General features: G+C 39.7%; 1 long non-coding RNA gene across 2 annotated transcripts; it reads left to right on the top strand.

Moving 5' to 3' along the window:
* The first annotated feature begins 31,116 nt into the window (after positions 1–31,116).
* LOC120402414 lies at positions 31,117–51,770 on the top strand. 2 transcript variants are annotated; one of them, XR_005597228.1, is made up of 3 exons: positions 31,117–31,204; positions 44,316–44,511; positions 51,469–51,770. It is a non-coding gene; the product is annotated as an uncharacterized LOC120402414 (long non-coding RNA). The 2 variants fall into 2 exon arrangements; XR_005597227.1 differs by lacking the exon at positions 51,469–51,770 and adding an exon at positions 45,271–45,392.
* Positions 51,771–72,089: the final 20,319 nt, after the last annotated feature.

Here is a 72,089-nt window from a genome sequence, read left to right as displayed (position 1 = left end):
ATTTGTGGGAGTGGGGGGAATGCCCTGTCCTCCCTCACTCACAAGGTGGATCAATGTTGCACACTGTCTCCTCTGTTGCTAGATCTCATAAAGAAGCTGCCAGATGAAGGACAACAGGGAAAGTGCATCTCCCACAGAAAATATTTGGTGTCAGTTATAAAGTCCCTCTGACAATATTCATAGACGAGGGTCAGGGAATATACTATCATGCTGACCTCAGAATAGAAGGTTTACAATCAAATTTAATTATACATACCAGAATGACCATGAAATTTTATCTTTAGGTAACTAACCTTTTTTAAGTAGGAAAGGTGAATGACAGAGTGACATTGTTTCATGCCTATTATCTCTTTACTGCATCTCTGTGTTTGCCTAAAATGCATCTACTAATCCATTATTTTAACTTAATGTGGGAAAGAAATCAGGCTTGTACAATCCATTTGCAAAATGAGAAGACACCAACTTTACTCTAATATATAGGTATTTATTTTAACAAACATCACAAGAAAGAGAGCACTAGACTTAATCACCTTCAATCAAAGTCAACCACATTACTGGTTAATGGGAGTTTATAGCGCATAATATTATTTCCTTTGTGTGAGCCGTTTTCTGACATGTTACATTTAGTTAAATGACTTATTCTTGTATATTTTACATAAGGACAAAAATGAATAATATAGTCAGTGAATTTGTAAATGCTGGGATGGGGAATCAGTTCTATAACATCATAATGTAGATATAAATTAGTGATGTCTCTACACTTAAAGCTGCTCAAACTATAGATAGTAAACTATATATTCATCATATTTTGCTCCTTTTGTGGTAAGCTGCTCAAACTATAGGAAGTAAACTATATATTCATCATATTTTGCTCCTTTTGTGGTTTGATAAAAATTGTCATTGAATAGATAACAATTTTTATACTTTCAAAATTATTGTTTTTAATAATAAATTATTATTTATTTTCTAAATGTCAAGCACTTTTGCTATATTTTTGGTATAACTTAAATAAGGGATTGGTCGGTGATCTGAGCACCATTCCTTCACACTACATATACATGCACCCAGTTGCATTCTAGTTTCCTGAACCAAATCTTAGGTTTTGCCACTTTGAGGGCTTGATTTTGCATGTTGCTGAGCATCACCTCCCACTGGCTTCAATGGGGGTGCTCAGCACATAGCAGAATTGAGCCTTGAGTGAAGTAAACTCCAGCTGGAATGACTGGGATCTCTGTTACCAAAATGCACCAGGTTTGGATTTGTCAAACTTCCCCACTCATACTGTGGCCTAACATTCTAACTTTCAGGTGAAGAAGAAGAAACATTTCCTTCTTTCCCTGCCCCCCACCCACCAAAAAAATCTGAAGAAGAGGCAGGATCTGCAACTGCACAGGGACAATAGCTCTTCTGAAAAACAGGTCCTTACTCACGTGTGGCTCTCATTGACCTCAGTGAGATCAGAGATTCCTACATTCTACAGTGCTATAGAAAAACACCATAGTGGTCTATTCTTTATGGGAAAATATCCCACGACTGGCACTGTCAGCGCGGGCCTGTAAAGTCAGATGAAACCCTGGCATTAATACGTTTCCCAAAACTCTCCAGAACTTATTTTTATTTTTAACCAAACCTTGATATTTGTAAACCATTGTTTTACCTTCTGTTCTGCTATTTTGCTTGAGGCTTCCACGGTCTTCTTTGTATTTGGGAAGTTCTACGTCTTTGACCTGTTTCTAAAATTATCTTGTTAAACTTATGGGTTACTCCTACCCACCACATCTTAAGAAAAATGAAGGGCAATAGTTAACCTCTATTGTGTTGCAATATTCATCTCACATGCAAAGACAAACTAAAATGGCTTCCCTGCATGTAGCAATTTGCACTTTGAATTATTCAGATGCATTTATTTTTTCTTCTCTTCTCTTAGATGGTGCCTGAATCAACTCAAACAAATCAAAGTAGGGGTAATAAATCGATATAATTTCCCATCAGTCTCTCAGAGAGACTGATTCAAAATAGCTGCAGGTATGCCCGTCCATCACACTGTGAAGGCTCTCAGGAAGGCGTTAGTTGATGCCACTCTGACTTTACCAACCTACTGTATCAATACAACATCAGCCCTAGAACTGCTGCTCTCCCCTGGGAGGTGCACGTATGTAGGTAGGTCATCATTTCAGGTCAGCAAGACATTCTTCTTAAGTGTGGCAACACCAGTTTTCAGAGGTATTTACATCTTTGTGAAGGTGCTGAACACATATCTAATGGGAAGAAACCATCTTTATTACTTTGTGTGTGTCATGCACTGTATTCTCCATGTGTTCCTAATTATCATGGTTTGTGTTTGGTGACAGAAATTTGAGCATTAATGTAAAAATGATACAAACGGATGTCTTATCTGCCACTTGACATGCTTGGGAAGTTCAAGGAGTATTTAAAAAATAAAGGAAGGAAAGATGCAAAAATAAAAGATGCCTGTGCCTGCAAAGTGCTAACTCCCTGCTTTATGGGTCAGAGGCTCTGAGGAAGTACAGATAGCCATATAACCTGCTATGGATGAAACCAGGTATCAGAGAGTTAAAACCTAACTCATTGGTTTTCTCAGCTCCTATTTTAATTTGCTCTTTTTTTTTTTTTTTTGGACAGCTCTGTGAAGGCAGTCTGGTTCGCTGCCTCGCCATACTAATGAGACTCATCCATCTGCCTCTGTCATTGCCAGCCTCTCCTTTCTGCTGGAAGTCAGAGATGAACGCTCAGGACAGGTCCTTTCTAGGCTGCAGTACTTAATCATTTCTAAACACGCTAGATGGCCTCAGGCAGTGAAGGCAACAAGCATTTAACCCAGGCTTGGCAGCTCAGGCTTCCACATACTCTGTAAGCCTTGATAATGAAAAGTAGCTATGCTTTTACTCTCCACTTAACCAGATGCTCTTTGCTTCTTCGGGCAAAAGGTTAAATAGATATAAGAACCCATGCTAGTTTTGAAGCCTTTTATTAGCAGTCCTTATAGTAGCAGAGTAGAGCATACCATTCTTCCTGACTATGACTCTCGGGATCCTCTATTTAGGGTTACGTCCACTAACTAAAGGAATGTAACCTGCTCACCCAAAGCTCTTTGTTGTTAGAGTAACGGTAAATACTCTCCCGTGTCATCTTTGCCACTTACTTATTTAATGTTCTATTTTTATAACAAAAATGGATGAAGGAGACATTATCAGCTTTGTTTAATGGTGGTAATACCTTATATTAACAATGTAGATAAAGCATTTTTTCCAGTGTGGCTGGGGCCTCTGATTTATTTTTCCACTCCATCTACTGCTCCATATGTCTCTGGAATCTGCCTTTTTCCCAGAGCTCATGTTAGTATAAAGCAATTGTCTGGGATGTGTAAGAATTAAGTATCCCATCATTCAGGCTAGACATGCAATTAGAAGAGTTGCACTAATTTCCACTGCTGAGACCCTGTCACTTTAATTTATCCTTACTTTCCTGCGTTTAGGTCTTCTCTGGTTTGAGGCCAAGGATTTTATATAGTTTCAGGCAGTGGTGCTGTAATGCCAGAGCTGGGAGGGGAGGGGGAGTTTATGAAGGGTGGGAGGGGCTGGGATCAGAGGAAAGATTACGGAGATGGAACAAAAGTAGTTGTGGAAAACACACACAACTAATTGAAAGATCTAATGTGTGTGCCAAATAATGATGTGTGCAACCATTCAGAATGAAAGTAGAGCTTTTGGAGAGGAAAGCTTTATCGAATCATAGCACTGGTTTGGGCATATGTCTTGTTCTGTATTGTTTTCTGTCCATTTATACACAGAGATGTTTAGAATCAACTCCTGCTTGCCTTAGTCTTACAAGTGTTTCTATTTACTTTAATAGCAAGGCTCATCTGTAAGCAAGGTGGGATTTGGCTCGAAGGGCTCACCTGAGATATTCCTACAGAATCTGTAGTTGGGCATGGTGCACAGTCACATTACTCCTGTGGGGTTCCTAGTGGAAACATTGTGCTTCCAGAAGTCTCAGGAAGGTGTATCTGCTCTACCATCCTTAAACAGTGCACCCCGGACAATGATGACTCTGCTGGCCTCTTTAGAGGGCCTGTCTTGTACCCCTAGCACTGGCAGCAATGCTAGTTCAGAGCAGTGCTTTTGTTCACAGGCGCCCAAGAACTGCCATTGTTCCATATGCAGATGTAAGGAGAGCTCTCTATGTTGCCCCCTGAATTGCACACCCGTGCCGAGGACAGTGACAATCTCACTGATAGTGAATACAATTATCCATATATTCCATTTGTAAAGTCTTGAAAAAATACATGACAAGCAAACTCTCTTATACAACAAAAGATCTACTGGAAACAAACTTTCCATGATCTTGAGAGACCTCTAATTATAGACTCTTGTGGAAAATCATGAAGCGTCTTCTAATTAGAAAGAGTTCTGTATCTGTTTATTTTTATGGAAATAAATTGCTTGATTTATGTGTGTACTTGATAATTCAGCTTAAAAAACTGTGCAAAGATTACATATAACATTGAGTGATTTAAAGGGATATACCAAGTAGTTGTACTTGCTTCAGTATTTTCCTTAAAAGGGCATGTCAAAAGTAGCAGTATAATATATTATTATTATTACCTCAATAAAATTAAGTAGCATCTCCAAAAGCCTTCAGAATGGTGTATATATATATATAAAAGCCAAACTAATCATCTCTATTTTAGGTTAGTTTGATCTTTCTCTGTGGTAAAGAAAAAACAAGATATAACTTGTTTTAACTTTAAGAACTAACATTTTAATGATATTACCATTATCATTGTTTTTAGTTTTTATTGATTTTAGAGAGAAAAAACATTACATCACATTATGCATAAGCCTTATATTGTATGTTAATAAAATGCCTTTGACTACTAATCAGTACTGATGAACTATTATTCTGTCTTAGTCAAATAAATCAGAGTCACTTACCATAATTTCCTATTAACTTGAATTGTTTTCAACAGGTGAAAGACAGTGTCCCACTAGATAAAAAGGAACGCAGAGATGCCTAGAGTTAATTTTCTACAAAAGTTTTGTTTCCAGCTGCTTATAACTATGTCAATCTTTTTGTTTCTGGACTGATATTTAGCAGGTGTGGTCTTACTGCAGAGGCAAATTTTCTTTGAAAGATTGGGGATAATCAGTTCAGGTATTTGCAGAGAGTAGAAATACACTTTTTCTATAATTAAAAAGGGCCTTTTTTAAAAGCCCTAGCACTTCAATGGGAGATGATAGAGACGTTAAATGTGGCAAAGTGAGTGTCCCTAGCTCACAGATGTGCCTTTTAGTGAGGATAAGTTGTGATGTGTGAAATGTATAGAAGTTTTTAAAATATACACCTCTACCCCAATATAACGCTGTCCTCGGGAGCCAAAAAATCTTACCACATTATAGGTGAAACTTGCTTTGATCGGCTGGAGCACGCAGCCCCCCTCCTCACCACCACCACCCTCCGGAGCGCTGCTTTACCGCGTTATATCAGAATTCGTGTTATAGCGGGTCACATTACATCGGGATAGAGGTGTACTTTGCACAAGCATTTTGTGCATGCTTTCACAGTTTAGGGTTTACAAACTTGCTCAGGATGTTTGGTGCATTTCTCTGTGCTGTGTGAAATAGGGCAAGGCTAGAAAGAACACCTGCTTCTAATGGGGGAAGTTTTCATAGCACAGACTGATACAAGAGCTGATGAAAAAAGTCCTCTTCTAACAGTATAGGAGAAGGGGAATTGGGATCTGAGCCGCAAGACCATGAATTCTAATTCAGCCTTCTGCCACTTAAAAAAACTCTATGCTTCTCACCCATATTTAACAAGGCCTCAGATCCACATCTTAAGAAAGTGTGACTGAGGCAAGCCACATGTTACAAGATGTGCATATGAATATTGACTAATAACTGAAGTATTTTGTTTCTCAGTGACCTCATCTGTAAAATGGAACTCCTCCCTGGCACGTACCTTTATAGATCAGTCCAGTCCTATTTTACATCCCACTCTTTCAGTTCTATAGGTAACATAGAAATTAGAGTTGAAACGCAATACTACAACTATATTAATCATGGTGGGGAGAGAGAGACAGCATCAGGCTACATGTATGTACATAAGGTTGTAGAAAAATTGTGTCCGATATTTATGATTTGAAAAAGAGCACTTGATTATGTCTCCCATGTGCACAGAAGTACATCGCTACAAAATGCCAGTGATATATATAGAAGGTTTAATTTTTATAAACCTTGCATTATTTGACAAAAAGTATGTGTAACAAAACACCATATTATAAGGATGATGCAAGAAAGGATGTAGCTAAAGCTGTGCAATCAACACTGCTTTCCTGATTTCACAGGGCTTTGCTGTGCCACCTTAACTCCCTGTCAATGTAGTTTTTATTTTGTATGAAATATTTCCCCCTTGTGTTTAATTCTCTGTTTTGTTAGGTGCAACATGGGCGCATCCACTCCCTCTGCTGTATAGGGCTTCATCACCAAGGTCTTCTCCTTTGGCCTGCACTGTGGTGATGGACTTTTGTATGGAAATATAAGGATTTGATGTGGTTTATGTTCCAAATCTCTCCTCTGTCATGCTTCTTTGAGTGTGTAATCTTGCTCTGCAATGCTGACCCTTCCATTGTTTCCCCCTTTCCCTGTTGCACCTATTGACTCGTCTTCATGTGGCATAAGTGTCTTCCTCTCTTATATTGAACAATTTGGGCAAAAAATTGTCTATGAATGCAATAGAGTCAGTTCCTCCCTTCTTTTAGGAATTCCCAACATTCATATTTTTTCACTCTCATTTGATTTTTCTAAAATCTCTGTTGTGCAATTTGTGCTCTTCCCAGCTTTAATTACACATGCGTCAAACTCTTAATGATCTAGCTTCAATTCCCCCAAGAGAGAAATAGTGCCATCTCTTCTGTGTATTGGTTCTATTACTGATTGTATTCTGTGATCTAGCCTGCCATGTTTAAATGAGATGTTTTCTACCTTTTTTCCCTCCAGCAATGAAAGGGACATTTACACTTCCCCCATTTTCTGATACAGCAATCCCTGAAAGGCATTGATTTACCTGGTCTATTAGACTGGTTTCTTTCCATTAGGTTTAGGTGAAGTCAAGGCTATCTCATGCTCTGAGGCCTGCCTCACTACAGACAATGTCTGGAGCTTGCCCTGAGAATGTAACTTTTGGGAGGTGTGAAGGGACATGCCTTCACCCTTGTATGAAGGAGGCTAATGAGCTCCTCTGGGCCTGTTCCACACTAATGAGACACACCTGCAAGGCTTGCTCAGCCTGGAGTGGTAGGAGCTTAAAGGGGGGAAACTTACCACAGGTAGTGGTGGTAAACAGGAGGACGGTTGCTCTGACCAGGGACTGCTGGGAAGAGGTAGTCCAGTCAAGGAGGAGACAGCTGTGAGACGCACCTCTTCTAAAGCCACCCTGACTGATGGTAGAGCAATAGCCCCAGGAAGAGGGGTAGAAGGTAAACCCCACGAAGGGGTAATAGACTCGGAGAGACAGAGCCCTGAGAGCTGACTCTCTAGGAGCTGCCTGAGAGGCTTGTCCTTGTGTCAGCCAGACCGTTCCCTCTTGCAAAGGGAAGGAAAGAACAGGAGCCACCCTGTGGGTGGTGGCCTCCAGAGAGATTCCCCAAAGGCTGCCAACTGCGGGGGGAAGGGGTAAACAATGGACAGTGGACCTGATGGGAGAGGGGTCCAAGGAGCCTGTTCCTCCTGCTCCTTCCCCCACAAAATATTCTTGAGCATGAAGTTCACAAAATCCAATAGATTTGATCTATATTGTCTCCTTTCAACCCTTCCAAGGTGGTGGTATTTTGATGGTGTTAAGTTAAGGCCCCACTTATGCAGTTCTATATTTTTATTGTAAAATACACAATTTCTGTATTTCTCTTTTTGTGGTCTGTTATTGAGGTGGTTTGCATGATCTTTTATTATCAAGAGGTATTCTGCTCTTGATGCTCATCCCAGCATTATCAATCCCAAAAATTCTAAAACCATGAATCAGGCTTCAGAAACCAGATTTGGGGTGGGGGGGAGTTGGATTTCTTTTTATTTGCCTTCTTTTTAAAACCATTAAGGTGGATATTTGGGGAGGGGGTATCATAATCACAAAGGCTAGAAACATCCTCTTTTTAAAGTGAAATCTGAGATTCTTTTGTAATCCTACTCTACATAATATAGAAAGTAAAGTTTAAAAACAACCAAGTGTAACAATACTAATCCTCTGGTTTATAGAAAGAAATACTATAGCATGCTATACACATGTCTAAGAGTAGGAAGAAATGTGTTCTGTTGTACGAGTTGAGTAATAGGAAATGCTAGAATGGTCACATACTAACTTTTGTGTGCTTGACTTTGCAAGCTTAACATTAAAACAATGTGTTTTGTTTTTAATGTAGTTTTAAATAGGATGTGCCTAGTCTCTTGAGGCTGTACCGCTCATTATTTATGGCCCCTCTTTTTTCAATGAGAATAAGACTGGTATTTCACTGCCCTCCATCATATATAATGAACTATATACACTAGTAAGTACTGAATTTATATGACTGTATCACATATGTGGTACTTCAGAAAAAGATCTAGTGTAGAAAACATATGCAGTTGAATGATTATATTTTCCAATGTTTTCTATTGCTAATAAAATCAGTCATTATGGTTGTTTTCCATGGGTAGTTTGATGGAGCTGTAATCACAAACTTCGTGCAATAAAGAAACACAATACACAGAACTTAAGTGATTGTACAAACTTTGAACTTCCTAGCCGCAAATGTGGAACAAGAGTTCATATTAACCCTTAATAGTTAAGCATGCAGGGGAACGGATTCTGACCCAAGAGCTGCCAAGAAGTCTGAGTGAGGAAAATATCTTATTTTCTAATGGTTTTTTATGAATGACAGTGCTTGTGAATGCTGGGGATTGGAGAGCAGTAGAATCTGAAGATCTATATTTATCATTTGTCTTTGGTTCTTTACTATCAAGCTACATAGTGTCTTATGTACCTCTGCTAACATAGTCCCATTTGACTGAAAGGGGCCACTTTTTCTGGGATGAGAGAGTGGTTTAAACTTTGTCTCCTTTGTATCTTAATAAGAGATGTTTTTGTGTGTAGTGCAATGGGTTTGCTATGTCATCTTCCACACCTAAAGCTGATACTGTATCCTCTTCAAATCTCCCTTTCTATTTTCAGTCTCCTCCCTGAAGAAAATGTTGTGGCTGCAGCAGGTATACAAGCCCCTTCAGACTTGCGAGGGGAACCCTTCTGTGACAGAACTGCCCCATTCCAGCTTTGCCTATAAGAAATCAAAAGTGAAGAAATTAAAATCCTTTGACTCAGTATGATGGCTAGATAAATAGACTATCACAGAGTCACAGAAGGCAAGCATAGCTCTAAAAATGGAAACAGGAGGCTTGAATGTAAACTGTATCATTAAATGGCAAGGCTCACAAGGTAAAAATAACATATCACCAACAAAGCAATCACTCTTTTTCTGACCTCTCAATCCTCCTCCTCAAAGGAAACCTTCATAACACCTACAAAAGACAAGCCTGGGAGCTTACATTCATAACTTTGCGAGCCACTAAAAGTCATAGAGACTAGAGACACTGGATTTCTGGCTTATTACAACAATCTGTTACCTATTAATCCCCCTTTTCTGTCCTATGATCACAGATGTATTAACTGGACACGTCACCGTGAATGGTCTCTTGCCATATGTGTTAACTATTTATGCTAAACAATCTGTTTCCCATCTATTTAGCTGTGACAATGAGTTCCTTTCCCAGACCTGCAGAAGAGCTCTGTGGAATATTTGGAATATATTTCTTCCAAGATATACTTTCTAATTGTTGGTGGGGATACTGGGTATATTTTAAGGCTAGTCTCACCTTCCTAAAATGGGAATCTAAGATTCAGGCACGGTCCAAATGTGGATCCCAGGGCTTTTGCCCTCCAATTTCACTTTTAGCCGGTATTATTGCTGTTTCTATTCCTTCTCTTTGCCATATTAAATCACAGTTGGAAGCCTTGTGGTCAAGAGAGTTTAGTCACCTTCACTCTAAAAATGCCACTGAGGAGTTCTCATGAGCAGTGGCTCATAGATCATCCTTTTACCAGAGACTGAAAGTTTCACCTTAGTTATACTCTGTCTCTGCCTAGTGTGTGAGTCAGAGTTTAGCCTTGAACCCAGGTCTCCCATCAAGTAGCTCAATGCACCAATCTGTCAAGCTTGGCACATGATCTGTTTTTATTATCTCTGCTGCAGAATGCAGAGTAAAATGGGGACTTTTTTGTATTTACTGATGGCACCATGTCAGTGGCTCAATCAATAGATACGGGCTAGAAAGAATTATGCTGCGATCTTGCCAGTAAGACAAGATTTAGAAAGAAAAGCTTTGTGTCTTAAAAGGAAAATTACTGTGGAGAAGTTGACTTAGTGGCTTAATCATCAGGCTACAAATATTTAGACTCCCTAGAACCACAGTTCTGAATTCCAGCAGGGCTGACTCAGGTACCAGTGGTTGCCATTAAAAATGCTTCCTTTACATAACTTTACTGCAACAGTCACAGCTTTCCTGATAGCTGGTATAGGGGGTATCATGAATACCATGGTGAAGGCTATCAAAACTGAAACTGAAGGATAGGATTCAGTGAGCCTGATCCTCATTTGGTAGAACTACACTGCAATCTATGGAGCTATGCGGATTACTCCAGCTGAGGATAGGGATCATTTTAACTATTCTATGGTAGTATTAAGAACAATATAAAATAATAATAATAATGTGAGGGAAGAAAGGCTGGGAATTTTAGGTGTGTTCCTATGTTCCTTCCATGAAACCCTGCAAACAAATCTATGATATCTAAGGAAGTATCTTACTTCACCTCTGGCCTGATATAGTATGGCAATTCTATGTTTCAACTTGTTCAGAAAAGAGCTCAGCTTTTTATGGAAGTATCTTACACTTGCAGTAATTTTGACCAATGTTGTTTGAATTTGTCCCCATTAATTATAGCTTTCCTATGTTCTGTTTAAAAACATAAAGTAAAAAAACCCTCCAATATTCTTGTGCTGTAAGGATTCCCTTATTGTACAAGGACGTTACAATAAACATGTCACAGACACAAACTTAGCACCTTTCTAAATTAGGTTTTAAGAAGCACACAAGTCCATTGCCCTGATGAAAGTATAACTCTTACAATCAGAGTTTGTGGAAAGCCTTCCTTTCTGTTATTTCAGCATGCCTTCTCTTATTATGAAGGACAATATTTATCATTTTTATTAAGAATGCCATGCAAGCCACGATTTTCAGAGGCATCTGAACATATCTGGTTGGTCTATCACTTTTGCCCTCTTGAAGCCAGATCTGAAACACTAGGATCAAACCTTAATATTTTAGGGTTTATTTTTTATATGCAACATAAATCTTAATTATCCATGCTCAGCACTGAGATCAGATCTTAACTTAATTTCTGGTCAGTTCAGGATTAAAACACGACACATTGCCTCAGTTCCAGTTTGGCTTCTTTCGGTGGCTGTTGCTTATAAAAAGGCATTGTCTGTGCCAGCAAGGTTTGAGGTTTTATAGTTTTTGAAAGCCACATACAGTACAGCGTTGGTGGGCCGTAGGCTTGCACTGAAAGACAAAGGATTTCGTTTTGCTCTTCAGAGCTCTGTACTGCTTAAGTAAAGTTGCTAGTTGCCTAATGAATGTTAGCTGCAATACTCCCTGTGGTCAGTGGGACTGTTGTTTAATGAATTGCTTAATGTGCTTGATTACTGTTACATTGTAGAATGAGGGAAACGGCCAGAGAGATTTGAAAGACTCACTGGAGAATATGATGAAAATGAATTGGATCAATAAAAACTTTTTGCTCATCTCTGAACAACACATTATGGACTGTATTGTTGGAGTTAGGGATAATGTAATTTTGTGGCTTGTTGTTCTTTTTATAATTCACAAATATAAATCTCTTTTGACATTGGGTTTTAGGGCTGGCCTTCCTGGAGTTATAAATGTTCCCCTGACTCCAGTCCTGGTTACTCACATGGACAGATAAATTAATTAGGAAAACTTTTATGCCAATTACTTTATGCCCTTGGCTTTCATATGTTTCTGAAGAGCAGCAGCTAATTAAAGATATGATTCATAATTACTGGTCGATGGAGTAGTTGAGTAATGGAATCAGGAACTGTTCCAAAAAAATTATCCCCCACATCATTACTAATTGTTACATAATACCTAAGGATGTAGCATTCAAATAAAAAATTACTCACATTTGAAAGATTCATTCAGTTAGTGGATTTGGATATTTTTATATTAATTATAAACAAAAAGACAATTCTCACATTTTAAAGATCAAAGGTTTTATAAATATTTATACCTAAGTGAGGGCATAATTTCTAGATAGCAAAAGATCCAAGAGCCTAGCTGGAGTAGTGGGTTAGTAGTTTCATTTATGGAGACTGGAAATCAAATTCTCAGGTCAAATTACGACTTATGTGAAAATGAAGCAATCAAGAGCCTACCAAACAATAGATGATGCTGGTGGAAAGACATTAGAGAAGGACTCCTTAGGTTAAAGGGAGGGGGGAGCGACAGACAATGAGTCAGAAGACAATGTGTTGTTAGATTTTGCTGATTTTATTTAATTTTGTTTCAATTGGTCAGATACCCCACTAATGAGTCCTGTATAAATATCTACACAGGATAAGGTTTGAGGAGCTCCCCCCCGCACTCACCTTTTACCCCAAGATCAGCCACAACCACGACATTAGATTTCACAAAGGGGGTGCGGTGAGTAGGTCCCTCTACCCTGAACTAGTCATCAGTTCTAAGGTAGCACAAAGCAGAAGGGAGGGGAATGTAATATCCACCCTTTCAAACAGCATCAGAGCCCCCCACACCACCCCGTACTCCCCAAACACACCCCCTTAGGAGTTCTGGATGATTTTTTTTCCCATTGGGGTACTTGTACCCCACTCTCCTTCCTTCCCTTTATTTAAGTTGCTCAGAGCTAGAAGTGTAGCCTGTTGACCTACTGGGCAGGCTTTCTGACTCAGGTGGGTTACTGTTGTGATAAGTTAACCTACCACTCGGCACACTTATGGCATATGTTTTGGAGGAGGAGGATTAGTAAATGTTTTGAAGTGTTTGAATGAGAAATCAGAGATGAATAAAATCAAACTTCCACTTTCTACTTGCAGCTTTAAATAAATGTTTACCAAATATCCACAGCAGCACTACAGGTACCACAGGCTGCCCTCCTGAATGTCAGCAGGGAGGGTAGGAGAACACAGTTATACTCATGCTTCCATGCTGATGACACTCGTTTAAAAAAATAATTTAATTACATTTGTGACTGAACTCCTTGGGGGGAATTGTATGTCCCCTGCTTTGTTTTACCCACATTCTGCCATATATTTCATGTTATAGCAGTCTCGGATGATGAGCCAGCACATGTTCATTTTAAGAACACTTTCACAGCAGATTTGACAAAACACAAAGACATACCACACGTCCCCTGGAATGGTGGTTGAAGCATGAAAGGACATATGAACCTTTAGTGTATCTGGCACGTAAATATCTTGTGACGCCAGCTACAATAGAGCCATGAGAATGCCTGTTCTCACTTTCAGGTGACATTGTAAACAAAAAGTGGGCAGCATTATCTCCTGCAAATGTTCACAAACTTGTTTGTCTGAGTGATTGGCTGAACAAGAAGTAGGACTGAGTGGACTTGCGGGCGCTAAAATTTTACATTGTTTTATTTTTGAATGCAGGGTTTTTTGGTATATAATTCTACATTTGTAAGTTCAACTTTCATGATAAAGATATTACACTACAGTACTTGTGTTAGGTGAATTGAAAAATACTATTTCTTTTGTTTTTTTTAAAGTGCAAATACTTGTAATCAAAAATAAATATAAAGTGAGCACTGTATACTTTGTATTCTGTTTTGTAATTGAAATCAATATATTTGACAATGTAGAAAACATGCAAAAATATTTAAATAAATGGTGTTCTATTATTGTTTAACAACGCAATTAATCGCGATTAATTGTTTTAATCTCTTGACAGCGCTAGTACAAATGTGTTTTAAGAAGCACTTTCCTAGATGGTACTAAATATGCTTTACATATCTAAGAGATTGGAACTTTTGTTTCAATTTATGATGAAGTAATCCTATTTTTCCCCCCTAAATAAAGTTAGCTAAGCACACACACACTGGGGAGTGAATTCTGACAAACTGATAAATAGGAGAGAGCTCTGTGGAGGGATAAAAACTCACAGCCATAGAATTAAATGCTTAAAACATCAAAGTTAATATCCTGGGGAGAAATAAAGCACACAACCACATACTATACAATCATGGTATTATATTAGATAGGAAATCAACAGTGTGCCAGGTAGCCATGTTGCAGTATGTTTCTATTGTGACAGTTTCTCAGGAACAGTTTTTTGGAATTAACATTGACAACTTCTAACCAGTCAACATTCTTATCAAGCAATCCACAGCATTTGCCTGAGAAAGCAGTGGAGTACTGCAAAAGCACTACATTTAAATCATGTAAAAGGGTTGACTAAGAGCCAGCAAAGTGGAAATTCAGAGCTAAAGAAAAACATGCAGGCTGATGGTGTGGCCTTAATTCATAGTGTTGTTAAAATCAAAGGGCACTTGGAAATAAATTAAAGCCAGTGTTGCCTTCGAAGTTTCACTCTTAAGCATTAAGTTGTTCTGCTTCTGGTCTATGAAACTTTATACATTTGTCAGCATGAATGCAGGAGAGGGGAGTTTGGGGAGTAAGGAGGGAGGTTAGGGCTGGGTTTCTTTTGGTGTGTGGGCGATTGGTAGTTTAATTTCTTGCAGCTTTGGCATTTGTTAACAGTAGAATTAACCTATTCAGTACTCTTTGGGTGATTGTCTACAAGGGAAAACCTTGTGGACATATGTCAAACCTCTCCCAGCTATGAAGGGGCACAATTGCAGCCCATCCAAAGCTGTGTATATTTTGTGATAAGTTGTCCCCTTTTGCATGTTTATATAGGGGAAAAGATAACATATGGCCCATTGTAAGAGATCTGTAGTGTAGATCTGAGAGAAGCATATAATCCAGAGTACTATGCATGCATCGTACTTTCTGCTTAAATGGAAAATATAAGTTGTTTGTCCTTTATTTTTCAAACAAGCAAAAGTGATTAGTATAAACTGTACACTATTTACTTTAAATATAAAGTTGAAAACAAGCAGTTTTTTATTAGTGGCATATAAAAATTATCTAACATTACTCGTTTTTTAAAGTAATTGTATAATACATGCACAGGGAAATGGAGATTTTCAAATTGTGCAAAAAGGTAATCCTGCCAAGACAGAAGTGCCATATGCTAAATACTATCCTGGAATGAAGCTCCTATAGTCTATTTAATTACAAATAGCTGAAAATACAGGTTTAAGCTAGAAACAGCAAAAGAACTTCAGTCTTCTATATTGCAGTAATGTCTTCATGTTCAGCTCTTGGAAAGTCCGACAATGACGGTATCTGACCTTACCTGAGTCCTCTGTGGCACATCAAATATTCTGGGGTAATCCTTGAACAAAGGATTTACAAACAGGTAGCTCATCCTCTGACTCTCCAACCATGGTGGAATATAAGATTGAGAGATGTGGCAGAGAGCAACAGAGGAAAAAGTAGAAAGGTAGGACCAAGGAAGAAGCAGATTGCTCTGGGATTAGCTAGAAATCCAAGTCTGTCTCCAGTGATATGCCCTATCATAACAAATAGCACTAAATATTTATGAATCTATGAAAACTGTCATTTCTATCTCCCAAATATTTCCATCTCAAAATCTTGTGGAGCAACTTCCAGTCAAACAAAACATTTGCCATTTCTTGAATTTCAGCTAATGATATGCTTTCACTGAGAAGGTGTTATTTATTCTGCCTAGGTGGTCTTCTTCCCTGTGGAATAAGTATCATTTGCACAAATGCAAGATAATATGATGCATGCCACCTACATGTCAAATATAATTGGCAACATTAAACCAGATGTACATCTAGAGCACATTACATCATTAGTCTACCACCTTACTGATGTCAATGGCAATGTCTGATGTCGCAGCAGATTCCCAGTAATATCATAATAGATTTCAAATACCATACAACTTGCATTACCAGCAACAGGAGCTGAGGAGTATAACACTATGCAATGAAATCCCATAAGATTTTATGATGTGCAAACTTGTGCCACAAAGACAAATAAAATCTGAAAAATTGAGTCAGCGGCCATAGTCCCAGAACTGGTTAGTTATCCACCAACTGGTACAAAAGGCAGTAGCATATCTGATAAAAACAGTTTGGCATGACCATATCACCCATATGCTCTACTCTCTGCACTGGCTCCCCATTTAATACCGAGTCCAATAAAGGACTATGTCAAAATATTCAAAGACCTCCATGAGATTGGCCCTACGTACCTGACAATGTCTTTCCTTTCGTGACCATGAACTTCCATAACATCTGGATTCCACTGGAACCATGAAACTGTTGACTGGTAGAGGAGGCTCATGAGCGCAGGAGACAGAACTTCAGAGAAGCTGGATCTACACTGTTGAACTCACCCCTGCAAGAGGTGAGATAAATGACCATAGAAATGAGTACTAAACTCATCTCTTCATCATAACTTTTCCTCAATAACGTTTTCATACCAGATACGCATCAAACCAATTCACAAACACAGGGGAAGAGAGAGAGAATGTTTTGCTACTATATTTTTAACACATATGCTTAGGTACTATCATGATTGAGGGAGCCATAGAGGTCTCCAATCAATAACAAGACAGCTAATTTCCCAAAATGGAGACATGATTACGTGAATTGTGGCAGCACTCATAATGTGCAAGGGGCTTTCCCACCATCTAAGAAGACAGAGTCCTTGGCCCAGAGAATTTAAAAGTAAGAATAGATTACTAGCATTTGAGAATATAATTAACTGCCTTCTGTTGGCCACTGACTTCAACAGCAAATCCTTTCCAGGTACATTCAGAGATCAGCTGTTCTGAACTGAAACTTCATCCCCTTAATCACACAGACATTGATAGAGAAAAGGAAAGCTCTATATTCTAACGGTAAGTCTATTCTTATAGTGGAAAACAAAATTTGAGATTAAAAGCTGCAATCTTGCAGCACTGGCTCTTCTGGAAAAAAATATTAGGGCATCTTGGGGAAGGAAAAATGTTTATTTAAACAAACTTGGAAAAAAATCAAACTCAATATCTAATATTTGTCTTCCTAAAATTCCTTTTATTATTAGATGAAGAAATATGTGGAGTATTGAATCTGAAGTGAAGAGGGTATATGGGCGCCCGAGAGCAGGAGTGTGACTATAACATTAAGATTCCTCAGTACAATCCAATGACTTATTCTGATTTATTCAGTGATGAATTCCAGTGAGATCTGTTCTTAGTACTGTTTACACACACATGTTCCTATGTTAAAAGAACCCTCCTCTCTCACATAAAAGCTGCCACACAGACATGTAGCTTGCACATTGTGCTTTCGGACTTGGCAATTGATTGCATATCTCAGCTCTGCTGAGGAAGAAATCTCCACATATGTATAATTATTTTTAATGAATTAAGCCCTTGAAGTGTGAAGATCCATAAAGATCTTTATAGTCTCCTGACACTTGAGGGTAAACATTTGCATTGTGCATTTCAAATTAGACGCGCAGCTCCTTAAAAATAATGGGAGTTGGAAGTCAAATCTGTCTGATTTCCCCCTTGATCTTTGCAAAAACATTGCAAATGTATAGAGCAAGAGCTTGATTCACTGCCTGTACTCATGAGGACAGGGGGGTTTGCAGGGGGAATTCATCTCTGGGACAAAGGAGGGAGTGGAAGTGCTGAATCAGTGCCTCTCCCACGTGACCTTCCCAGCCAGACCTACTCACTTTGTGACCTTCAACAACCAGGTCCCCCAGCACAGTGGAGATTGTGGGTTGTTTGTGCTGTTGCACCTCAGCTCCAGGCAAGTCTGTCTGCTGCCAGAGCCTTCCAGAATGGTTCCATCAGATCTGATTAGTGAATAGGTCCCCTTAAATTTATATTAAAAGTACCTCATTACTTCAGACAAAATTTCCACCTTGCACACTAAGTAACGTACTGTATGCCTTACAAAAAACCAAATCTTTAAAAAATAATTTGCCCTGAAAATGCATTCTATTTTCTAATATAAATAATTACTATTAAATACAGTCATACTCTTTGTAAGTCTCATCTAAAATTACATGGGAAACAAAGAAGCCAGCTAATGCACTCCGGCAACAATTGGGTGGATCTTAAAGTGTAGGTCTGGTCTGAAAAGCAACTATGTAGAAATGCCATAGAGCTGCTCTTTGGTGAATGGAGCTATCTGTTGACTTACCTTACGAAAGTCACTTCTACTGCCCTTTGCTCTTGGTAGCACTCTTGCGACAACATAGCTAACAGAGAAAGAACTAGAGTCTATTCCTTCTTGTTTGTCAACAGAGACAGATTCTCTCCTGTCCCAAGATCTGTTCAGAGCCGGGGAAGGAGAATGGGGTGTCAGGGACCCAGCTACAACCCCCTGATTCTGAAGCTGCAGCTACTCCAGTGCTAGCTACATGGTTGCTCTAATTTACACCAGCTGGACCTATGCCAGCTGAGATTGTCAGGGGGCAGCTGTGTTTCCCCCATGCTCTCAACAAATTCCCTATTTCAGAGTGTCAGAGTTGGTGTGGAAGCTATCTCTGTTGACAAGAGCTTCCCCAACCTACAGAATCCTCATCTGGGCACAGATTCTAGTCCTTCTGAGCTAATAAGCACTTAACAACTGATTACAAAGAGTCTATCTGTTTGAGTAAGTCCTCATAATACTAGTAAGGGTTGCACAGTTCTGCCCTTAATTTTGTTTTTTTGTTCCTACCTTATGATATTGTATGTCTGTCTGATTTCTCATAAACATTTATGACTACCTATGCCAATTATTGTAATACTGTGCCTACAGAAAACATTTTTATTGTGATAAAATACATAATGCATCACCAACTATACATTTTAAAAATCAAAAACTCTTTGGTAAAGTGAAATTCCTGCAGTTCTGTAAATAGTGATAGTACACTTACTGTATTTGGTCCCAAATCAATAAAATAAACATATGATTACTGCCCAACTGTTCAATAAACCATAATTCCACAACTAAACTATTCAGTGATATACTGTGATTCATTGACATATGCATCATTTCCTAAAATATATAAGATTATCGGTGCCTAACCCAAAGATTATACAACTATGTACAGTAGGATAAATATCTTTGAGTCTTATTGTAATAGACCCAGGAGGAAAAAGAGAGCTAAAGAAGTAATATATCACTTGTTCTTAAATGGTGCAGTTGTCTGGTCTGTTGCTTTGTTGAGTTGGCTTTCACAAGCCATTACTTACCTGGAAACACTAGGGTCTTTTGTGGGGGGAGGAGGGAAGAGGAGGGTTAAGCTGAGGCATTCCTATCAATACTAGATTTCCCCTTCTAGCCAAGGAAATACTTTTTGTGCACTAGATATTGTTGGCCTGTACTTTATGGAAGAGAAAAGGAAAGGAAACAATCAGAAAAAATGCCACACCATACCATGCTGAAAAGTGGTATTTAAAAAAGGAGGATACGGATGGCTGAAATAGGTTTTTCTGTCAACTATGCATGTGCCATTTGTAGAGAAGGATTGCCGGTTAAATGTTTACTGTTTAAATGAAAGCATCAAGGTTAATAATGAACCTCGATTCACTTTTGGGGCAGGAATAATGTATAAATGTATAGAGGTGTATAGAGGCTTGGTCAAGGTAGCCTGATATATATATATATATATATATATATATATATATATATATGACTAACTATGATGACTTTTAGGCCCTTTGGCTACACTCCATTATCCCCTTACATGGTTTCTTTTGTAAGATCTGCCCAAAGCCAGTTCACTACATGTTTCCATGGAAGTTCCTCTGGGGGTGACCATCTTCTGTGCAATCCTGGAACCAAAGCATTTGTGTTATGTTTTCTATAGTGAGGGAATATGTCCAGTGCAAGCTAGCATTTGCACCATAGTTTACATTGGAGTGATTTAATTTCAAGGCAACATGCTGAGATAGTGTTTCAAATGAAAATTGTATCTTTACACAAGAGAATTTCCAGTTACCTACTTTCATAATTACCATTTGCTTATCCAGTAAGAACTTGATTTTCTTTTTCTTTTCTTTTTTTAAATATAAAGACAAATTCAACTATTCCAGGCACCTGTAATTATGCCTTATCTTTTACTATAACACTGGCTTTCTCCTAAAGCTACACCTAAGGTATAACGAAGTAAGATATACTAGCTTGATAGATCTGAATCAGGAAATACCAGGACAAATTGAGATGGACGCTTTCTTTGTGTCTATACTTCACTCCTTTTCAAACAAGAAATATGATGCCTCCAATTTCACTGATTACTAGTTTCAGTATCAGCCTTATCAAGACAATGATAGGCTCTTTACAAATGTCCTCCTAATGTTATTTTCCTAACAAAAGTAGGTACTGACCTATAGTGCTTAGACAGAGTGTAAAAGAATATATCATGTTTTTCTGCTGGCTCTATCTGGCTTGCTAGCTAGCTGCTTAATTTAATGTAACTGAGAGCCTTTATCCAAAGAGCTCTGCAAGAGTGTTTAATACTGAGAGTTTACTGTGTTCTTTCTGTCAGCATTAGTAGTCATTTACATTTGACTTATTCAATCCTTCATGTCAGCAAAGCTGATCCTAGTGTTAAGGCTAAACTTTCTGAAGACTTGGCTGGCTAGTACAGCAAAGAACAAAAATACCGTGTCTGGCTCTCTCCGCATGGGACTAAGCTTGATCGGCCTTCTCATGCCCTCCAGTAGCAATGTTTCTTTTTTGCAAATTTGTAGTCACTGTCAAAGTTGCATGATTGAAGGACTGACAATTCTCAAGACTTCATTATTATTTTTATTAGCAAATCTGTTGGCACTGATAGTTATTCTCATACTCTTCAAATAAACTTTATACTGGCACCTAAAGATTCCACATGACAGCTTGCATTGAAGTATTCATGTTGATAGAGAGAGAGAAAAAAACTGTAAACAGGAACACAAAACACAGTGCTCAGAGAGAGGTGATTTTATAGTTTATTTCTATTTTAGAGATATTTTAATTTTCAACTGCAAATCACAATTCTTAATCCTCTGCAAATTTTGGCAATAAAATACATATGGTATCTCTAAATATATAAGAGATGCTCAGGAACATTTGCTAATTTGTGTCCTACTTTCATTTGTATAGGTCATCTCTAGAATAATTTCATCCAAGCCCATTTCTTTATGATTCAGTTTTTAATTATATCCATTAATTAATGGTCTTCCATATTCTTGAATGACCAAGAATGGATGGCTTGAACAAGTTCATTCCTATTCTGATCAAATGCATAATCTTTAAAGGCATATGGAAGAAACTTTGATTGTTTATTGCCATTGAGGAATGTGGCTAAAAACCAAAAAGGTCTTTTTTGACTTTGCTGTCATGAAGACTTGCGTTGAACATGACCAGCAACGATACACTTGGCATACTGAAAAAAGCAAATTGTGACTTTCTGCACTCAGTAAGAAATAAATTGTGTTCAACAGCAGAGCAGTAGAAGTGGTTCCTTGGCAGCCCTCATAAACAATGATGCCAAACTCTGGGTTGAATTACTGATGGGGAAATCAGTGGGTATGAATAGACTTAGAAAGGGTCTAGAGGTCCTTCCTCTTGTGTGGGGAGTGAGAGAAATCCGGCAGCCTTTCTACAGTTCCGTTGGAGCTGTTATACTCTTCATCAGTTGACTCATTGGAGGCACTGATAGCATAATACAACTCACTGCAGTGCATGTGATTAAAAACATACTATCTTTAAAAAAAGAGAAACAAGATGAGAAGCAAGAAATTCTGTCTGTGTCAAATAATAATCTGCATGAAATCAGAATGAGTTTATAAAAAGGTAAGCTGAGCACTAAGAAAACCCCAGTGACGATAACAGATTTTCTGTGAGTAGCTCAAAAGCAGCATGGTTAAAAGGCATCCCTGAATATTGGGCTTGCTTTAGCCATTTTCTTTGTACTTGATTGCTCACGTAGCTCCTGTAGTATAAGCTGTTTACAAAGGCCCTTCAGTCATGAAGTCAACAACATATTCAGGCATTATTTTCAATAGCCCAGTCTCTCAATATTTTAGCCTGTGTTTACCATTGCTAAATTGACAGTGCCTTTTTGGTCCCACTAGGTGACATTTTCAAGACCTATGGACTGCTTAAAATAGGTCTTATGTGATATCTATGTGCAATTTAATCCATAGTGAATTGTAAGTACAAATACCAGCACTTGGATGACTGACTAACGACCTGATTTGCACATATCTAACTTGGGACTACATACTGAGCATGTGTGCACACGCGCGTGTACACACACATATACACTGGGTAGCAGATGGGGCACTTCTGTCCAGGGCTGCCCAAGGGTGGGGGAAATTTGCCCAAGGCCCATTATTTGAGAGGGCTCCCAAATCGATGGTATTCACGATGAAGTGAGTATTCACCCACGAAAGCTCATGCTCCAAAACGTCTGTTAGTCTATAAGGTGCCACAGGACTCTTTGCTGCTTTTACAAACCGATGGTGTTGACTTGGCATGGGCTTGCAAAGCTACTCTCTGATATTTGGCCTGGCAGCTCCTCCATCACAACGGAGCAATGGCTGGGCCAAATCTGAGCAGCACTGTGGCCCTGTGTACCAGGTTCCAATTGCTGAAGAAAGGAGCCAGGACCAGCCTGTGAGACAGGACCCATGTCTATAGGGGGAGTGCAGGGCAGGCTTGTTCTTCCCAGGCTACCCCTCAGTGATATGTTTTTAAAGGTAGGGGTGCCTCAGTTTCAGATTTTGCCCCGAGCATCAAGAAAACCTCTGTGCAGCCCTACATCCATCCTCCTACCTCTGTGTCCACAGAGTGCCCTGATAGTGGAATTGATACAGTTCTGCTGCTCAGAGGCCTAACTGGAAGAAAGAAAGATGATGATATGGTTTCAAGCTCCACCCACATAAGTTCTATGCCATGTGAGTGTTAAAATGAGATACTACTGTCTCTGTAGGTTGTGCAGATGTTCAAAATATGCTTATGCATTCTCCCTGAGCTCTGCCAGATTCCTTGAGCTTGTCTCCCCATGACTGGTGTTCAGATTACACCTATGGGCTCTTCAATGCTACTCAGGCTTGGCTTACCCTCAGTGGGGCTCAGATGACTTGCTGAGCTTCAGGGGTACAGCTGTCTCTTAATTACAGAAAAAGAACTAGTGGTACTCATCTAAACCTGCCCACGACCAGTGCCAGAATTAGGGCTTGTCTATATGAACACTGAGGTCGGAAAAAGCTAGGTTGTAAATCTACCTTGCACTAGCCTTCCATGCACTAAGTGTCCGTGTGGACTCTGTTGCCAAGTTTCATTTGCACAAATGCAAGTTTGATAGTGCCCTTTGATCTACCCTGTATTTAAACAGGAGTAGATCAAAGCTCATTAGCAAACTATTAGTTTGTGTCAGCAGGGTCCACACAGACTCTGTTAGACTATGTCTAAACAGCTGCAGAGTGTTTGAATTGCAATGCTAACTAGCGTGCTGTGCTCTAGCTGCCCGTGAGAATATGCTGCTGGCGTAAACAAAAAAATTCCTAGTTCATGTTAACATAGTCCTCTTCAAGTAGCGCAACAGTAACGCGCACTAAATATCTTTTAGTTTGCGCTAGCAGCATCCACCTGGGGGAGTTACAACACAACACAGCACAGCACAGCTGCAATTCATACCCCCTTAGTCGAAAGTGCAGGGCCATGTCAACAGTGCATGGCAAGCTAATATGAGGTAGATTTACATGCCAGCTTGCCACAAACTAAGTGTTCATACAGACAAACCTTAGATGTCATGCAGGCCTGGGCTACACTACAAAGTTAATTCAATCCACAGACCACCGTGGATACCTTGGGGGAGCCTGAGACAGGGACCCCTGCCAAGAACAGCGAGTAGGAGGCGTAGTGGGGAGCCATGGCAGGAGATCCAGCAATACCACAAGCCAGGACCTGTTTGAGTCTCCATTGCATTCTAGACAGTCCTATCAGCCAACCACGAATGAGCATCAGGAAGGGGAAGGAACCTTGTATAGGTGTGCATGCATTTTCCCTTACAATGTTAACATTTTAAAAAGATGGAACCAGGCCCTTCCCTAAATTAACAAGACACAGGTATCACCTTTTAATTGTTTTACATGTACAAAAAGAGGGAGAAGTACAACAAACAGAGGTAGAGTTGGTATCTGCTTATCCTTCCCCTGCAGGGTTAGGTGTGGGGAGAGGGGGGACATGCAGAGCCATTTGTTTGTATATGTAGGATGTCCCCTGGATCCTCCTGAGAGATCTTGATGAAACTTTCGTGGAGATATTCTGCTATCCTCTCCTGAAGGTTTCTGGGGATGGCTACCTTATTTCTTCCTCCACGGTAGCACACTTTCCCATGCCATTCGGGGGTGAGTTCAGCTGGCACCATTTCAGTGAATGGACTAGCGGCACAGAGGCCTGGGCATCTTTGGGACACCAGCAGCAGCTGTGCTATCTGTGCCTTTGTTACCGTCCAAAGAGAGAGCTCAGTTAAAATCACCATCACTTGTTGAAATTAGTGCTAATATTCAGTGCTATTGCCCTATATTTCTTCCCATGGAATTAGGGACCAAAATTTTATTGTTTCAAGCAACTGAAAATACTCCCTCTCCCCCCTGCCCCTTGTTCTTGGCAAGCCATACTTTCCATGGCTGGGACTGGAAAGCATTGCTTTGCAGAGTACATTTTGTAGATCTTCATAATGTGACACTCGCTCTCCTTTCATACATGCTTTGATGAGCAGCGAAGTAGTAATGTTGACATTTAAAGTAATGTTAAAACCCATGGAGATAACAGCAGGAAGTCACGCCTCTCAGAGCTACTGTTTCAAGGGTCCCTGCAAAGCGAAGCAGATATCACTGTACTAATTACACATTTTTCTTTGCAACCATAACAGTTAGAGGCTTACTTTTTAAAAGCGGGTCGGGGAGGGGGCAGACAGCTGAGATTCTGTTGAACATGATTGCTTGGAAGATGTACCATACCTCTGCATACTGGCCCAATTCAAGCTCCAGTGCTGCACAGTTTGATGGGGTTCACTTACCAGGTGCTCCTAAGAAGGGTGGAGCCCAGCTGCAGAGGGAATCCCTCTACAGCAGCACACAGGCTGAGTGGATACCAGTCGGTGGATTTGCCAATGGACACATGCTGTGTACCTCTCCCTGCAGGGAGTGTATATTTCGCCCACACAGGGCTACATCAGCCATTAGGCTGAAGTAACCTCAGTGGAGCAGTTATGGGGAGAGGATTTCTTCTTCCCCACCCACCACACAGAGCTATTCTGCACCTAGCCTGTTACTCAGCTCGGGCTTGGGGGCAGGATGCCATGATTTGTGCCAAAATGTGTACATTTACTAGAACAATAGCAGCAGATATATAGCTACACATTTGCATATATGTGGTATGGTATACGGACACATGTAACCAAATGAGGCCTTGCTTTTTATTTGCCATATTTTGTAGGGTATTAATACAATTCTTGATTACAAAGTAAAAGAAAATGATAGAGTACGTGGACTGCAGGTAAATTTAAATGCACGTTTTCATCAACTGCTCTTCTAAAAATAACTGTGCAAACAGTATATGTCTATCTGTCATGAAAGTCTTCATAATTAACCTATGCAAAGCAGCACAGTCTGCTGGAAGCTACCCTGTCCTCCCCTGAAATTTAGGCTCTATTTATTTACAGAAAAATAAAGTGGACCCTTCTGGAAAGAAACATAGCTTTGTGGCTGCACCAATGCTGTCACATAGATGCTTTAAATCTTTTATATCTCCCATACCTCCGGGGGCCAGTGGTGGAACGTATTGAGCTAGGGCCAATAAATAATTTATGCTAAGTAGCAATTTAGTTGTTTGGCTTGGGGTAAAGAAATCCAAGAAATTCATAAATAAAGTTCCCATTTTTGCTGTGTTCCAAAGTTAATTGATGTTATTCTGCAATTAATTAACATAAAGGTGAAAAAATATGACAGGCCTAAGGTAGAAAGTAAAGCTCATAAATCTGCCATACCTTAACTAGTGGTGCTTTAGTGGTAGTTACTGGCTGTAATGTGTTTAGAGTTGATCTAATTCACCTGTATTTGCTTGACCCAGAAAAATGTAGTAACTGATTTCTAATTGATCACCCTTGATATAATCAAGTAAAACCAACTTTTGTTTTGTTCTTTTAAATACAAATATTAGACTTTGGCAGATAGTTTGGCAAACTAACCAGAACATGATGTATCTAAAGAGAATTGCATTTTCTGAATTGATCCGGAATATTTATGTCTGTATAAAATCTTCTAATCAGATGATCCCTTGTTGCATTCAATGTTTAAAATCTATGCACGTCTCATTGGCCAATGTCATTCATATATGTGCACACATTAAACACACACACACGTATACAGAGGGTTTGGATTTGATACTAAATTCCTCACCCTGACCTAGTACAAATATTTCCTACAAAAGACCTGACTTTCAATCAGAATCATTCATTAGTGGATTGACATTGCCTGCACTCCCCAAAAGGACACTCTTCCATATGTGCAACTGTATATATAGATCATAGTTGCTCTCATTAAGCTACCTTGCTGCCACTGACAGAAAAAGGATTTATATGGTCAAATATAATTATATGCAATATTTAATGCAAAAATACAGAAGTTGGGCTATTTGAAGTAATGAAAGTTAGCCGAGATACTTGGTTTCTGATAGTCAAGTACAAAAAGATTGCATTAATATTTTCTGCCTAAGGATTTGACATAAGCTATTAACTATTATATTTGGGGCAGTTCCCATTTTGTGCAGGGCTTTTGAACTGAGTACCCATAAAGCATTAAAATAAACTAAGTCCCACCCTTCCTTGGTGGGTTTGTTTGTTTTTTTTATGAAAAACTAAACATGAATTCTGTTAATTTAAGAAACATTCTAAGCCCTACCGAGTGGGTTAGATCCTCTGGTCTAAATCAGTATAGCTCCACTGACTTTAATTAAGCTATGTTGAATTTCACCAGGATCTGGCCTAGGACTTTAAAAAAATCACCTATGCAATTACCAGTAGTTTGAGTAAGGCCCATTCAGTGTCCTTCCTTTCGGGATGCAAAGAAAAGGAAGCTGCTTTCCACCCTACAGTTTCACTCCAGCAGAGTATAATGTTGCAAACATCTCTAACTCAAATCAATGCCTTCCTAAAACTTCAAGGAGTCTGAAAGCTTCAAACCTGTTCAGAGGTGAAGTGGCTCAGGAGAGTTCAGGCTCAGATGCTTTCCTATTTGCACTTTCCTACCACAAAAAAGAGCTCAGACCATTATCCAAAGGGGTCTGGTTATAAAAGAGCTCACACTTCCTATGAATACTGGACTAGTATAAGCCTTCTCTTTGGTAGTATTACTGTCGACTGCACTTACTGTAACATTTCCATTTTCTTTCTCGGATGCATTCTCTGTGATGAAGACAAACCTGACTCTCTACTTCTTGACAAAGATGAAAGTTAAATGATCTTTTTCCCCTTATTTGCAATCCAGTCTCTTGATTTTTAGCTCTTATTTTCATTTCTGTTCCAGAATAATGTTTACTGTGTTGTGTAAGAGGAACTACTGTGGTTTCCACATGTGTGATTATGACCTCATGTCATTTGCAATGGACTACAGGCCACAGATGCAGGTTATCCTGGAACACTGGATAGCTTTAGTCTCTGACTAAATAAGAAACAATTTCAAATTTACCAGATAGGTGTTTAGAAAAGGCTTGTAATTCATTTAATGCAAGACAAGGTGTGGATCTACTCATTAAAATTCATAATGAGATGCATCTGGCATCTTAAAACTTCTTACTATTCTGCAAATAGACTTTGTTAAAGGCCATTTTGTTCTTTCTAGGAGAGCTACATGGCATGGATAAACGGTTTGAATTGCAGAAATGAGAACACGTTTTCAAGACTATTACCTACAATTTCCAGTCATTAAATGATTCAGTGGTAAAGTTTCTGAGTTAACTTCAGTGACCTCTAACAGGGCTCCAGAACAATATGGCTCTTAAAGGAGAATGTTAAATCCAAAGTGCTCTGGGCTGTTGTAAAAACAAGTAGCGGAGGACTAAAAACCTCTAGGACACTCCTTTGGACCTGGTGCAGGTCAGACTTTTGATCAGATATTTTTCTCAGCAGATGGCTATTTATTTGATGTTCTGTCGGACACAAATTAGTGACATCTATCTATTTCTTCACCAGTTGAAGAAAATCAGCATTATAGCTGCTGACAGACACCTATAAGGTGGCATCCTCAGCAGAGAGTCCAAGGATCAAAGAAGGACAAAGAACTACTTTCCACCTGTCAAGGTAAAGCCTCACCCCCTCCCCCGCTCCCCCAGTCAAAGTTAATGCCCATTGACAGAGTAGGGAAGCTTGTGCTACTACTTCCTTTTCTCATTTGCAGATCATTTTCTCATATCAGTCTACAGGCTACCAGTATAATACCTTTCACCTGGGTTATACATTTTCCCCAATTTTTCTAAAGGGCAATCTTTCAGCAAAAGATGACATATGGTCCCCCTTGACTTTGCACAGGGTCCACCTGCCACTTCGAGTGTTATAGTCAGAAGCATAGCAAAATATGAAAATGATACTCCTAATATAGAAAGCAAGCTTGATAATAAACATGCATTTCCATACCTAGGTGTGGATGAGATTTATAGTCTAGAAGTGAGACAGTTTCATAGTACAAAATATTTTAAAGAGAGTACTCTCTAATGATGGATGCTGTGCAGTATTTTTTTATTTCAGGTACCTGTGATCCATTTTGTGATCTTGGCATAGTAGGAATATACTCCATATCCTACTAACACCATTTACTGAATGTAGTAGAGCGATTTTATTCTGAAGATAGATGTACAATAAGGGCTAGATTGTATATTCTTACTATTCACACCGATGAGCACTTACTCACTTGAGTAGACCCAGCTGATTGCAATGGGACTACTCTTTGAGATTAAGTGCTCACCAGCATCAGATGGAGTTGCACAATTCACATGAGGTTTAATAGACCTGGAGAAAAAAGTTACAGAAACCTTATAGTGAGGGGCAGAGAGAGTGTTAAAACCTAGATGCTTCTCATAAGGGTGAAGTGTACTTCAAATGACAGGTTTGTGCATCAAGAAGCTAGATGATGTCAGTGCCTGAGTAATAAAAGGAGCTACAGAAAAACAGACTAACTGCTTCTGTTATCATCAGAGAAGAGACTGGATCTAGCCTTGTCCAGAATGACTGAGCCTTTTGTTTGCGGAAATGGGCACGTGTATGAAACAATCTGTATAATCAACTACAAAAACAAAAATGAGTTATACTGAACCTTACAGTTTATTGATCTACCTATGTCGTCACTGATTGCAGGAGAACTAGTGACCCTGATGATTTTCCTTTCTTCAATGACATCTGGTATTTTTTTAAACGATAACTCTGTGGATTCTTGTCTTACACATCTGTATGCAGTGGATGAGGCTTATACATTAGCTGATCATTGCAATATTTTTGCAGTTGTAGCTTTGCAGTACTGAACAACAGGAAAGCTAATGCAGTCACTCAGAACAGCAAGATGTCTCCACAAGATGCCCTGCCCTACTAGTCAGTTACTGAGGATAGTAGTAAATTCATAAATATCAATCAGTGCTGGAAAAAGAGCCTTGACTCTAGAAAAGAGAAGACTAAGGGGGGACATGATAGAGGTATATAAAATCATGAGTGATGTTGAGAAAGTGGATAAGGAAAAGTTATTTTATTATTTCATATAATACAAGAACTAGGGTCACCAAAAATTAATAGGCAGCAGCAAAAAAAAAAAAAAAAAAAGTTCTCTTCTTTCGCACAGTCACAGTGTGGAACTCCTAACTCCTTAGGTGGGGGAGGTGGTGGGGGGGGATATAAAAAATGGACTTAAAAAATGGATGGGATAAATAGGTGGTAAATGGCTCCATAAATGGCTGTGTAATGGTGAATGGTGTCTCTAGTGCCTCAGAGAGAGGGAGATGGATGGAGATGGAGAGAAGAGATCACTTGATCATTGCCTTCACTGTTCACTCACTCAGGGCACTGTGTCATCGTGGCCACTGTCGGTGGACTGATACTGGACTGGGGACCTGGGACCTGTCTGACCCCCTTTCTTCTTATGTTCTTATGACTAATATTAAGGTTGGTCATCATACTAAATGCTAGAATGCATTCATGGTGCTTTTATAACTCCTGCTCAGAGTTCCATTAGTAAACATTTTAAAAGGGGAACTCTCCTCCCCTTTGGCCCCATCTCATGTATTGTCTATTATTAAACTAGTTCATTCATTTTAATAATTCCCTTTCAATTTATACTCTGTTTCTGTTTTCAATTTTAAAAAAACAAACCACAATGACAGCTCAGCCCTGATCTGTTATGGAGAAGGGTAAAAGAACATCATTTACATTTACTTTGACAAAGATAGTCAGATGTTTTAGACCAGAGATTTTACTAATCAGTGATTCAGAGACCAGTGGTGATCTATTGAGAGTTGGCCGGTCAGAGGAGGTATATTTCACTGCAGTTAGCTCAGGCTGTAGCCTGAATGTTGCCACTATCATCCCTACTGTCCACATACAAAAATTCTAACCAGGCTTACAGGTGTAAGCTTAAGCTTGGGTTATGCTTCAGGCCAGGCTAGCAACCCACCTGCTTTGCAGTGAAAAGGCAAGCTAATCAAGCCCAGGTGCTGTTAATTCCTCAATCCTTTCCCACAGTTCCACCTGGGTTGTATTTTCTTGTCTAACTCCTCCCTTCTGCACTAGAAGTTACCTGATATAGCAGCTTAACCTCCCATTGGCCTGCTTAATTTCTGCTGCATTCCATGGCATTTGATTAAGGGATGCCATCCAAGAAATCCTCCACCCTGCATGCTGCCAGCTGGCCAAAAAGCTGACACAAGCCTTCAGGTAATGTTGTGGCGTGATATGAGCAAGTTCCATAAATGGGGGTTGTGTCCCCAAAATTAACAGTTCTGTGATGATATCTCTGAGAAGCCAGAAGTGGCGGGCACTCAATGAAGAAAGAAAATTAAATCCATGCACGCTGCAGCCCAGTGCACAAGCACTACTGTGGATGCAGCCACACAAGTCAGGCTCAGATAAGGATTTGTGGTGGGGATGCTCCACCGGCTAGGCTAACCCAGGTTAACTCTGCAGTGAAAGCATACCCGTGGTGCTGAGTCCTCCTCCTTGCCTGTAAAAGCAGTTGGAAACAAGGAGTAATCAGCCTATCCACCTCCACTAGGAATCAATTTTACAGGGCATGTCTACACTGTATATCTAACCGTGGCAAGTAAGTTGGTTTAAGCCTTAACACCCCTCCCATCCACATACAAAAGCTTCTGACCTGGGTTTGGAGGTGCTTTAAGACTGGACTAGCTTACCCAGCTAGGGATGTGGGTTAGATCCCGATCTCAGCTTTAACTCTGACTGGAACTTTGCAGTGAGGACATATGTTCAATCACAAGTATTGATAGTCCAATAATTCCCCCCCCAAAAGACAGATGAGTTCTCCCACAATTGACAGAATTGACTGGGAATGTCTCAATACAAAGAACCAAGGGAATGGCCCCTGGGCATACTGAGGCTAGTGCAGAAACAGTAAGGAGCTAGTAACGCAGGTAGGGCTTTGCAATGGGAATGCTTAGACCTGGGTGCCAGTCACTCTGGTCCCTAAGAGTAGCTCCTGTTTCCTCTCCTCGTCCTCCCTCTCCTCTTCTTCTGTGGCTGTGTCTACACTGCACAGTTAACCTGGGACACTAATGGCATTACCAGCCACTAGCAGAGAGCAGGGAAGAAAGAAAAGAAGTAGGGCAATATGTGCAAAGGCACCAAGTGGGAGAAAGGGATATTTACGGGAAGTAGGGGAAATTGAGATATACAACAGAGGAGACGGGGAAAGGCCAAACTGGACTGCCTAATTAACTTTTTAAACCAATAATCTAACTGAAGACAAAAGTTACAAATATCTAAATGTTTTCCTAATACTACAGCAATTGCTGTAATTTCAACACGGTTAGTAAGTGATCACAGATAGAGGCAACCTGGTGATTATGAATGGGAGGGATATGCAAGGCAATCTCTCTGTTAAAATATGGATTTGTACTTTTTAAAGGTCTCAGAACCTTTTCTTAAGCCTATGAACTGCCCTAGATGCACTGGCACCCTCAGTAAAGTTGAAACTTTACACTACCGGGGAGGGGGGAAATAATCAAATACTAAATTTACCAAAATATATATTTTGGGAGCACTGTCACTATTTGTAAAAGCAGCAAAGAGTCCTGTGGCACCTTATAGACTAACAGACGTTTTGGAGCATGAGCTTTCATGGGTGAATACCCACTTCTTCGGATGCATGTAGTGGAAATTTCCAGGGGCAGGTGTATTTATGTAAGCAAGGAGCAGGCTAGAGATAACAAAGTTAGTTCAGTCAGGGAGGATGAGGCCCTGTTCTAGCAGGTGAGGTGTGAAAACCAAGGGAGGAGAAACTGGTTCTGTAATTGGCAAGCCATTCACAGTCTTTGTTTAATCCTGAGCTGATGGTGTCAAATTTGCAGATGAACTGAAGCTCAGCAGTTTCTCTTTGAAGTCTGGTCCTGAAGTTTTTTTGCTGCAGGATGGCTACCTTTAAATCTGCTATTGTGTGTCCAGGGAGGTTGAAGTGTTCTCCTACAGGTTTTTGTATATTGCCATTCCTAATATCTGATTTGTGTCCATTTATCCTTTTCCGTAGGGACTGTCCAGTTTGGCCGATGTACATAGCAGAGGGGCATTGCTGGCATATGATGGCATATATTACATTGGTGGACGTGCAGGTGAATGAACCGGTGATGGTGTGGCTGCTCTGGTTAGGTCCTGTGATGGCGTCACTGGTGTAGATATGTGGGCAGAGTTGGCATCGAGGTTTGTTGCATGGATTGGTTCCTGAGTTAGAGTTACTATGTTGCGGTGTGCAGTTACTGGTGAGAATATGCTTCAGGTTGGCAGGTTGTCTGAATACGCTTCAGGTTGGCAGGTTGTTCACAGGCCTTGGGTGGCAGGCCAGTCCTCGCCCACAGACAACCTGTAGGAGAACACTTCAATCTACCTGGACACACAATAGCAGATCTAACGGTAGCCATCCTGCAGCAAAAAAAACTTCAGGACCAGACTTCAAAGAGAAACTGCTGAGCTTCAGTTCATCTGCAAATTTGACACCATCAGCTCAGGATTAAACAAAGACTGTGAATGGCTTGCCAACTACAAAAGCAGTTTCTCCTCCCTTGGTTTTCACACCTCAACTGCTAGAAGAGGGCCTCATCCTCCCTGATTGAACTAACCTCGTTATCTCTAGCCTGCTCCTTGCTTACATATATATACCTGCCCCTGGAAATTTCCACTACATGCATCCTACGAAGTGGGTATTCACCCACGAAAGCTCTTGCTCCAAAACGTCTGTTAGTCTATAAGGTGCCACAGGACTCTTTGCTGCTTTTACAGATCCAGACTAACACGGCTACCCCTCTGATACTTGTCACTATTTGATAATTCATATCAAATTCAGCAAATAGTTTCAGCCCCCAAAATGATTCTTTTAAAAGTTGAAATAGTTTCTTTTGACCATTTTGAAATGAAACACTTTTACTTTTCATTTCAAAACAATGTTACACTTTGAAATTTATCTTTCCTTTTATAAAAAAAAATAAAAACAACCATGGAAAAAGCCCAAAAAATAAAATGGAAAACTGATTACCCCCCCCCCTCCAATCTAAATTAAATTGAAAACGTTTAAAATATTGTTTCAGTTCAGGTTTTTTTCTTGTGGTAGTGGGGGTTTTTTGTTTGTTTTTGTTTTTGGGGGGTTTTTTGGTTGGATTTTTTTTGGTTGGTTGGTTTGTGTGTTTTTCAATACAAAATGGTTTGTGGAGGTTGTTTTTTTCAAGTTTTCATTTTGGTGAGAAAAATTTAAAAATCAGTTTCTATTCAAAACTAAGTGAACTTTTTTTTTGCTTTTTCAGTTCAGTCCCTGAACTTAAAAAAAAAATCAAACTGTTACCAAATTTTTGGATTAATGGGGTCATGATTTTGTCCATACTATTTATACATTTTGGTTAGGCCGATAAACCAAAAAAATCAATTATTTTCTCACCTCTACTTTGACATCCTATCTGTATTATACTGTAGCTATCTATAGATGACCCTCTTTAGGTTGACCTTGCTAAGGAAATCATTGCGGTGTTGGTGAAGGAAGACATTTATTCTTTAAAAACTCCCCGGGCAAGATATTTTCACAGATATCTTGCCCTTCAAAAAAAGCAGACTTCAACAAACTCAGAGAACTGGTAGGTAAGGTCCCATGAGAAGAAAATCTAAGAGAAAAGGAGGTCACGAGAGCTGGCAATTTCTCAAAGAGACTATATAAAGGCACAACAGCAAAATACCCTCATGTGAAGGAAAGATCGGAAGAATAGTGAGATGCCAATACAACTCAATCAGCAGTTGTTTAAATGACCTGAAAATCAAAAAGAATCTGACAAAAAGTGAAAACATGGACAAATTGCTAAGAATGAGTACAAAAGAATAGCACAAGTATGCAGCGACAAAATCAGAAAGGCTCAGGCACAAAATGAGTTACACCCAGCAAAGGACATCACAGGTAGTTAAGCACTGGAACAGGCTTCCAAGGGAGGCTGTAGAATCCCCATAATTGGAGGTTTTAAGAACAGGTTAGACAAACACCTGTCAGAAATGGTCTAGGTTTCTTTGGTTCTGCATCAGTATGGAGCACAGGACTAGACAATCCTTTCCAGCCCTACATGTCTATGATTCTATATAATTGTCATAATTTTCATAGTAGAATAGAAATATATTTCTGTGGCACCTATTATGCTCTTAGGTGGTGAAATCCTGACTTCATTGAAGTCAGTGGCAAAACTCTCATGGACTTCAGTGAAGTAAAGACTTCACCCATGGTATATATACAATATGTTTGGGTTTTTTTAAGCTCTAGGAAACATACCTCTGGAACATGCTGCAGCCGCACTGCCTGGTCTGGCCCGCTGGAGCAGGCTGTGGCCGCGCTGCCCAGCCTGCCGGAGCAGCTCCAGCCAGGCCAGAGACATCCTCTCCTGGCCCTCCCCAGATAAGGTGGGAAGGAATGGGATGGGGAGAGTGTGGGGGCCCTGGAATAGGGGTGGGGTCATGTGGGGGTGGTCATGGGGTTACTCCCGGACCCCCAGGTTCGCCCCCCCCCCAAAATGTCCCCATCAGTTGCTGTCCTGGCCCATCAGGGTAAGCAGCTGGTGCACCGGGACACTTTGTTTTCTTAGGTTTACCTCCGGGCCTGCGGACACTCAAGGTAAACAAACCATCTCAGCCTGCCAGCAGCTTATCCTGATGGCCTGGGAGCCAAAGTTTGCTGACCCCTGAATTATAGGGTCATCTTATGAACGGGCCATAAAAAAATTCCATTTTTACTTAACCATCTTGGCGGGAGGGGGGCGGTCGGCTTATAAACGAACAGGCTTATGATTGAGTATATATGGCACTTTATCATTTAGCAGAACTTTATTATTTCAGACACTTCAGTTTAAAAGCCCCACTAATTAAAACTTCCAGTATTTCTTGTGAAATCCTCATTTCTGAATATATCTTTTGTTTCATGTTTACCATAGTCATATATTTCAAGGCAAGAATTATTAAAGAACTTAAAGTACTGGGTAAGGAATGGTGTCCCTAGCCTCTGTTCGTCAGAGGATGGAGATGGATGGCAGGAGAGAGATCACTTGATCATTGCCTGTTAGGTTCACTCCCTCTGGGGCACCTGGCATTGGCCACTGTCGGTAGACAGATACTGGGCTAGATGGACCTTTGGTCTGACCCGGTATGGCCGTTCTTATGTTCTTACTGTACCTAATAAGTTCAATTTTTTGTTCTTGTTTTTGCTGTTTCAAAAAAAATTGCTTAACAAATATGAGAAGCTACACTGTTTTCAGAACAGAATGTGACAAATGTGCATATATATGTTAATAAAATATGCATTAGATAAATATGCATTATGAATATATGAAGAACGAAAACATAGTCTGGGAACTTTAGCTGTCAGGTTGTAATTTAAAGAGACACCAATTTGCTAGTGCATTTGGATACCATTTAACATACAGATCTCCATTGACTTCAGTTGAGTGAATTTGGCCTGGATTGTTTGTCAGCTATAACGTGAACCAAAGAATTAGGGTAGATGAACATTCTGCTTTTAGTGGATCAGTCGTTATTTCTGTTCAGTTAAACTGTCCAACCATAGCAACTTACCTTCATCTGCCAAAATGGTCTTACTTTTCAGAAACATGCAAAGAGCAAATTATCAGTAGGTCTGGACTGTCTATTACAGAATACAAATTATCTCCCAATTCAGTGGATTGCAAAATATTTTTCTAACCTGTTATTTACAATTCATTGTTAGTGTGGCAAGGCATGCAGCACAAGACCAGCCATACTGGGTCCATCTAGCCCAGTATCCTGTCTCTGACAGTGGCCAATACCCTTGTAAAGCTATATAGAATGGTGTCTCAGCTATCTACCACAAATGTTTTAGATGAGGGAGCTCTCCCGTTTTGTGGCAATTAATGTATCATTTCAATGAAACCTACAAAGTATAAATAACCATGTAATTACTTAGTAATAACATAGATGCAGACTAAATATAGAGTAATGACATAGTTGTGTGTGCCCTGCAAATTAAAATGTAAACCCAGACATGGAAAGCACAAGCTTCTTGGTAATTATACTTGATGTTAAATGATAATATCCAATTACTATCTCAACTGCAGGGCACAAATAACCGTGTAATAGATACATTATAATTACATGGCTATTTGTACCCTGCAAAAGTAATATGATAAACTCAAAGGACTGTTGCAAATTTTATTCCAGTGTTCTTAAGTTTAATGTCAGATACCAGCACTGTTTGACCCTTAATGCTAATGAACCATGCATCTCAACTCACAGCACCAAAGGCTTAACATTTAACATTTACTCAGCTTAAATCTTTAAAAACCTGCATTTCAGTACCACATGAGCTCCCAGAAGCCTTGTTTGGAAACCAAAGTACAGATTCTTACTGGATGTGATCTGTCAAAAATCATCTGAAGTCAGTGGAGCTATGGCGATCTATACCAACTGAGGATCTGCACCCAAGGCTGCAACATATCATAGAACCATAGCAGTTAAGATGGAGAAGACCTCTGTGTGACTCCAGTCCATCCCCGTGACGGTGCAAGATTGCTCCTTACTATGACTAGTTCATCCAGCTCATTTGAGTAAATAGCTCATTTGTTGAATCTAATCCACTTATTAATTGTTGATGCAGGCCTGTAATCAGAGCTGATCCAGAGAACAGAAGGGTGTGCTGTCTGCCAGGTGCTAAGATACAGGATGTGGACCTGAGGCTGAAGAGGATCCTAACGGGAGCGGGAAAGAATCTCTGATTGTCCTTCATGTGGGAATGAATGATACGGCTAGATTCTCGCTGGAATGTACCAAGGGAGACTATACCAGGCTGGGGAAGACACTTAAGGAAATTGAGGCTCAGGTGATCTTCAGTGGGATTCTGCCTATTCCTAGAGAAGAGCAACAAAGGTGTGACAAGATTATGGTGATCAACAGATGGCTCAGGCAGTGGTGCTACAAGGAGAGCTTTGGGATATATGGCCACTCGGAAGCATTCATGGACAGAGGACTGTTCTCTCGGGATGGACTTCACCTGAGTAGGGAGGGAAATAGACTTCTAGGATGTAGGCTGGCACAACTGATTAAGAGAGCTTTAAACTAGGAATTGCGGGGAGATGTCTAGGTAATCTCCACGCCGGATTTTAACATTGAGAGGGAAGAAAACAAAGCAAGAAAGGATACTGTCGTGGGTAGGAGAATGGACATACAGAGGAAGGGTACTGTAGATACAATTCTAATAGGTGATACTGGCATTAGAATGTCTGAGCCTAATCGGGTAAAGAATGTCAGTGAAGCCAAACAACAAGAATTAAGATGTTTGTACACCAATTTGAGGAGCCTAGGTAACAAAATGGAGGAACTAGAGCTACTGGTGCAGAAAGTGAAACCGGATATTATAGGAATAACAGAAACATGGTGGAATAGTAGTCATGACTGGAGTACAGGTATTGAAGGGAATGTGCTGTTTAGGAAAGACAGAAATAAAGGCAAAGGTGGTGGAGTAGCATTGTATATCAGTGATGAGGTTAACTGTAAAGAAATAAGAAAGGATGGAATGGATAAGACAGAGTCTGTCTGGGCAAAAATCACATTGGGGAAGAAAGCTACTAGAGTCTCCCCTGAGATAGTGCTTGGGGTGTGCTATAGACCGCTGGGATCTGATTTGGATATGGATAGAGACCTCTTTAATGTTTTTAATGAAGTAAATACTAATGGGAATTGTGTGATCATGGAAGACTTTACCTTCCCAGATATAGACTGGAGGACAAGTGCTAGTAATAATAATAGGGCTCAGATTTTCCTAGATGTGATAGCTCATGGATTCCTCGACCAAGTAGTTGCTGAACCACAAGAGGGGATGCCATTTTAGATTTGGTTTTGATGAGTAGTGAGGACCTCATAGAAGAAATGGTTGTAGGGCGATGTTGGTTCGAGCGATCATGAGCTAATTCAGTTTAAACTAAATGGAAGGATAAACAAAAATAGATCTGTGACTAGGGTTTTTTATTTCCAAAAGGCTAACTTTAAAGAATTAAGGAAATTAGTTAGGGAAGTGGATTGAACTGAAGAACTTGGGGATCTAAAGGTGGAGGAAGCCTGGAATTACATCAAGTCAAAGTTGCAGAAACTATCAGAAGCGTGTATCCAAAGAAAGGGGAAAAAATTCATAGGCAGGAGTTGTAGACGAAGCTGGATGATCAAACATCTCAGAGAGGTGATTAAGAAAAAGCAGAAAGTCTACAAGGAATTGAAGATGGGAGTGATCAGCAAGGAAAGCTATCTTATTGAGGTCAGAACATGTAGGGATAAAGTTAGAAAGGCCAAAACCCATGTAGAGTTGGACCTTGCAAAGGGAATTAAAACCAATAGTAAAAGGTTCTATAGCCATATAAATAAGAGTAAAACAAAGAAAGAAGAAGTGGGACCATTAAACACTGAGGATGGAGTGGAGATTAAGGATAATCTAGGAATGGCCCAATATCTAAACAAATACTTTGCCTCGGTCTTTAATGAGGCTAATGAGGAGTTTAGGGATAACGGTAGGATGACAAATAGGAATGAGGATATGGAGGTAGATATTACCACATCCAAGGTAGAAGCCAAACTCGAACAGCTTAATGGGACAAAATCAGGGGGCCCAGATAATCTTCATCCAAGAATATTAAAGGAACTGGCACATGAAATTGCAAGCCCATTAGCAAGAATTTTAATGAATTTGTAAACTCAGGGGTTGTACCGTATGACTGGAGAATTGCTAACATAGTTCCTATCTTTAAGAAAGGGGGGAAAAAAGTGATCCGGGTAACTACAGGCCTGTCAGTTTGACATCTGTAGTATGCAAGGTCTTGGGGGAAAAAATTGAAGGAAAAAGTAGTCAAGGACATTGATGTCAATGGTAATTGGGACAAAATACAACATGGTTTTACAAAAGGTAAATTGTGCCAAACCAACCTGATCTCCTTCTTTGAGAAGGTAACAGATTTTTTAGACAAAGGAAATGCAGTGGATCTAATTTACCTCGATTTCAGTAAGGCATTTGATACAGTTCCACATGGGGAATTATTAGCTAAATTGGAAAAGATGGGGATCAATATGAAAATTGAAAGGTGGATAAGGAACTGGTTAAAGGAGAGACTACAAAAGGTCGTACTGAAAGGTGAATTGTCAGGCTGGAGGGAGGTTACTAGTGGAGTTCCTCGGGGATTGGTTTTGGGACCAATCTTATTTAAACTTTTTATTACTGACCTTGGCACAAAAAGTGGGAATGTGCTAATAAAGTTTGCAGATGACACAAAGCTGGGAGGTATTGCCAATACAGAGAAGGACTGGGATATCATACAGGAAGATCTGGATGACCTTGTAAACTGGAGTAATAGTGATAGGATGAAATTTAATAGTGAAAAGTGCAAGTTAATTGCATTTAGGGATTAATAACAAGACTTTTTGTTATAAGCTGGGGAAGCATCAATTGGAAGTAACAGAGGAGGAGAAGGACCTCGGAGTATTGGTTGATCACAGGATGACTATGAGCCGCCAATGTGATATGGCCATGAAAAAAGCTAATGTGGTCTTGGGATGCATTAGGCGAGGTATTTCCAGTAGAGATAAGGAGGTGTTAGTACCATTATACAAGGCACTGGTGAGACCTCATCTGGAATACTGTGTGCAGTTCTGGTCTCCCATGTTTAAGAAGGATGAATTCAAACTGGAACAGGTACAGAGAAAGGCTACTAGGATGATCTGAGGAATGGAAAACCTGTCATATGAAAGGAGACTCAAAGAGCTTGGCTTGTTTAGCCTAACCAAAAGAAGGCTGACAGGAGATATGATTGCTCTCTATAAATATATCAGAGGAATAAATACCAAGGAGGGAGAGGAATTATTTAAGCTCAGTACCAATGTGGACACAAGAACAAATGAATATAAACTGGCTATCAGGAAGTTTAGACTTGAAATTAGATAAAGGTTTCTAAGGAGGAGTGAAGCCTTCCAAGGGGAATAGTGGGGGCAAAAGGCATATCTGGCTTCAAGCCTAATCTTGATAAGTTTATGGAGGGGATGGTATAATGGGATATCCTAATTTTGGCAATTAATTCGTCTTTGATTACTAGCAGTAAATATGTCCAATGGCTTGTGATGGGATGTTAGATGGGGTGGAATCTGAGTTACTACAAAGAATTCTTTCCTGGGTGCTGGCTGGCGAGTCTTGCCCACATGCTCAGGGTTTAGCTATTCATCATATTTGGGGTCGGGAAGGAATTTTCCTCCAGGGCAGATTGGCAGAAGCCCAGGGGGTGGGGGTGGGGGTGGGGGACAGGGTTTGCCTTCCTCTGCAGCATGGGGCATGGTCATTTGCTGGAAGATTCTCTTTACCTTGAAGCCTTTAAACCGTGATCTGAGGACTTCAGTGGCTCAGACATAGGTCTGATACAGGAGTGGGTGGGTGAGATTCTGTGGCCTGCCTTGTGCAGGAGGTCAGACTAGATGATCATAATGGTCCCTTCTGACTTTAAAGTCTATGATTCTATATATGAATTATCTGAGAGCTAGAGCTGGCCAAAAAAATTCAGAAATTTCAACTTAATGGAAAATAGTCACAAAGTATTTTCTATTTTCTGGCCAGTCCTATTGCAAACAGACTTTGATTCAAAATCATGACAATTTTTTTTAAATACCTTATGTAAACTTATTTCAGCCTATGGGTTATTCTAACAATTCACTCTGTTTCCTATTCATTATCCAAGGTGTACAACTGGCCATAGTCCCACATCCTCAAAAGTATTTAGGCATCTAACTCCCATGGATTTCAATGAGTTAAGTATCTTTGAGGATCTAGGCCTTAAGTCTCATTATATTGTTTCTATGTATCTGTGATAGTGTGAACTCTCCCATGGATTGGGGACTACAGAGGGAGAGCACAAGCAGCTGACTCAAAATAACCAGTCCTCTCCGAAGTTGCTGGCAGTGGGAGGGTTCTGGGGTCTATGTAAGCCAGATGCAGCTTATTCCAAAATGGGGAAGGAGGAGCAGAAACAACACCTGAGCTGACTGACAGTCTGCAGGAGGGCCAAGGAGAAAAACAGCTCCAGAAATAGGCAGGAAGAGAGGCAATCACCTTGGAAGTGGGAGAAGGTACTGAGTTTGGCACCAGCTCAGGCCTTCCTCCCTAGGAAACTATGGGCTTGACTAAGAGGTAGGAGAATTTATAGGGAAATGGGACAAAAGGCTTTAGGTGTATTAAAATTAGGCAGGCATAAAAAGAATTGGAAGAGCAACTAGCAAAAAAGACACAAAAACTAATGGCAATTTTTTAAGCACATCAGAAGCAGGAAGCCTGCCAAAGAATCTGTGGGGCTACTGGATGATCAAAGTGTTCAAGGAGCAGTCAGGGATCTCTGGGTGCCACTAAACCTCTAACTGATAGAAGCTGGGACTGGGTGGATCATTGGATAAATTGTCCTGTTCTGTTCACTATGTCTGAAGCATCTAGCACTAGCTACTATTGGAAGACAGGATACTGGGCTAGACGGACCTTTGGTCTGACCCAGTATGGCTGTTCTTATAGGTGTAGATGGTGATTAACTAAATAGCGATGCATCCCCTTTTATAAGTAATACTACATTTTCTCTCTCTTCCTTTTTTCATGCCCCTACCCTTTCTGTAATAGTCAGGTTATCCTGGCCCACCAGGCAATGGCTTGCTGACATTTGGGGCTGTGAGATTTGTGGCTTAGCCAGAGGGCCAGGTCATGTTACTGATTGATTGTCTGCTGGTGAGAGTCCACCAGTCCACAGTATCCATTTTGGGATTTTCTATAGCACCCATCACTGAAGTACCTAAAGCCTTTATTCTGTAAGTGAAGCAGTGCCAGTGGGTGCCTGTGCCCACATGGAGTATCATTCATTTCAATGGGTTTCCATGTAGATGCAGCGTGCCTACTTGTAGGATTGGGGCCTAAGGTTTCCTGCCCCCTGTCTGGATGACTGGAATGCTTATTAACAGGTGGAGAGAAATCAAAAAGATTCCACACTGGCCACATGTACGCTTCTGGCACATACCAGTTCTATACAAAATAGTCACTGTTCAAATACTTTTTGCAGGGGAGGGGAAACCCCATTCATATGAATGCCCAGGGAAAATAACAAGGGTCAAAATTACCCTTGAAGTAAATATGTGGTTTTAGCTCAAAGGAGTTGTTTTCTGGACTTTCATTGCTTTGCTCAGGCTAAACGACCACTATAATTATTATTATATTTGTCTTTAGTGCTAATTTAGGACTCGGTGCTGCCTGTTAAATCCTTTGACTTCAGTGGGTGTAGCTAGTGCTCAGCCCTTTGGGGGTTAAGCCCTTAGATTTTTTGGGTAAGATTTGTTCCTATATGTTTTTATACCATCAAGTTCACTGACAGCAGGTAACAAAAAAGTCAACTATCAGGTTTTCAGTGTTGAGAAATATTGTGTCCACTTTCCCATCTCCCTCATGGAAAATTCTATTTTATATATTATTGATAGCATAGTCCAAAATTTGAGCCATTATTTGTCTAGAGTTTTCCCTCTCATTTTTTATCATTTTCTGTTGCACGTCTGTCCAGATGTCTCTTTCTTTCCTTTAATTTTTTTTTCATGGTCCCCAGATAAAAAAATGAAATATTAGGTTTGTCAGGGATATATCATTGTTTAAATTCCTGGAGATGATGGGTTAAATAGACGAATCAATGAAATAAACCTCCAGTGCATTGCAACTACTGCAAGTGATGTTCCCCCCTGGTTGTTTAAAACCTAGCAAGTCAATAACCTATTAATATCATACTCTGCCAGGGTCAGTTGTGAACAAGACAGGCATGCCTTTTTAAGGCTCAGCATAGAGCTCATGGGTGGATTAGGTGGAAGGCTGCTGGAATGCTTAGGTGGATTTTAAAACAAAAAACTTTGTGCTGTATGAATCTTTTTGCAATATTACTCCTGTTGAATACAAAATAATGAAAGTACAAATGAATCACCTAGCTGAAGTATCTACATAAAATCATAGCATGACACAGCTACAACACCAGTGATTCAGGTAGAACCATCATTCCTGTTGTGGATCAGATTATATTTTACTGTTGTGGATGATAAAAATTCACTGAGTGAGCTGGCCATTTATTTTATATTCTGTGTGCATAGTAGGCTCAAACCAAGTCTCTTATCTATTAACACGGCCAAAGTCTTCTCTGAAAATAATAAATCCAAAACAGAGTCACCAGTATACAATCAGACAGGGTCCCCATAAAGCCACTTATTTTTTCATCACTTAAAATTACTTATTTTTCAGATTGAATACTGAAGATCATTTTACACCCTTCCAATCCAAGTTGTGATGATTAAGGGCCGGATTTTGCCATTGGGTGCGCACATATGATTCCCACTGAAATCACTGGGAGATGCCTGTTGAAGGGAGATTTATTTTCCTGCCAACTTGAGTTCAGATCCACAGCATGTATCAGCACACCTTGCTGTAATTTGTACAGGTGGGTAATTTAAATGTATGTGATTTCTTCTTTTGAGAAACTGACAAGTAGTTTGAGATCCAAGGACACAAAGTAAAGGGCTTCCTATTGCACAAGAAATGGCCTCATTTGAAAAACCCATGAGAGACTCGTCCAAAATGTAATTTTTTTCTGTGTTCTAATCCAGAAATATAATCTCTCCAAAATGACTTGTTGGATTAATTTGTGCTGGTGGGTTTATTTCTGATATGAATCCTGTTTTTGATTTCTAGCCCCATTATATCTCCTCTGGATTAGTTTTTATTTCTAAAGTTAAATACTTTGATGCCTTTAGCTCAGTGCACCAGTGCCTCATTCATTCCATCTTTTGCCTTCGAGTCAGACAAACTGTGAGAGGGCATCAGAGCTGTTTGCAAATGTTATCTCAAGCATAAACTCTCCTTGGGGGCAACCATGAATATGGCATAACATGGATCCATGATGCTTTGGTGAAGAAATTTTTAAAGCATAAATCCTGGATCTGCTTCACCCAATGAGCTCAGGGACTGTGTAGGCCCAGTGAGTAGTTTTACCAGTGAACAGTCTTGTGCTGAAGATTTCTCCACTTGTTGAATCTCACAAGACCCTTTAGGTATCAACAGCTGAAGTCAGTGCTGAGCTCCAGTTCATCTCATAAAGTATTGTGCCAAAAGAAAGCCAGCTGTCCTCTGATAAGTCACTCATGAAGTCTCCAATCTAGGTAGCTTTGCAGTGTAACCTCTGGTATTCCCCTTTTTTCAGGTTCAGGACAGGAAGATAGAGCCAGGAATCCTGAGGGGAAGTATGTACTGTGGGATGCCTGCCTAAAGGGTGGTTCCTATGTAGCCATATGTGAAGCAGCCATATGGCCATTGTACCTTGGCCTTGACAAAGTACTCTTGCAAGATTCTGCTCTTAAGGGAGGCATCCCATTTTACTCTCTCAATCCTGCAGAAACATGTTTCCAAAATAAAGGATTTCAAGCTTTCTTCACTTCCTAGAGTTCTGTTTCTTTCAGGATGTCCCGGGATGACCACCATGGGCTCGGGGGAAGTGGGGGATTGGTTGGTTTACACCCTGACAATTAAGGACCAAAGACATAACTGCTAGGGAAGCTCTGCCTGTTTTGCGCTAACAAGTACAAGACTCAGGGTGAAAGTAGTCTCAGAAAGATCTCTTCAGAGAAGAAGAATTACACAATAAGTAATTCCCCTCCACCCTACTTTGTAAAGCGCTTTGAGAAGCTCAGATAAAAAGTTCTATACAAATAGTAAATATTATTGTAAAATATTATTTTGCTTTTTTTTAGGATTAGACTCTTCTGTGTCTAGTGGCACAGGCAACCCATTTTTCCCACTGCTATCAGTCCAGAAGAAAATGTTTGATTCCATTGTAATATTCTGCGGGAAGCGGTGGCCAGCACATCCCTCGTCCCACTCTGCTTCCCGCAGCCCCCATTGGCCTGGAGCAGCAAACCACGGCCAGTGGGAGCCGTGATTGGCTAAACCTGCTGATGCGGCAGGTAAACAAACTGGCCTGGCCCGCCAGGGTGCTTACCCTGGCGAGCCGCATGCTGGAGGTTGCCGACCCCGATCTACTTTAACAAACCATGGAGCTTTACCACCCTTCAGTTAGCTTATATCCTTAGTTACTTCCTCAGAGGTGATTACTTCTTGTAAGATAGGTAAAACTACTATTTTGTCACATCTCTTAATGTGTTAGTGGTTCTGGCTAGATAAGCACAGCCTGGAAATGTTCCATCCAATGGGCTCTCTCTGCTTTCTCTGTGGTTAAAACTGCACCACCTTCAGCCTTCACAATATCTCTGTGGTTAAAGAATTATGCTGCCAGTTGTTTAGATATTAGAAAAAGCTTTTTAGAATCCTTTCTTCTATATGCCTCTTCAGTATCTCTTGCTTTATTTTCCATCCATTTTTTTTCTTCTCTCTTTTGACTGATCTTTTAATTTCCTTGTCTTTGTTCACATATGCTTGTTGCAGAATAGCTTTTTTACTGATGTCTTATTCTTGTTAAATTCTCTTCTTTAATTCTTTCCTCTGTTCAACAAGCCTCTATGTATCTGGTTGGAGCCATTCTTCTTTCTTAGATTTTCTCACCCCCACTGTAAACCTGGCTGCATCTACACTTGCTACTGTGAAAAACTGCCATTGTTCTTCTATGTCATCCATCAGTGTCTTTAGCTCTTCAAATCAATTGCTAAGTTTCATCTTGAAATGTGCCTTCACTGCTGGATCTACTAACTTTCTAGTCTCATACATACCCTCTGCCTCGCATGGTATTATCAGTGTTACTTTATGGAATTTATTTTGATTGTCACAATAACAAGACGGTGGTCACTTTTGACATCAGCACTTGTATGCACTTTGGTATTCAAAGGAGATCTTCTCCAGTGCCTATTAATAGAACCATGATCAAGCTGTTCCTGGGCGAAGCCATCGTTTGACCTCAATGTCAATTTATGTTTCTCCTCATGTGGAAATAGCGTACCCCCAAAGCAAAGATTGCATTGCATAGTTCAAATCTCAGGCAGATTCTTCAGAATGTTCTCCATGTGTCCTCCATGCTGTTTGCCCAATATGTGTATTATATATATTATCATCACCAGTCTGTGCATTTAGATCTTCCATAAGGACAACAATGTCCTGTTGATTGATCTGCATGACACATTCCACCATTCATCATAGAAATGTTGTTGTTTTTTATGTTATTTATTATTATTTGGTGTACAACATACTGCAACTTTTTTTTTTTGGTTTGTTGTCAAGTCAATAGTTTTTATGTTTTTTTTTTTGCTTCATTCCTTCCTTCCCTTTTAGTAGCTTCTTTGCTCTCGGTAAAGTACCTACTGTTTTCTATTTTTCTTTTTTTCTGTAAGAGAGGACAGTCACACCTTCCAGTGATAATTTGTCTCATCCAGTGCACCTCATCTCACTCAGTCCAAATATACTTAGGCCAAAGATTTTCATTTCTCTAATAACTTAGATCAGTCTACCTGTGCTCCAAAGTCATCTAATGTTCCAATAACAAATTCTTGTCTTGACTTTAATTCTGAAGATACCCCATTTCAGATGAAGAATTTCCTTGCGGCTGTGATTCTCCATCATCATAGTATTGCTTGGATTGTCTGGTTGACTGGTACTATCTTGTCTTTTGTCCAACAGATCATGGTTCTTCTCAGATGATGTTTGTAGTGGCAAATCTGTGACAGGCTGGTCTTATTTCTGGGTTGTTTCCTTAAGTATTACTACCACCTACACACCCTAGGCACCGCACTTGTTAAAGTTCACAGAACTATGCTTATGACACTTAATACATACTGATAATAAAGATGTTTGTCCTGTATTTACCCCCAGTTATCTCCTTTGTAACCCTCCAACTCCTTTAAGTGCAAGGGAATTTAAATTATTCTCAACATCCATTTAAAAATGAATAGTTGATTTTACACATCAGATTCATCATGTAACAGGGAACGATATTTATGATCCCAAATAAGAAGTTAAATAATGACTTTAAGCATTAAGGATTTGCTTAAAAGAGCTAAGAGACTAGAAACATGGTTTAAGGGTGCCTAAGGGGTCATTTCAAGGACTGAGTTGTTAAAACATTTTATTTCATTCTAAACAAGCAATGAGGTCTTCAATAATGGCTAAAAATGGATAGTTGGGTTAGGTTTTAACCTAGGAAAAAAATCTTTTAATTCAATTTTTTTAAAAGCCCATATTTTATTCTTCATAGGGACAAAATGAGCACCCCCATCAAGCTGCTGAATTAGGGTCAAGTGCGTGGCCCAGGTTTAAAGAGATTTGTAGTTGAGCCCCTGGCACTACAAAGTCTGTCTGGAGGGAAGCTCATTGGTGCAAATCAAGGATTTGTAATAGGCTGTCTGTGAAACCCACAAAGTGGGGAGGGCTGCCTAGGAATGGAGGAAGAACAGGGCTCTTAAGAAAGATTGATTCTAGTCCCTCCTTGGCTGCCTACACTGGTAGGGTTTTTTTTTAACCCCAACCAAATTTCAAAGCTGATTTCCCTCGGGGGGGGGGGTGAATCCTCAAGCGAGCATATCTACTTCATAGTTCAGATGCAGATTTTGCATCAAATCCTCTATCCACAGCCTCAGATCTCTTCCCTGAACATAGAGAGGGAAGAGTAGACATTTTCTCCAGAGCTTGTTTGGGGTTTGAGGGAGGGAGAGAAGGGATGTTGTGTTGTTTTTTGTTTTTGTTTGTTGTATCTAAAGCTCATTAATTTCTTTCTTGATAGAAATAGTTAGTAAACATTTGCCTTGTGGCAGTGTGGAACTGCTTGCCAGGTTAGTGCCAGAAAATATAGGAAAAGAGTATGAAATCTGTGGGAAAATGTGTTTTATGTGTGATGTTACTGTATAATAAAACCCCAAATCCACAATTAAACAAACAAACAAACAGCAGTTCAGTCCTCTCTTCACAGCAGAACATACTCAAACTTTGAAATGCTTTGACCTAAATTAAGCAGAAAAACTTACCTACCTTTGATTATAAAAGAACAACATCAGGGGCTCTAGTTAGAGCTTCTGGCAGAAAGAAACTGCAAAATCTATTCTTTTTTTTCTATTAACTGCAAACCCCCTTTGAAGTTCACTGAAAAGAATTCTGTGTGTCCCCAGAAGCCCTGTGCACTGCCGCTAGCCAGGAGTTCCCACCACTTCTGAATTAACATCCTGCAGAGACTCTGAAGGAGCAGCACACCTACACTTCCTGACAGATAACTTATTTAGTATACAAGCTTCTGCTATCTACCAGTCCAAAAAGAAAATCCTGCACCCCTTTGGTATTACCCGTTATACTCAAGAGAGGAGTACATCTCTTCTGTGAAACATCAAATAACATATATGCAGGCACAATGTTTTTTGTGTGACTAGATTGGGTAATTTGCACAAAGCCCTACAGGGAACTGGGGGTTGGAGGGGGGAGTTACATCACCCTTTGGAAGAGCACCAGGAGACCTGTGTCTCAGGAGGGAGCAGTTTCAGGGCTGCTCAGTGCACATCATCAATTAGATTAGCACAGATTCCTCCCCTTTACACCCGCTCAACTGGAAGCTTGCGACCTGCCATCCACTAACAACTGTGATACTTCAAAGCCTGAGTTACCCCTGAGCCAGAGCCTGCTTCAGCATGATGGGTCATCCCTTAGCCAGAGCATGTGATGAGCCATCAGAAGCAGTTAGCAGCAGGTCTTGTGATAAGCCCCACACCATTCACAATCTTGCCCTATGTGAGATTGGATAAAGTAGCTCTATCCTTCAGCACAGGAACTGTGATAGTGAATCAGGGCAATGGTCCAACTAGTCCCATATCTTATCCCCAGGAGTGGCCATCATAACAGGCATCAGAGAAAGCTGAAAAGCGCTACAGTGGACAATGAACTAGCCTACTCAGAACGGAAGTTTCTTCCTAACCCCTGGAAATTAGTGATTTGTTTATGCCCTGCCCTGCCCCGTAGAATGCAGGTTTATATCACTTATAAATAATTTACCATAGCTAATGTAATTGTGGATATGTGACTGTAAATGTCCTACTAAGCTCTTGGACTCAATGACATCTTGCAGCAGTGAGTTCAATATGTGTTGTATGAAGAAAGCATTGCCTTATCTCTCCTGTACATCTTTTAACTTGGTGATCTAGTCATGGCTTGAGGATTGGGCATACGCTTGATAAATGGCAGGACATATCTTGTGGTAGGTAGACCTTGCAGATGGGTTAAAGCTAGGTGTAATTGAGTCAGGTACCCTCAGAGGATTAAAAAACAAAGCTACCTGGATTAATCTTCCAGACTGTAGAATTGTCTCCCAAGGGAAGTAGTGGAAGTCCCATGCCTAGAGATGCTGAACAGTAAATAAAGTAACAGAAAATGTGTTGTAGCACATGATACTGAAGTGTCAAGGGTATGAATTAAATGACCTAACAGGTCTTCATGATCTCAAATTTCTCAAACCCAAAGGTGTCTTGTGTGTCTGAAGTCATAGGATCTAGGGACTGGATAAGATACCAGAAAGTCACCTCATTTGGTAGACTCATTGGAGCAATTTACAGAGGGTCATGGTGGATTCTCCATCACTGACCATTTTTAATTCAAGATTGGATGTTTTGCTAAAAGATATGCTCTAGGAGTTATTTTGGGGAAGTTCTATGGTCTGTGTTATAGAGAAGATCAGATAAGATGATCACAATGGCCCCTTCTCATCTTAGAATCTGAATCTATGAAAATGATATGTCAGATCCTCAGCTGGTGTAACTCAGGGTATGTCCATTGAACTGAATTTAAAGAAGCTAGGCTGAGTTGACACCAGCTGAGGATCTTAGCCTATATGTTTAGGATCAGGAGCTCAACCTATTTAGGATTGTGACTTCACCAAGAAGTATCAATGAATGTGAGCGTTAGTTGTTGACTCAATTTATATTGTAAAGAAAGTTGAGGCCTTTTAGTCATTTCAGACTGCTATTTCCTCCACTGTGCCCAACTTTGAACAATGCAATATCCCAAAAAATTGTGCCTAACTTTTTCAAATGTAAAATTCTCAATTTCTATGAGAAGAGGCAAAGGAACCTAAGGGAGTTGTGTACCCAACTCTTGTTAAATTCCATGGGATTTGAGCATCCGACTCCCTCCCTTTGGCTCCTTTCTAAATGCCAGCCAAAGTGTTTCTTTGGTTTCCCAAAACAGTAACATGTCCCATTGTTGGGGTGAATGAGACCCCCCAAAAACAGAAGCAGCTAAGACCTAATGTTTTTCTTCTATGTAATTGTTGAAATTATCTGTCAATGGTGGCCTCAGATAACAACACCAAAAAGTTACAAAAGTGCTGTGTTGTTTTTAGAGGGCTGAAGCCAGTGCATTGTGCATCTGTACACATTGTTGATCTTGGAGTTAATTTTAAACTTGTTTAATTTTTCACTTCCAGCCCATCATCCCTGGTGATTTTCCTCATTCCAGTAAAACAGATGTTCTATCCTTCCCAGCTGCAGGATCCCTTCTGAAGAGCTACAGAGAAACATACAAGCTACTTTGGTAACATTCAAACAAACACTTAATCCTACAGTTAGGAGAGTTTACCTTGAGATTAATGATGATCAAGTCTGGAGAAATGTCTTTGACCCAATTATTAAACAAATAGTTAGCCAATTTGTATTAAGGATAATATATAAAGAAAGGCACTTTCCTCCACTACCTGAATCTGGTTAAAGATATTTTACAATACCTGGCTTTCCTCCATACAGAGAAGTTTATTCTCCCATTCCTTGTAAATGTTATAAGTTATTCCCAGCATTGTTAAAGGGAGTTTTTCCCATATATCAGTTACAGTATAGAAATTTAAATTAGCAAAACCTAAACTAAAAAGACAGTTTTAGAGTTTGATTAGTTGACACCTAAAGAATGTTACATGTAACTGACATTCAAATTCATATTGACCCAGTATAAACCAATTCATTTTGAATTGTTCTCTACAAAATATACCCAAATGTTACAGCAATATGGTGTTCTGCGTCCTTAGGTACAAATGTCTTTGAATACAATTTTAAAGAATTTTATATTTGCATAACATCAAGTAATGTATAGTTAAGGGTTTTCAGGTATTCTGCATTGTTTTTTGAATGTAGGGTGGGATTTTGAAAAGCATTCAGCACTGGGATAATTGTGCTCCAGTTGAAGTCAATGAGAGCTTTACCACTGACTTCAATCATATGTATTTATATTGTGTATGTGAGTGTGTGACATACATATGTACACAGCAGTGGCTGGTAGCAAAATTGATCTCTAGGTAAGGTTGTTTCAAGCAAGTTCCAATTTCCTTCTAACCTACTGCTTTTCAGTAACTTGTAACTTTCACAGGCAAATTCCTCACCACCACCTACCCCATCTCAATCTGTGAGAGAGGTGGGGGAAGGGGATGTTGATCAGAACAGCAAGGAATAGACAATCTCTGGAATCCTGGAAAGAGAGCCCAGGGCTTTTCCCCCCATCTTCCCCCACCTAGAACACACATGAAGATCATGCCTGGACAGTATGGTGGGGACTGGGACTCTTTTACAACCCTTCTGATTTAATTATAAAGTCCACAAGGAGACACTTTTCCCTATATATTCATATTAAAATATTTGTACTTCCAGAAGCTGGGAATGGACAACTAGGGATGGATCACTTGATGATTGCCTGTTCTGTTCATTCCCTCTGAAACACCTGGCATTGGCTACTATCAGTAGACAGAATGCTGAGCTAGATGGACCATTGGTCTGACTCAGCGTGGCTGTTTTTGTGTATTTATGTAACTGAAAAATGGCCAAAGCTAGAAACTTCATACTGGTCCTTTTTTGTGGACTTCATTGTGGAAGGAAAAATGGTTCAAAAATGAAACAGATTGGACCAGTATTTTTCAGTTATACGTTTTTGAAGGTGACATTTCTGCACATGAATATTGGTAGGTTTTTTCCATGTTGTTAAGGCCTCTTTCAGTTAACATTGTCTCTATTGCAGATAACTTAGTTGAGGAGACTTCAGTTAAGGATGTGTTTAAGATTCAGTTGGGGAAATATTTGCTATGGACACTTAGTTAAAGAGATTTGTTCAGGGCTTCCTCCTTTAAAGATGGCTGACAAAGGACACTTTCAGTTAATGTCTCCAGAGCTTCGAACACTTCAACGAATGGTGCTTCAGTTAAGACTATTTCACTCTATGATGAGTCAGTTAGTGGTGACTCTGCAGTTTAAGAAAAGGTTTTTCTTTTTCCTTTCATTGTTAAAAATAATAAAAATGGGGCCAGATCACACTTCCCCTAAAGAAACCCACAGGGGCAGAAAATGCTGCTCCACTAAGGTCATGACTACACAAGGAAATTTACCGATATAGCGCCAGCAGAATAACTAGAAGCGTCCCCTCCAGGCATAAGAGCTTGCTGGAGCCCCAAGATTTGAAAGCAATGAAGCTTCCCAGCTGTAAGGATCCTGGGAAGGAATTTGCCCCAGAGGCAGGAGCAAGAATGGTTGCTGCTCCACTGACCCATGCTCACCTACTTTAGTGCAGCTCCCACAGGAGACAAGCTGCCATTGTTTGGGCCCCTTGCAACTGCTCATTAACAGCCATGGAAGGAGCTCAGAGGGAGTTTCTGCAATACAACCAATGCCCCCATTTGGGGCATGATAGCAATCCCAGAGTTTAATATTGCATAGGTACTGTATGTATGTTACTGAATTGAAAGAGCTAAGGAGACAAGCTGGATTTGCGCAGTGACCTTTGTAGTGTAATGTTCTTTTCAAATGGTACCAAGGGATGTATTTTGTTTAATCTATGAATTTTCTGTGCTGTACAAGTTACAGAGGCATCATTTGGAAAAAGCCCAGTCCCATTATATTGTTAAAATATTTGAAACATGTTAAAATGTTTGTTTGTTGTTTCTCTTCTGCTCCCACTTTATATTCAATAGGTTTTGGATCTGATGTCCTTTTTATATAAAAAAGGAGCTATTGTTGTGTGTAATGACACCACTTTCATTGTAATGCAGAATGCATAGCTTCAAGTGTTTGCAACACTCAAGCCAGTTCCTTTCAAATTGAAAACAGACATAGGGCCATTCTGAATGCAACCTTTCTAGGTCCACCAATCTTGCAGCTGACATCTTTACAAACTGTTAAGCATTCACTAAAGTTGAAGAAGTTTAAAATATAATTGCACTGCAGTGCTTCAAGTTTTTAAAATAATGTACAAATGGTGGACTTTTTTTCATAAATTGCATTAAAGCAAAAGATGGGTTTCCTAGTGAGAGGATCTTGATCGTTTTTCAGGAGTGGAAAACATCTGGTACAAACAGTATGGGATGTTAAATGCATCATAATTTTATTTTTGTAATTTGTAAACAGCAAAATGTCCCTTGGAGAGTCACTAATATGTTGTTTACCCCTTTACAAGATGTCAGTCAGTTGTTGTAGACAGACTATGCTCCCCTCTGCCTCTCTGCATGGCTTGATCCTGCACTCAGAGAAGATGAGCATTCTACCTCCATGACACGCTTCCTTTCCCACCCCACAACTCCATGATAATTGGGAATTTGAGGGTAGGTGCAGCTTAGCTCTTTCCCATTTCCACCACCACCAAAATGAAGGGTGCGGGGGGGGGGGGACACACACAGCTGGCTTGCTCCTGCATACTGTTTTCCTCCTCTAGAAAGGGGTCCAAGGCAAATGCAAAGAAACCTAGGTAGCACGTTCACCAATGGAGGCACACTCCCAAGAAACTGGAGGTGAGGGCCTCAGAACAGGCATAGGGCCTCCTCACACAATCCCCAAGATGTACATGTTCTAAGAACTGAACCTAGGCTTCTTCCATAGGAGAGGGCAAACTGTTATCCCCTCTTTTAAATACACAAACATGCAGCAAAAGATTTGTTATGAAACTATGCAAGTTATGTATCAGAGGGGTAGCCGTGTTAGTCTGGATCTGTAAAAGCAGCAAAGAATCCTGTGGCACCTTATAGACTAACAGACGTTTTGGAGCATGAGCCTTCGTGGGTGAATACCCACTTCGTCAGTGCATCCACTAAAACTCATGCTCCAAAACATCTGTTAGTCTATAAGGTGCCACAGGATTCTTTGCTGCCTATGCAAGTTATGAAATTTTTTCTCCCCTATGTGGGTTATTCTCCTGTAGGGGAGAAAAATTCCCCATGAGCCCAAACTTGAAGATACTGAGCACCTCCTACAAAAAGATGAGAGCCCTAAACTCATTGCCAGTGGACACTAATGACCTTTACTATCTCATAGGAGCAACTCTTACATGACAGCATTAGGTCCATTACTATTCCTTTAGCTCATTTTTGTTGTGATAGATGACATCTGCTTAGAAAGGACTAGATGACCTCCTGAGGTCCCTTCCCACCCTGGTATTCTATGATTCTATGAGCATGTGACCAGGCCACATGACTCTGGACTCCATCTTGGGGTGTCTATATTTTTCCACAAACTGGTCTCTGAACCAAGTTTTGAAACAAAAGGTTCCTGACGTATTCTATAGCTACATAAGGCAGGGAGTCACATCATCTGTTGTTCTTCACTCCCTACACAAGAGAACTCCTGGAAACACCTGAGGAACAAAGACTGAAGTGGGGGAAGTGCTGGACCTAGGCTAAAGGGATTTCTAGCCTGTGTATGAAAACTTGGGGAACCCAAGCTGCAAAACAAATGCAGCTTGTGCCTTAAGAATCTGCTTGTCTTGTATTATCAGTCATGGTGAGAGACTGTTAATTCAAATCCTGTCATTCTAGTGTGTTAAGCTTAGTTTGCATTTTTGTTTATTTACTAGATAATCTGCTTTGATCTGTTTGCTATAACTTATAATCACTTAAAATCTATCTTTTGTAGTTAATAAACTTGTTTTATGTTTTAATCTAAACTCAGTGTGCCTTTAAGTGAAGCGTCCAGGGAAAAATCTCAGCTTGGTTTAACACAGGCTTGTTGCATTTCCTCTCCTCACATTGAGTGGTAAGTGAACTAGATAATAAATTCATACTGGTCAGGGTTTTGACCAGGTTAGGATGGTACACCTTTGGGGTCTAGGCTAGGAAGCTGGTGATTACTTTGGCTGTAGCCTCTCTATTGTTGGTTCATGCAGTGGCTGGACAGAGAGGCTGTATGTAACTGCATCTGGGTGTGTCCCTGCCTGTGTGAATGCTGGTGCAAGTGTAGGACCAGGAGCAGATCTGCAGCTTTTCACAGCATCACACTGTGAGAGGGAGCCCAGGCTGATGAGTCAGAGTGCTCAGTGGTACCCCAATTCCAGGTGGCACCCTGGGGGGAACCCGTCACAGGTAGCTAAGTTGACAGAAGATTCTTTCTTCAACCTGGCGCTGTCTACATTCGTGGCTAGATCAACTTAACTACACCACTCAGGGTTGTGAATTTTTCACACCTCTGAGCAACAGAGCAGGGTTGACCTAACTTTTCAGTGTAAACCAGGCCTTATACTTAGATTATAAGCAATTTGGGGCAGAGACCATCTTTTTGTGTGTTTGTACAGTGCTTAGTACAATGTGGCCCTGATCCATGGTGTGAGGGCCCCTATGGGCTATATAATACAAATAATTAATAATCATAACAATAGTTTGGGGGTATTTATAGTGGGGCTCTGCAGGGATTTGATTTTGGCCTATTGCTATTCAATATATTTACCAGTGATCTGCAGGAAGATATACAATCATTGCTGGCAAAATTTGCAAATGAAACAAAAGTTGGTGAAGGGGTAAACAATTATAAGGATGGGTCAGTTATATAAAGTGATCTAGTTTGTTGGGTAAGCTGGGATAACTGAAAAAAACATCTTTTTTTTAAAAAAAAACACTATTTTTAGGAAGTTTTAAGAAGTTTACAAATCTTTGCCATGTAAATGTCAGAAATAAAATAATCATTACAACAGTTGGCTTTTGTTTAGAGACATTATACAGAAATATAGTTATCAGATCTTTCTATTTAAGAGGGCATTGCCACATTGCAGAGTGAGTATCAATACAACACCTGTGTTATTGTTAATGATTTTATTAAATTGAGTGAAATCTCTGTATACACATATTTAACAGGTAGCAGTGGGTCTACCAAATGTTAATATTCAAAAGAATTGGAAAGTGTGCTGTTTGTCTGTTTGTTTGTTTTGCAGGAGAATGTACTTTGTCAGAGTAGTGAATAAAAGGTAATCAAATGTTTAAGTATCTATCTGTCCTCTGTCTATTTTCCTGGGTACATAACTGGTGTGTTAATTTTTCCATAACCACAATCTCCCATATTTTTTGAACCATTTCTCACTGGATGGGCTATTTTTCTTTTTCCAATGGGAGGCTACTACTAGCAGATAGTATCAGAGGGGTAGCCGTGTTAGTCTGGATCTGTAAAAAGCGACAGAGTCCTGTGGCAGGTTCTGTTAGTCTATAAGGTGCCACAGGACACTCTTGCTTTTTACTAGCAGATAGAAGATTAATTCATCATTTCCTTTTCTGTGACTATTTCCACTAGGAAACCCTAGGGGGATTACCAAAATAGAATTTGGTACTATATATCCAACAATTTGTGATATTTGATTATGGCATTATAAGCATCCCAATACTTTCTAATACTAAATATGCATAAAATCTCCTCTTTCATCACAATTTCTCCAACATTTATCCCCATTCTTAATAATAATAATTGGAGATATACCAATCTCCTAGAACTGGAAAGGATCTTGAAAGGTCATCTAGTCCAGCCCCCTGCCTTCACTAGCAGGACCAATTTTTGCCCCAGATACCTAAGTGGCCTCCTCAAGGATTGAGCTCACAACCCTGGGTTTAGCAGGCCAATGCTCAAACCACTGAGCTATCTATCCCTCCCTACCTCCCCCATTCAGTCTACATATATATTTTTTAACCTGACTGGTGTGAGGTACCATTAAAAGAGTATCCTAAAGAAATTTAATACAAAGAATGTAGATCACACTTATAGGATGCGGTACTTATAGGCTAGGAAAGCAGTGACCCTAAAAATGACTGAGAGGTCATGGTGGATAACTATGATGGAGCTCCCAGTGAGATGATATGGTGAAGAGCAGTAACTCAATCCCTGGATGTGTAAGACCAGGAATATCAAATAGGAATAGGGAGGTACTGTGACTGCTGCATACAGCATTAGTGAGACCACTACTGGAATAATGTGTGCCCAGTAAAGTTCTGGTATCCATTCTTCAAAAAGGGGAAAACATTCAAAAAACACTACAAGAACAATCCAAGATCAGAAAACCTGCCAAACAATGAGAGACTAAAGAAGTTCAATCTATTTAGTTTATCCAAAAGAAAGTTAAGAGGTGGTTTGATAGAGGGGGAAAGATTTCTGATAGTAGAGGGCTCTCTAATCTAGCAGATAAAGTTGTAACAAGTTCCAGTGGCTGGAACCTGAAACTAGACGAATTCAAACTAAAAATAAGATGCAAATTTTTAACAATAAGGGTAAAATTAATTATTTGAATAATTTATGTGGGACATTTTCCATTTCTTGAAGTCTTTAGTTTAAGATTGGTGATCAAATCCCAATGAAATCAATGGCAAAACTCCTGATTTCACCAGGATTTCTCCCCTAAAGTCTTTCTACAATAAATGCTCTGGCTAAATCAGAAGTTATGGGCTTCATTACAGGAGTTACTGGGTGAAACTCTCAGACTTGTGTTATGCAGGGTCTCTGGTGAGATGATCACAATGGTCCCTTAAAATCTATGAACCTCTTTCTGCCAAAGCAGCTGTTTCTCTTTGTGCCATTAGGTTCAGGTTAATATATTAATTGTTGTTTTCAAATTTTGAATAGCACCCATATACTTTGTGATGTGTCCTATATAAATACATTATTTCGTAACTTTAACATTACAGCAAACAACCTGTAGGCCATGTGAAAATCCATTGGATTTTGAGCACATACATTTGCTGTCTATTTGTAGAAAGAGAGGCCAAGATTCTCTAAAGGGACAAGTGATTTTGGGTGCCTCGATTTTTGGGGTGTCCAACTTGAGAAAATAGGGGGTTGATTATTCAGAGGGCTCAGCACTCTCTGAAGATCAAACATCTCATGTTGGGTACTAAAATCACAAGTTACTCTTGGCCAGCCTTTTTACAAGAAAAGTGGATATTAAAATTAATCAAAAAGCAAATGTTTAAAATGTAAATCAAATGAATGCAAGGGACAGAGTATAATCAGCCTAGCCATTGTTAAACAGATCAACATGCCTCCAACTGGCCAAGTGAGGAAGTAGGAGCATCACACTATGATAATATTGACATTTTGTGATATTGTCCATGATGAACTCTAAGAGATAAAGAAGCCACCATGCAAGCAAAATGCCCTGCTTGTTTTGACTACATGGAAAGGGCAAGATTGGGGGCATGGAGAGAAAAAATAGATTTATATTTAAACAGGCTGGAGACATTTGGCATGGGGATTAGAAAATGGTTACTTCACTCTCCCTGAGTGTGGGTGCTCATTGGGAAGAGTTTCCTACCAGATAGCATTTGTGGGGCGGGGGAAATGGTTACTGCTGCAGCTGCGAGGTTCATTGAGGTGCCTCTACAAATAAATGAACTTTGAGTTGTCAGTCTTTTCAAGTTAAACCTACAGTAACTGAGCCATTGTCCTCCTCCCCCCATGCTCCTCCTTTCATTACTGTCCGCAACATTTTGCAAGTGCAAAGACTGTTACCAGTGCCAAATCAAGGCAGAGATTTTATCGTTTCTAATCAGGTTCTGAACTCTACACTTTATTTGTTTTTCGTAAAATACTTACAGAGCTCCAATGGTATCAGGTCCACAGTCGTCACTGGGTTAGTTGGCACATTCTGCTATTGGTCTCAAACCTCTTCAGTAAGAATAGTGTTTAGTCCATTTTTTTTATTTTAATTGGTGGAATGGCTGTGGCTATAAGTTGCTCAGCACAAAAGGGTGACAAATAATGATGAAAGACACTAGAGTGCTCTCATGTGTAGCTTGGAGCAGAAGGAGAAAAGAGATTATTGCAGCTGAACTGGGCGCATGGAATTTGCAGGACCTTCCTCCTCCCACCCCTTCAAAACCCGCTCTGGGAACAGTGTTCTTACAAGCTAAGAAAGATGCAGTTGACAAATAAATTTAAAAAATTAAGTAAAAATTGCACCTATTAACAATGACCGCTAGAATTGTCAAGGACATAACACTGCTTTTGTGAAGTGTAAACAGACACATTGTCAAATAGTTAAAGAACAGAATTGCTCCTAGATCTGTCATTTACCTCCTTATGAGCTGTAGTGCCAAACTGTAAAGAACCAGGAGAAGCGACAGCAGCATGATTATACAGTTAAAGAGACAAATACTTATGTTGGTCTTCTCAGCGACTGATATTTCTATTATATTTTTAATTAACATTTTAATCCTTTAAAATCATTTTATTCCTTGGGAAGCATGTTACATTCTGAAATCGTTGCTATGAAAAGTGTCAAATAGATAATAGCTAAAATTAATGGTTTTTGCTATATCAAGTTTTCAAATTGTTCTTTTATTAAAAGAGCCTGACATTTTTCATTGGAGCGAGCAGCAATCTCTGCATAAAAAAAAATGAGCGTGTACCCCAGATTATAGCACATTTAACTATTTGCATGATAAAGTCTTATTCTTGTTTTTCTGTCTGAAACAGTTGCTAGTTGACTAGATAAATATCTTTTGTGTTAGCAGAGCTGAGAATAAACCAAGGTGTCCTGATCTCCTCCTCCTGCTTCTCCTTCTGTTTTTGTGAAAGCTCTTTGTAGACTTCAAAGGCCTTTCCAATGTAGCTGCATTCCATGCCCTTTGAAAACCTAGGTCTCTGCTGTGGGGGTTCACTGTGCACTGATCTCTGCTGACAGTCTTTGTACACCAATGCCAATGGCTATTTCTGCTTGTTCTTGGCTCAGAGTGTCATTGGCAGTTTTCTAATTTAAGCAGTTAGAGGCAACCTCTGAAAGGCTGTAATTCATAATAGGATAAATAACTGTGTGCATAATTGTGCAAACACTTCAGTAAGTGGATACTGGCTGCTACAGACTTTGTTTTTAGACCTTTCAAAACACACACACTGTTCTTTCTTTCTCAGTCAAGCTGCTACTGTATGACATTTCTCAATCAAGCTGCATTACACAGTGAGCTTTGTGTATAAAAGCCATAAGCCTCGCCATCACTAGGCTATATATTCAGACACAAAATGAAAACAGTGATACATAAGAATTGTAGTAGATGTCTCTAACTTAAAGGCACATCGAGTTTAGCAGCGTCATAGAGTGTCAATGATAATTAAGGACCCAAACCAACAAGGTGTCTCCTCAACTTTCATTTCATTACCTTTTAGAATTGGGCCCTTAATTACTATAGGCAGGCTTGGCAGAATTCGATTTTTATATTTTTTTATCATTTTGATGGATAATTTTGATTATTTTTAAGCATTTTTTCTTATTTGTATATATTTAAATGTTCATGGTTGTGCAACATTATGGTTTTCAAGCAGTTATTATTTTCAATTTTTATAGCTTTTAGCATTCACAATTGCAGGAAATTATGCAGGGGGGTCAGGCATGATGGGGGTCAGACTACAATTATTTAATGACAGTAGATGCTGATTTCAAAAAGTTAACACTTTAACTGTTAAAACACATTGTCACCATCACACGTCAAAATATACCAATTAAATATCCTTAAATCCAGCTCTAATAAGGTCTCACGCCGCTTTTTTCTTACTTTGCCTGTATGCAAATTTCAATTATCATTGTTGGAAATATTTTTTCATTGATTTGTGAACAGTGAAATTGATGTTCACCAACATTTTACTGATAATCTAATCCTTCCAAACCTCACTGTGTGATGCGTAAGCACTATAGGACACTGGCTAAGCTTAGCATATCCATGAGCTGCACAACTTGAAAATCACTTCTGTATTTATCCTTGTAGATTAACATCCATACTTCACAGTAACTAACATGGCTTTTTCATGGAAATACTGGAATCACATACTGCTCGATTTACTTATTTTTTCTTGAAAATGGGGGGGAGAGGAGTTTTCTTGGCTAGTAAAACACAAAAAAGTGCTAAAAACAGAGACTTTTTAAAAACTGTTTATGATCAGCAAATGGGTTACGGGCTCTTTTTTTTTTTATTAGAACAAGGTCTTTTAAAGAAGGGTTCTAAGCTTGCATACTGTGCTGAGGAGGCCTTGATGTCGTAGCCAAACCAAACTGAAATTACAAAAATGAAGCCAGCTGTACTAGCTGGCCAATATTTAACATCTGTGGGTCACAGGAAAGCAGCAGTTTTTTTTGTTGCAACTAGAGCTGTGTGAAGAGTTTGCAATGAAATAAACCTGTGAATATGGGACATGCACTTGGGTTTGTGTACACATATAAATCTCAGCTCCTTTAAAAAGCCAGCTAAAGTTTGTAAAGCTTCTGAGTACATTTTTCAAGAACTTGTGTGGATATTTTAAAGCCTACTTGGCCAGTGGGTGGGTGTGGGGAAAAGGAATGTAGAATAATCATGTGGAAGGCCATCTACTAATGCAGTGTTTCTCAAACTGGGGTCGCTGCTTGTGTAGGGAAAGCCCCTGGCGGGCCGGGCCGGTTTGTTTACCTGCCCCATCCGCAGGACCAGCCGATCGCAGCTCCCACTGGCCGTGGTTCGCTGCTCCGGGCCAATGGGAGCTGCTGGAAGCGGTGCAGGCCGAGAGACGTACTGGCTGCCGCTTCCAGCAGCTCCCATTGGCCTGCAGCGGCAAATCATGGCCAGTAGGAGCTACGATCAGCCGGACCTGTGGACAGGGTAGGTAAACAAACCGGCCTGGCCCGCCAGGGGATTTTCCTACACAAGCGGCGACCCCAATTTGAGAAGCACTGCACTAATGTTTATCTATTAATTTAGAGAGGAAGGATGGGCTTGTGGCTAAGACACTTGACTGCTACTTGGGAAGGTAGGGTTTATTTCCTGGCTCTTCCACAGCCTTCCTATATGACCTTGGGCAAATCAATCTTTTGTACCACTGTTCTCCATCTGTAAAATTTAGATAATAGTGCTTCCTTTTTCTCATCCTTTGTCTGTCTTGTCTATTTAGATTGTAAATTATTTGAGACAGGGTCTCTCTTTTATTATGTGTATGCAAATCACCTACCCCCAGGGGGCCTCAAACTTTGTTGGGGCCTTCAGCTGCCATTATAATAATAATAATTGGAACAACCAAAAAAAATCCTTGCAGAATATCTTCAAAATATGAAATTGTAGCGACAAAGGGCCAGATCCTCAATTGGTATAAATCTGTGGCACTCTATTAAAGTAAATGAAAGCCTGCTCTTATTCCCACTGAAGTTAATAGTAGATTTTTCCATTGACTTCACTGGGAGCAGAAGCAGGCCCCAAATCTCAATAGCATCTGGTAAGAATGTCTGTTTGAGTTCTAAGAGAGAACATATTAAGTTAGTAGATGGACTCATTATGTCTGTGCTCTCTAGGCTGCATTGGCTTCCAGCTAGTTTCTCAGTGAAGCTTAAGTTGTCGAGTTTGACCTTAGAAGCTCTAAATAGTTTGGGAACCCAGTTAACACAGAGATCGCCACTCTCCCCATGTGAATCCCTAGCAGTTGCAATCACTGGAAGCACTAGTTTAAACAGGATGGGGCAGATAGCAGTTTCTTTTCAGTGAAGGGTCACTGACTCTGGAACTCAGAATCCCTTGCACCACCACCGCCTTCCAAGGTCAATCTGCTGACCTTCAGGGCACATTACCAGGCCTATGTATTTTCCCATGCTCTCTCTTTGGGGCAGGGTGGAGTGTAGGGGGTAAGAATGGAATGAAGAAGGTAGAATAATTTGTGGTGGGGGGACATTTCTGCTGGTGGCCTTGATGTTTGTGTATAAATATTTAAGATGCCTAGAGTATTAAATTAACATCTTTGATCAATTGAACTCAATAGACAAAATAAAAGTAGGTTTCTTTTATTTCTGCTAAGAATAAAATACGTTGTTAATAAACAAAACCGTCATTAATAAACACACTCCTAATGAACTAATTTTAAATTCAAATTGGAGAACACTCACTGTAATAATTTCAAAAGAAATTACAACTCTTTTTTTTCCCCCACAAAAGTGCATATAAAACTGAAAATCTGGGTCCACTTTAATTAATTTTCCATTTCAGTAAAATTCAGGGGAAAATTCCACTTAATCTGAAACATCTAAATCAAACAAGGGGAGAATTTCTTTATACCCAGCAAGGATCTTTCACGTATCCACTACAGAGCCTTGCATTTATTCGTCTGCACCATGTAGTGAAAGAAATTTTAGGGGTTTGAGTGCTCAAAAAAGAAAGTATTCTTTGTGCTGCTCTCTCTCCTGATGTGTTACATGTTCCAGTAAAGAGTACAGGCACTGAAACCAAACACAAAAATCAAAATGGATTTTACTACGCCTTCAGTAAACAGCATGGCACAAAAGTCCATTGTGCTATGAGATAACTGCAGAGATGAATGGAATTGGCTGTCATTGAGGTGATTGTTGAGCTAGTCGCCATTGGATCACAGTCTAGGCCTGAATTCCTTTATGGTTCATCAGGGCCTGTTGGTACCACAGAAAGTGTCATGATCCTTTTTTTTTCAGTAGGGCCAGATGGTGTCCTTTTTGAGGCCTTCCTAATGCCCAGTTTTCCACATGTAAAACTCCTGGGAAAATGACCTAACTCACAGCTGCTTAGTGAGGCTTGAGCAGATCTTTAGAAAGACTTCTGTCAGAAACAAGGAGATTGTACCACTATCCGGGAAAAGGGGGAGGCTGCTGCCAGAAATGTATCAATTACAAACTATTTTTAAAACAAAATAAAAATTTGCATTGGGACCTCAAATCTGTAGGTTTGAATTGTCAAGTGGTGAAAAGGTAACTTACAAAAGCAGTTATCCACTGGGAATGACTGTTGTTCTCGCAGCAGAAGTTTTACCTTCCTTGAGAGCAGATGGTGTGAATAAGAACATAGAATGTGGTCCAGAAGGGTCGGGAAAGGACAAAAAGTGAAAGATTCCCTAGATAGCTGCAAGATGCCTGGGGAGAGGGGAGGGACCCATGTGTTAAAAGGGGTTAGAGAAAGTGGAAACTTTTGATGTGTATGGGGTTGTGTTTACCAATGAACTGAATGATTCCCGGAGGACAGGCTATACTGCAGGTGTGATATGTAGAACTCAAGAAGCCTTTTATATTAACAAACTAACACTGGACCAATGGAGTTGTTATAAGATTGCAATAAGAATATCGTCTGATACAGCACTGAAAACTTCTGTAGTACTTATTCCCCCAGCCAAGGGCATTAGCCATAATTATCTTTATAATTTCAGCCACTGCCACTGACCTTTCAGCCTAACTTGCATATCACTGTATTTCCATGTATTGCAGTATTTTGATTTTTGTATCTTAACCAGTGAATTTTTTGTTTCAAGTTTACAAACCTGAATGATCCTTGTAGCTTAAGGGATGTGTTTCCCATGGTTTGTTTAGTCTGTCAGCATATCTGGAGATGTTTAAAACCTATACTTACTGGAGAATTGAGTTGTATCTTTCCCTGCAAGCTCTCCTAGGATATTTTTCACAAGTCTAAATACAAGAAAGCCAAGTACCAGTATAAGCAGCTAGCTCTGATGTATCTGTTGTGTAATTTTTTTAATCAAGCAAAACTGAGTGCATTTTCCCTGTATGTTTATTTGTGTAATATGAACATGAAAAGACCTCATGGCATTTATATCTTGGACCCTTGGATACCTTTGAGGTGGTGTGTAGTGCTGATGGAAAAATAACAATTTTTTTTCATGGGGAAAAAAAATTTTGAATCTTTTTTTTCAAATTTTCAAATATCTCATTAAACATTTACAATTTTTCAATTAAAAACTGAGACCATTTTGATAAAAAATGTTTGGGTTTTGATATTTAAAAATTCAGGTTTTGGTATAGTTTTTCAGTTTCTGTACAATATTTTTTTTTTGAAAACCAAAAACCTGAAAAATTTTACCAAAACATTTTCAGTTGCCAGTTTTTCATAGAAAACTTCAATCAAATTTGAAATAAAAAAAAACCCAGAACCCAAAGCACTAATTATATGGAGTCAATGGAAATCAATAGCACGTTTGGTTGAAAAAGAAATGCATCATCTGGCTTTATGCTTGTATTGCCCTGTTAAGCTACAGTAGCTTTTAAGAATAAAAGTTAATTTTTTTTCAGAATGTACATCCAGGACATAGGAAGATGATGATGTCAAAGAAACCAAGTAATTTTGAGATCTTACCGTGACTGTTAAAAAAATAGGTGACACATATGTATTGATGCTCAGAGTTACTATGAACACGATCATTTTTTTTGTTCTGTTTGGATGCAAAAGTTAAACAAAAACAATCTGAAAGCTGTTGGCCATCATAATTTCAGAGCATCTGCCTTTGACCCAAAACCTACTGACATCCGTGAGCTTCATTTCTTTTTGGTAACTTGCAGATTATTGATTTTATCGTTTGGCTGACATTTCACAGTGCATTGCCTCACTTACAGAAATGTTCAGCATTTATGCTGTGATGTGAACTGTCAAAGTGAGGTAACATTCCATAAAATCCTAAAGGGACAAACACTTTGATATGCAGTCCAGCTTGGAAAGACTGCATTTTTTCCCAAACTGTTCTAGGCTCACTCACCCTGAAAAAACATATTTCAGAAGTAACCAAATAGTTTTAAAGAAAAACTGCTCTTCTAAAAGAAGAAAATACTAAATATTTTCATGTAGTATGAATGAAAGTCATTAGCTGAGAATCATAAAGTTCCAAAAAATACATACCCTTGTTTGTTTTACTCTGACTTTAGCATGGCAATCAAGTTTGACAGAAACAGCTTGTGATATATATTTTTTTATATATTAATGTATCCTTTTGTTTAAAATGTTTCCTATCACTGAGCCAGAATGCCCTCAGAAGAACAAGCACAGGCACTCTGCATGTATTTAGGATCTGTGTCTTGCAACAGAAGGAGCCTGAGAGGGAGAACCAGCATTTCTCCTGCTGGGTCAGTCACATGCAGTCAGGCTTTTACATAGAACTAGCCTTCTGTCTCCTTCTTTTCATGGACAGAGTAACATTTTGTAGTGACAAAGAAATTCTTCTCTATCTTGACCATAAAGACCCACAGCACTGGATCCTCTTTATCAGCTGCTCTTTTCTTACAGAATACAATATATTTTTTTTATATATGTACTGATGGGTTTGTTAGGCAAACTTAAAAAGCTCATATTTTGTAAGACAATAAGCCACTGTAGTTGCAATCTTCCCTGCAATGTTAAGAAAACAACCATCACACTGCTTTGCTTTGCTTTATTGTCATAATTTACTCCTTATCCACTGTAAATGTTGTCATTGTGTGTTGGACTCATATTTTTGATGATGTTACTTTTATTTTGTTGTTATTGGGGAGGGGAGACAATCAGAAATTGCATTTAAATTATAACTGGAATCCTGAAGTCACTACAATGAGCTACAGATTTTTCTGACAGCATTTCATGTAAAACAGTTTAGCTTTTAAATGCCATTACAGGTATATGTGTAATATGTGAGTGTATGTAGATATACACACATTATATTAATCTTGCAAAATCTCTTCTCTGTCTACAGACAGCTGTAGATGTATAGGTGCTGGACCTATATATCTATCTATCTATGTTCTGTAGACTTTGTTGCGGTTCCTTGTACTTCCCTTGTGTTTCTGTTAGCACGCTGCAGCTTACCAATGAGAATTTAGCCTGTGGCAACACTGGATAGAGTGGAAGTCACAACATTGAAAAGGGGGGGGGCAGTTTCTTACTAAATGAATTTGTTTCTTAATCCCTTCTGTAATGGGTATCATTATGAGACAGTTGGGGAAACTGTGAGTTTGAAATACATGCCTGGAGTCCCTGTAAAGGTGGTGAGATTAAGGCTCAGTCTGAGCTCTTGCAGAGATCAGGCCAGTACCTGAACCTCATAGCTTGAGCCCAACCTCTGTAAGATGGATCCAAGCAGAATATTGGGTCTGATTTCAGGAGCAGCGTGGTGATGGGCTTTCCAGAGGAAAGACGTGCCTTGTTCGGGATAGGAGAATGAATGATCAGGGTAAATCAGTCCCATGCTTTTTCCCTGTGGAAAACCCAGTAAGGATTATGGCAATGAGGACCACAACTTTTGTCATGCCCCAGGCTGCTCTAGCATGCACCAGAAGCTAAAACAGCCCTCCGCAGACCCTGAATAAGGAAGTCAAGTATCACCTCCTCTCAGCAACACAGTGATTCTGGGCTAGTGCCATTTACTTACATATGTAACATCAATGGTTATTTACAGTATCACAACTTTCAATCAAATTCAAGCCATTTATGAAAACCATAGCTTTTTCTTTGATTAATAGGAAATATACTCCTTAATCTCTGCCCAAAACAATGAAGGCAATGACAAGCATTGATAGACATGCATACATTTTTAGAATCCTATTCTTTGCCAAAAGGATGTACTAAGGCCTAGAGATTGGCCCATACAAAAATGCAGAGCTGGGCACCTCCAAACTTCGGGCAAGTCTGGAGGCAGAGCCAAACTTCATGAGCAACTGCCCTGATTTCTCTAATGGCCAAAACAAAATCCCAGATCCAAACATCTCTGGAAACTTTGATAAAGTCTGTTTTCATATCTGAACTTTGCACATCAGGTCTATCTGTACTGGATAATGTGGGTCTGATTCTCCCTTCCCACTGATGTAAATCAGGAATTACTCCATTAAAGTCAATAGAGTTACACTGGTGCAAAACCGTTATGACAAGAAAATTGGGCCCTGCAGATCCTGCCACAGCATAGTATGGATTATGCATTCCGGTTAAGATGCTTTGCATTGCAGTCTGCAACAAATAAATGCCCCTTCTCACTTGATAACCTTTCTTCTTGGTACCTTGCCCAAGTGGAGTGCTCCTGTCCAGGTTTATCAGAATAAATAGTTTGATTTGGAATTTCATAACATACTTACATGTCGCTCACACCCTTCTGTTGAGCTAAATTGATCTTTTTTTTCTCATTTCCTGGGTAGATTGCATTTGGTCTATGAGTAAACACAGTATAGCTGCCCCCTTTTCCCAAGCTTTCTAATGAGAATGTGCTGTCTGATCAGGTGCATGCACTCTGCTGTCATTTGCAGCCTGACCTGCAGGTCAGAGGTGATCTGAACAAGCTCAGGGATGCATACAAATCACATCCTCTTGTCTGTCTGTTTTGTTGACTGGTTCTCCTCAGGGTCATGGCTATCTTAAGTAGCAGCCTGAAGGATAAAGTGTGCCCTGTCTGAGCTGTAAAACTTTGACTTTGGACCAATTGCATCTGACATACAGCAGCATGAGGTTTGGTTTAGCCTTTGGATTCAGAACAAATCACTGGCTATCAATAGCTGATAGTGACATGCAGTTTACGGAATGTCTCCTTTTCTCTGGCAGCTAGACATTCTTGGGAAGAAATAAATGTGGTTTTGAGTTCTAAGGTCATGTTTTAAATATTATGTCACGTGCATTTGGTTGAATTCTATTTGAAAGTTAGCACAGTTAATAACTAGGTAGAAAACGTTATTCCCATTATGTGAGGCTGTTCCAGGGTCTGTGTGGTACATGGTATGAAGAGGAAGTTTTTATAACAGAAGAGAGCTGAGAAGCAGATTGCCCCAGCCTTAAAACAGAACATTTCCGTTTCTGTTTGTTTTTTAAAAACCTTTCCAGGTGATGGAGGGACAGCTCTGCAGAACGAAACTCTCTCTAGTCACAGGACAAGTAATGCATATGTAGTTTCTCTGCTAGTATGCCTCCCTGGTTGGAGTAAGCCACCTAATTCAGTCTCCATAGCCATTCAGTCTCTAGACTCTCTGTTGAACTTGTAGTTGTGAGGGCACTTTTTTGCGAAATGAAAACCTGTTCACTAGAAGCTGAACTGAGACAGTCAGTTCAGTAAGGCCACTGATCAACCTTCAGTTAGTAGCAATCAGGGCCAGAATCAAACCAGTGACCTAGAAGCAAAAGCCCCCTTTTTATTTCCGTGAGCCATCCAGCCTGTTAGCACTTAACTTAAAAACCCACTCAAAGATTCTATAACTGTCCTTGTACCTGTGCTGTGTTGCAGTAAAGAAAACCAATGTATCCTATAAATAGATGGTGGATTTTATCCAAAATATACATTTTTAATAGGATGCAATACTTCTATAGCTTCCATTTACTACATGCCCATTAAAGGTTATATTATTTTTGTCAAAATGGTATCTGTGTCATGTTCTAAGCTCTGGTATCACAGTACTACCTTAAAACTATTACCAAGTTTGTGCTGCAGAATTATACTAAGAAATAGTTTGTGTTCCCACTGTATTAGGCCTTGGTTAAAAAAAAAATAAGAGCATGAGCACCACTATAAAACTGAAAGGACTGAGATGTTCGTTTTAAGACCTACCACATCACATCTCTCAGTTTATCCACTTACAGAGAGTATCCAGAACTTGTAAGATTTCCATATCATAGAATTCTCTTTTGCAAGGAATAAGGCCTGTGTGAAAATTTTCAGTTGAAACTGGAAAACTGGGTTTTTAACTAAATGAATAATAAAGTCAACCTGTGGAACTCCTTGTCAGAGGATGTTGTGAAGCCAAGACTATAACAGGGTTCAAAAAAAAAAACTAGATAAGTTCATGGAGGATAGGTCTATCAATGGCTATTCTCCAGGATAGGTAGGGATGGTGTCCCTAGCCTCTGTTTGCCAGAAGCTGGGAATGGGCGACACGGAATGGATTATTACCTGTTCTGTTCATGCCCTCTGGGGCACCTGGCATTAGCCAATTTTAAAAAACAGGATATTGGGCTAGTTGGACCTGTGTTCTGATCCAGTATGGCCTTTCATATGTTCTTATGATAATTATTATTATTTTATTGCAAAAAAATTCTGCTTTTTGTGCAAAATTTCAAGACAAAAAGTTTGCAGCTTTTAGCTAACAATGTTTTGGAGGGGGTTCAACAAAAAGTCAACATTTTACAAGAGAAAAAAATGATTTTCTAACTAACCGTAAGAACAATCCATCTATAAAATATTTTAACAATAAATATTGTTAAGGCAGTGCGCTACCAGAGGATTCTGCAATTGGCAAAGCAGGTGTTATAAGCTTTATCATATCTCAAGGTCTCATCCTCGAAGATTCGGTGCTGAGGGCACTTGGCACTTTTTAGGCTCACAATCACAGTGACATCCTCCATAATAACTAATGTGATTTCTGAAACGATGCTGTGAGATGAAGAATTGATGGCAGCATCAAAGGGATGTGCTCCTTGGTCCAGTAAAATCCAGGGTACGGTGGTAGTAGTCTAGCAGCGGGGGAGTAGGGTTAAAAACCTCTGACCCAGAATATCACATAAACATTGCCAAAAAAATATTCCTTGACTGACAGTTAAATGCATGACTAGCTCAAGTCTAGTCTGAAATCTTCACTGATAATTGCTGGGTTGTACGTTCTGAGGAATGGGCAAGATGGGTGTCTCATATCAGCCACATGAATGTACATACTCCACTGCCTGAGCATCTCTAATAAGAATTGATGTAGTGTGTCATTTGTAATTTAATCAGCAGCATTACATCTTGATAGTAAAATGAGTATCATGAACGTTTTCGCGGTAAAGTAAGATTAACACACACACCAAATATATACTGCAGTTAAGAAACATTTCACTTGTGACACAAACTGATAAATGGAAGGAATTAAAAGTTAAAGCTGACACTTGACCCATAACTCATTCCATCACGCATAGCTATTTCAGTATATATGGCACATATGCCATGCACTGATCTGAGACCTCTTGCAAATCTCAGGCATCAAGTTAAGGAATGAGTGTCAACCTTGACTTCAAATTTCCCTGCTTTTGTTAGTGTGTCATAACTTTAATCCCGCTTACAAGTAGATATAGTATAGCCCAGAGTTCAGATCTGGGTTTATATATATATG

This window comes from Mauremys reevesii, linkage group 3, assembly GCF_016161935.1.
Source record: "Mauremys reevesii isolate NIE-2019 linkage group 3, ASM1616193v1, whole genome shotgun sequence".
In the NCBI taxonomy this organism is placed as follows: domain Eukaryota; kingdom Metazoa; phylum Chordata; order Testudines; family Geoemydidae; genus Mauremys; species Mauremys reevesii.
The sequence above is the reverse complement of the archived record's forward strand: the minus strand, read 5'-3'. Positions and strand labels throughout refer to the sequence as shown.